Source organism: Gossypium hirsutum, chromosome A10, assembly GCF_007990345.1.
Source record: "Gossypium hirsutum isolate 1008001.06 chromosome A10, Gossypium_hirsutum_v2.1, whole genome shotgun sequence".
NCBI classification, from domain to species: domain Eukaryota; kingdom Viridiplantae; phylum Streptophyta; class Magnoliopsida; order Malvales; family Malvaceae; genus Gossypium; species Gossypium hirsutum.
The window spans coordinates 80,618,377-80,690,465 of record NC_053433.1 but is presented as its reverse complement, the minus strand read 5'-3'; the positions used below and the strand labels follow the sequence as shown (position 1 = coordinate 80,690,465).

At 34.0% G+C, this 72,089-nt stretch overlaps 2 protein-coding genes across 2 annotated transcripts; one reads left to right on the top strand and one right to left on the bottom strand.

Moving 5' to 3' along the window:
* Window positions 1–21,397: 21,397 nt before the first annotated feature.
* Window positions 21,398–23,458, bottom strand: LOC107895560 (receptor-like protein 15). Its single transcript, XM_016820824.2, has one exon. The coding sequence runs from the start codon at window positions 23,456–23,458 to the stop codon at window positions 21,542–21,544; it is 1,917 nt and encodes a 638-aa protein (XP_016676313.1). The 3' UTR covers window positions 21,398–21,541.
* A 1,370-nt stretch (window positions 23,459–24,828) lies between these two features.
* LOC107895561 (receptor-like protein 15) lies at window positions 24,829–26,340 on the top strand. Its single transcript, XM_016820825.1, has 2 exons — window positions 24,829–25,824; window positions 25,963–26,340. The coding sequence occupies exons 1-2, from the start codon at window positions 24,829–24,831 to the stop codon at window positions 26,338–26,340; spliced, it is 1,374 nt and encodes a 457-aa protein (XP_016676314.1).
* The last annotated feature ends 45,749 nt before the right edge of the window (window positions 26,341–72,089 follow it).

Sequence of the window (72,089 nt, the reverse complement as noted above, 5' to 3'; positions counted from 1 at the left end):
ACTTGTACCGCCTCAAACTAACCTCGTTCTTTAATATGTCACTCTTTTACCCATTGAACCATTTGGAATAGAAGTCGAATACTAAAGATCTTAATCGATAAGTACCTATACCATGGCCCATAGGCAAATCAAGGTAACTTATCCTAGAGTACCTATACCATAGCCCATAGCCAAACCAAGGTAACTCCTCTCTGAATACCTATATTATGGCCTATATCCAAATCAAGGTATTATTTGCACCCGAAGTGCCGATATCATGGCCCAAAGCCAATACTTTACCTAATGACATGTCACTAGCATTCTAAACTATTCCTAAGGTTCAACCGAGAAGTTTCACTTGTCGATTTCATCATTAAACACATCCATATAATCTTATTCATAATTCAAGCATTATTTGTAATCTCATAGTCACATTTTATGCAATACCAAAGCATATAACATACAATTATAATGAAATTATCACATATGAACTTACCTCGTATTCAGAATTAACTGATCGGATCGATTACTCGATAACCATGCTTTTCCCACGATCTAAATCCGAATTCTTTCTTTCTTGATCTATAGATATTCAAAATTAACCTATTTAATCACCAACTCATTCAATTTAGTTCAAAAATATTGGGTTTTTTTACTTTATCCCCTAAACTTTTACATTTTAACAATTTAGTCCCTATTTCATAATTACACAAAATTCACATAATTCAATCTAAATACATACTATCCGAATTTCATAGGGACCCCTATCAGTCTAAAACTTTCATTTATTTCACATTTAAACCCATCAATTTGTATATTTCACAATTTAATCCTTATTTGACATTTTTCTCAAAAATCACTTTACAAAACATTAAAATCTATCAACAATTATTCATTTTCCATCATTAACATTCACAAACATCAAGCTATAATCAATGGAAACTTACAAATTCATCAACCAATTAAGAAATTAGGGTATGGGCTAGCTAGAATAAAAAGCAACGATCACAAAAACATAAAAATCATCAAAAACCGAGCTCAAAACATACCTTAATCAAGTTATATCCTAGACGAACCCTAAAACACCAAAAATGGCTTCTTTTTCTTTAATAATCGATAGTGGAAGATGATAATAAGGCTTTTTTTGTTTTTTTATTAATATTAACCTTATTAACCAATTTACCATTTTAACCTTAATTAAAACCATTTAAAAACACCTAATACAAGCCCATTTATGTAAAAATCCATTATCAATGGTCTAATATCATAATAAGGACATTTCATTTAATCAGCCATAGCAATTAGACACCTTTATAAAATAGAATGCAACTTTTGCATTTTATGCGATTTAGTCATTTTCTCAAATTAAGCATCAAAACGATAAAATTATTCCATGAAACTTTCACACATATATAATCACATGCTGCAAACACCAAAAATAATCTTAAAATAATTTTCTAACCTCGAATTTGTAGTTCAAAAACCACTGTTCTGATTTTGCTAAAATCGAGTTGGTATAGGTTACATATCCGATAAAGCCCGGTAAATGATAATGTTCAAAATAAATGTTAATACCCGTAAAGTGATAAATGATAAAAATGTTATTTTTATGCTTAAGTTAAATGTGAAATATGAATTACATAAATGCATAAATATATTAGGTTGAACATATACCTGATAATTACTTGATAAATGTTAAATCCCATTTGAATAAATGAAACTCGATAAATAAAGGTGATTTTCTATACAAAATGAAATCCTGAATGTGTTGTAGAAAATGATTTAGCTAGGATGAGTAATCCATTGATCTCAATGTAAAAATGATTTAGCCCAAATGGGTAATCCTGAAATGGACTCTCGAGTATATGTGTTTCAATTAGGATATAGCCTGGACTGGTAATCCTAATTGACTGGATTTAGCCTGGATAGGTAATTCAATTGAACTCTATAGAGAATTCTTGTCATACAAGGATATAGCCTAGACTGGTAATCCGACAAAGCCCTTAGAGTATATGTGTTACAGTTAGAATTAGCCTGGACCGGTAATTTTGCTATATGATATGTGACCCGAAAGTGCACCTAAAAGGTACTACTAGTTATGAATTGACGGAATATGAAACTGTACACCTCGAGTGTACTACTTGTGTATTCATCAATGTTTTCAATAATTTAACGGGTAAAATACTTATATGAAAAGAAAAGGGATTTTTACACATATCTGCCTAAAATATGTGAAAATAATGATACATGATATATGGAAATATGAAATGATGACATGTATACATGGAATTTATTTGATAAATATATTTTTCCATGATTATAGATTTGTATACCTTGAGTGCACTACACATGTGACATTGATATTTCGAATGATTTAATGGATAAAGTTCCAACATGAAATAATCTGAACTTGAGATGAAATAATATGAAAATGTACTTGAAATAAAAAGATATGACTTATACATGTTACATGAATACATGATGTGGAAAGCATATGTACTTGAAAATCTGATTGTTGGTGAATTCATATATGTTTCTTAATGTTATTATGGAATGAGTGACTAACAAGGATAATGAGGATATGTGTAAGGCTTGTGACCAAATGGTTTGATTATTCCCTGATTGTTTAGCTTGAATATGAATGGTTGGTAAGTTAATTGCAAAGTTATACAGACTTACTAAGCATTATATGCTTACTCCATTTATTTTTCCTATTCTATAGTAAATCGGAAGCTCATGGTATTGGAAGCTCAGCGGAGATCATTCACACTATCCATCTTTCCAGTTTGGTATATAAAGTAAAACAATTATGGTTATAATGGCAAGTATAGGTTAAAATGTTAATGAATGGCATGTAAATATTTGAAAATGACTAGCTATTGGAATGGCTAGTTATGGACACACTTTGGTGTTATGTATAAAATTCTATATCATGATATATATGTTGAAATGGTTTATGGATAGTAAAATCATTAACATATGAATGAATGAATTAAATTTGCATGTTTGACACAATATGCATAAATGTGAACAACGTATTTAAATAAATATGAGTATAAATTGTCACGAATATAAATTGTCATCTAAGGTACCTACGGGCACATTGGTTGAATGTAATTATATGACATGTATAAGATTTGATTTTGGATAAATTAATTGTCTTGAAATGATTTATCACTATACATATGTATTAGTGTAAGAGGATAACAAGTTGGGTGAGAAATGTGGCTTAGAAAATAGCCTATTTCAGTCCACACGTGTAGAAACATGGGCATGTGTCTTAACCATGTGTGACATACGACCTAGCATATGGGCGTGTGCCTACATCCTAAAATTGAGAAACAGAATGCTCAAAATTGAGCTCACAGGTAGAGACATGAGCTTGTGTCTCAGCCGTGTGGGTGACACGGCCAAATACAAGGGCGTGTGGAAGGCCGTGCGATATAAGTCAGAGAGTTACACAGGGTAGAACACGGCCTGAAGCACGGGCGTGTAAGCCCTACACCTAGGAAAAATTTTGAAATTTCTTGAAAAATTTTATAAGTTCTCGATTTAGTCTCGAATTGATTCTAATGTTTATAGTGGGCCTCGAGGGCCCATTCAAGGGACAATATGATTAGTTTCAGACAGGAATGGTAATTGATGGAAAATATCTTTAATTATTTGTTAAACTTCGATAATACTCCATAACTCTGTTCTGGCGATAGATACGGGTTAAAGGTATTACATTTATTGGTATTAGAGCTATGATTTAGTCGGTTCTCAGACTCCACGTAGCATATGTGGAGTATAGAAATACATGCCATTATATAACCTGTGATAGTGTGATATCTCCCGACTCTAATGAGAATTGTTTCACAAATAGATAGAAATGCTTCTAATCGAGCTAATTCCGATAATTCTGAAAGAGATACTCAAGTATCTAAGTAAAATGTTATTTATGATGAAACAGAATTCGAAAAGGTATGGATAAATTTTTTATAGTATATGAGAATGATAAATGTTATGTTGTATGAGTATATACATGAAAGTTAAATTGTGAGGCTTTATGATCTCCACCCCCTTATTAGTACAGCTATATATAATGAAATTCATAAGATTTATATTGATTAAGTTCACAAGAGTGAAACTGAAGAGTTCAGTGGCTAAATGATAAATAAAACAGTCAGAACTGAGAATGGGTTTGTAATTAAAGATGGGTTCTGAAGAGAAATATCAGATATTTCTGAAAACTATTTAGGATACGTAGTGCCACTATTAAAGAAAGAAGTTATTATGAGAAATCGGCTTATCCAGATATGGTATCTATAGAATGGATTAACTGAAAATTTTCTTTCAAATTAGCTCTTAGAGTGAACTGAATGATGTGAGATTATTGATGACTATACTAATCAGTGGATTAGTGATGAAATTACAAAAATATTTAAATACAGCTGTTATAATTAGGTTTATTATAGCAATCTCTTCGGGGTATTTTATATGGGTATTCTATATATACTGTTATCTCAGAGGTATATGTAACTGTTTAGGTTCAGAGACTATACTTATTATATAGAAAGGTTGGCTAATCATGATATTAGACTGAAATGATTGTAAGTCTGGTTGATTCATGAGCGGTATTGCTCTATCTTTCTCTGGTCTTTTGATTCAGCATGTTTGATAGAAGACTTGATGATAAATATTCGTATGATACTATTTTCTACTTCTGTTGGTTGAAATTCTGAATGGAAAATGTCCAAGTTACACTGTCTTTATTATGATTATTTATAGTATGAATGTCCAATGTTACTCTTCTGGAGTTTCTCTAAGATGACATCAATCTCTTTAATATTCAATATGGATTATCTTCTCGAAAATTCAGTATAGTTTTGCAACTTGGATTTCATTATCTCGGTTTTCTTATCATTATTATGGATTGTCTGTAAGGAATATTCATTTACCAAAGGTAATTACATATATTACTATTATAAATCCTGATTTGATCATGGAAGTCAGGTGATATAGATTTCAGACTATAGAAATTTTATTATGACACTGATTACTATTAGGATTACTTTTGGTTTTCTTCTTCTATTTGGAAAATACTATTGATGTTGAGGTATTGTTCCATCTATGCTGTTGAAACATCGATCTTATTATGGCACTATGGTTTTTAAATTCATTTGATGATTGTGACTTTGGAATAATTCAAAGTCTTGATATTAATTATTGAAATAGCTACATCAATGTCATGGTTATTATAGAAAGATGTAAGATTGGAATGGATCGATAAACGATAGCAAAGTTTTGATCAGTTGGAAACTCTGTTAATTGAAGCATCAGTTCTGGTTTAGCCTGAATCAGGTAAGGAATTTATTATTACAGTGATACATCATTGAATGGATTAGATTGTATTTTGATGGTGGAAGGAAAAGTAATGGCCTATACTTTTAGACAGTCAAAACCATAGGAAAGAATTACTTTATATATGATCTTGAATTGGCAATAATTGTATTTGTGGCAACATTCTCTATATGGTGAAAAATACCATATATTTGATAGCATAGAAAGATCTGAATCTGATACAGCGCAAATGGCTTGAACTATTGAAATACTCTGACTTGGTAATCGAGTATCATTCGAGAAAAATAAATATAGTTGTTGATGTTCTGAATAGAAAATCTCTGTTTGCTTTATGAGAAATAAATATCCGATTACTATTATCTGATGAAAGACTAATTTTAGTTGAGAAAAGTTAAACTGATGTTTCTACACCAGATCAGTGAAGCCCAGGAAGGTGATAAAGAGTTGTAAGTTAAATGGGTACAGAGTAAAAAAAATTCTAATTCAAGATATCATATGGGATCTAATGATTGTCTGTTATTTCGAAATAGAGTTTGTGTATTGAAGAATTCAGAGCTTGTACAGAAAATTTTATACAGAACTCACAATGGTAATATGTCTGTTATCTGGAAAGTATGCTAATTTGAAGAAGATGTATTGGTAAACCAGAATGAAATGTGATATCTGTAAAATTATATTTAAATGTTTACTATGTTAGCAGATTAAAGCCGAATATCAGGTACTGATACTTTTAGAATTGTTACAGCTAGTGATGATATTGAAACGAAAATAAGATAAAGTTATTATGAATTTTATATTAGGATTACCCCTATCTCAGAAAAAGAAAGATGTTATTTGGGTAGTCATTAATTATTTGACAAGGTCTATATATTTTATCTCAGCATGAGTGGATGGCTCACTTGATAAATTGAATGAGATATATGTTTCCGAGATTATCAGGTTTTATGAAGTGTCAGTCTCCAATATGTTTGATAGGGTTCCATGGTTTAATTCTTGATTTTGGAGCAAATTATAAAAAGCTTTGGGTACATGGTTATAAATTTTTAATACTGTATTTTGCTCTCAGACTGATGGTTAGTCCGAATGTGCTATTCAAATTTTTGAAGATATGCTTTGGTATTGTATTTTAGAATTCAAAGGCAAATGGAAAAGAAGTAATTGTTGTTAGTTAAATTGCAAATCACAACAGTTTTCAGTCAAGTATTGAAACGATATTGCATGAGACTCTGTATGGTCAAATATGTAAAACTTCATTGTATTGGACTGAGATCAGTGAGAAAAGATACATGGAGTTGATATGATCTATGAAACAGAAGAAAATGTGAAAGTGATTTGAGATAGATTTAAGGCAACTTTTGATTATCAGAAATTTTATGTGATTCTTAAATGAGAAGAAATAGAGTTTCAAGCTGGCGATAAAGTATTTCTGAAAATTTTCCATGGAAGAAGTTTTCCAGTTTGGCTATAAAGGAAAAATAAGTTCTTAAACTATTGAATTACATGAAATTTATAAAATGAGTTGGAAGTGTTGTTTATCGGATGATGTTACCGCCAGATTTTGACTAAATTCAGAAAGTTCTCTTGTGACTATATTATGATGGTATCAATCAAATCCATTACAAGTTATTTCTCCGATAGATATTGAAATTCAACCAGACATGAGTTATAGTGAAGAATTGATTAGAATTCTGGCACGTGAAGTGAAAGAACTGATAAATAAAAGGTAGCTTTAATAAAAGATTTCTGACAATGATATGATATAGAGAAAGCTACCTATTTACTACTATAATTTTCGAGGACGAAAATTTTTAAGGGGAGAGAGTTGTAACAACACATTTTCGGTAAAAATCGGAACAGTGGTTTCGGGACCATAGTTCCGAGTCTGGAAAGAAAAAATCATTTTAATATATTTTTATGATCTATAGTATGATAGAAATGTCATATGAAAATTTCGTAAAGAAATTTTACCGATTACATGTCTAATTTGATAAAGGACCAAATTACACAAAGTGCAAAAGTTGAGTTATAATAGCTAAAGGGATTAAATAGCTATAGAAATTTAAATTGGAGGTCCTTATATGGTAAATATACCATTAAAATATGCTTAGTCATTAAGGATGATGATTCATCCATGGAAAAAGAAATAAAGAAAAGGACTAAATTGGAAAGTAAAATAATAAATGATGATAAATGATTAAATAAAGAAAAATATCATCATTTATCATCTTCTTCCCCAAATATTTGAATGGAAACCTTAGGAAAGAGAAAGCAAGCTTTCTTGGCCAAAATAGGTAAGTATTCAAGTCCCGTTTTTAGTATTTTTTATATTTATGAGATCTGGATAACTTAATCTATCTATTTTGGGGATTAATTTGAATAGATATCAAAGTATAGAATTTTTTTTCCATGGATGAATATCTAAAATTATGAAATTTATGGTAGAAAATGAAAGGTTGTTGATAAATAAACAACTTTTACAAAGTGAATTTTGATGAAAACTTGATTTAGGGACTAAATTGTAAAAATGTGAAATCCATGGAAAAATTATGATTTTTATGAAATAAATGGGCTGTAAATATTACATGTAAAATGCAGTTAGGCTCAGAACAAGGATTAAATTGCATGAATTTTATTTTTCGAGCCTAAGGACGAAATCATCATTTATTAAAAGTTTAGGGGCAAAATGATAATTTTGCCTAAGATGTAAATTGGACTAAATTGAGTATGAATTTCATTAAATTAATGTTAAATTTACTCGTATAGATCTGGATAAATTGAATACGGGGTTAGAACGAGGAAAGGAGAAAATGTCGGATTAATAGACTTTATGTATACGAGCAATTATCAAGGTAAGTTCGTATAACTTAGCTATGCATGTTTTTATGCTTGAATTGAATTGTGTATGTGATTGTATAAATATATATATATATATCTGAAATGGTTACATATCCGATAAAGCTCGATAAATGATAATGTTCAAAATAAATGATAATACCCGTAAAGTGATAAATGATAAAAATGTTATTTTTGTGCTTGAGTTAAATATGAAATATGAATTACATAAATGCATAAATATATGAGGTTGAACATATACCAGACAATTTCTTGATAAATGTTAAATCCCGTTTGAATAAATGAAAGTCAATGGATAAAGGTGATTTCCTGTATGAAATGAGATCTTGCATGTGTTGCAAAAAAGGATTTACCTCGGATGAGTAATCCATTAATCTCAATGTGAAAAGGATTTAGCCCAAATGGGTAATCCTGAAATGGACTCTCGAGTATATGTGTTTCAATTAGGATTTAGCCTGGACTGGTAATCCAGATTGAACTCTATTGGGAATTCTTATCATACAAGGATTTAGCCTGGACTGGTAATCCGACAAAGCCCTTAGAGTGTATGTGTTACAGCTAGAATTTAGCCTGGACTAGTAATTCTGTTGTATGGTATGTGACTCGAGAGTGTACCTAAAAGGTACTACTGGATATGAATTGACGGACTATGGAACTGTACACCTCGAGTGTACTACTTGTGTATTCATCGATGTTTTCAATAATTCAACGGGTAAAATATTGATATGAAAAGAAAAGGGATTTTTGTGACACCCCTAATGTGACCCTAGCCGGAAAGTGGTTTCGGGACCACAAAACCGAGTCATAAAAATAATTAACCGTCATACTTAATGCTTATTATATGTATATATGCATGTGTGAAAATTGCATGTTTGAATTTTGTTAATTGAAAGTGAATTTTATTAAATAGGACTTATGTGTGACACTTTTGAGATGTGATAGGTTAATCTATAAGGATCTATTAATGCATGTTAGGAAATGCTTGTACTTGCATGTCATATTACCCAAAATGTTAGGTAGTGGCCGGCCATGCTATGGGTTAAAACATATTATAAACATTTTGTGTTAAAATGTTGTGTGAGAAATAATAAAATACTAGTTAATGGGAGGAGAAACCAAAGTTGTCTCACCCTTGCTCCTCCATTGCCGTGACTTGAGGGAGGAAGAAGAAAGTTGGGTTGCTTTAATTTTTGGCTTAGAAGATGGCTAGAAGGAGGAAAAAAAACTATGATTTTAGCTAGTTAGGTAGCTGAAATTTCAAGTAACTCGGTAATCCATCGAAGAAGAAGAAGAGGGCTGCAACAAAAAGAAAAATGGAGACAGTTTGCATGTTGAAGAAAACTAAGGATTTAGCTTGTTTAAGAGTTGTATCCTAAGTTGGTAAGCTTTCTAAGCTCCCCTCTATCTTTAACTTTGTTGTAAAGAAAAATGATGATGGATTGTGGTTGGAAGGCATGAATGCGGGTTGTAGAAAAGAAAAGCTCTTTGATTAGTTGTAAAAATTACTACTGTCCAATTTTGTGCCTTCGTTATGCTGTCCAAAATTTGAACAAATTAATGGTTCTATTTTCATGCCGATTAGGGGTTGATAGATTGAGTCTAATAGCTAAAATATTATGTTATTCTTACTAAGTTTCAGTTGTTAGTAGTGACGTAACAATTTGACAATTAAATGCATAAATGACTGTTGGAAACTGCAGCTTGAAAACAAATTGTTCCAGCATGTAAATGCTGATTTGAATGTGCTGTAATATGTGGAGGAATTGGTCTGCTGCATGTTGGAAATAAAAGAAAACAATGGTTGTTAAATATTAGTTTTTGTTGCTAATCGAATGGGTTTAATTCATTGTTCAAGGGGCTATAAATTGGTGTTAATTAAGCTATTCGGATGGTCTAATAAAACAGCCTGAATGTTAAATAATGCTTGCTGTCCAGATTGAAATTATGCTAGAAGGTTGAACAATTGTTGTTCAAATGGAATTTTGGAGTGTTTAATGGACTCCATGTTGCTAAAATTTACATGAATAGAAATTTCTAAGCTTAAATTGTAAGAATTTGAGTTGCGTGGTTTAAATTGTCAAAGATGCATTTGGCAATTGATTATAATTTGCTAAAGGGTGTAAAGTATTGATAGTTCTAAATGGTACATAGTTAAATGAAGATGGAAGCTTGATAAACTTTTATTTAGAATGGAAGTAGGATAAATGTGTATTCGGCCATGTTGTGATGAGTTGAATTTGAATGGTTGATGCCTTAGTTTATAAATGGTCATTAGATGAGTTTTAAACTTGTTAAAGTTTGATAATTTGGGGGTGTTAAGTTGGGGAAAACGTGTAATAAAAATGGGTTGATAATGTTTGTTTGTTAATTGATGTTTGCGCCTTAAATAGTTGAAATAAAGCTTGCCGATTATGATTAAATGTTTAAATTGTAATGGTCATATATAGGTGTATATATATATGCCTTATGTATGTACCATGTACACATAAGGACATTCGGCAATATGATTAAATTCATGTATAAGGAAGCATGATAAATTAAGTGACTCCTTGCTTGTGAATGTGAATTAGATATAAATTAAATAAGCATGAAATCGAGTCATGGCATGTTTTATTAAATATGATACATATTGAAATCTATTGTTTTAGATATAGATTAAATGATATGTGATTGTCAAATGTGATTGTTAAGTGAATAATATTAGTTAAGTACTTAAGCAAATCTATTGTTTTACTTAAGCTTAAGAGCAAAGAGGATCAAAGTCGGATAGGGGAAAAGAGAAAGTAAACGAATAGCTGTGGATATCTAGTCGTCGACCACTTCCGAGGTAAGTTTTAAGTTATTAAACGTTGAGTAAATTCAATCATAATAGGACATAATGAGTTTATTTAATAAGATATGATGTGGCCATGATATGTATTAAACTCAAATGGTAAGTTCATAAGTGTTTAGACTTGGAAATTTAAGAGCAAATTGTAATAATTTGCTTAGGACAGCAGCAGTAACGTGATTTTAGAAAATCACTATAAATTGTTGGTGTGGAATTATAGGCTGAATAAAATATGTAATCAAAGCTTAATTAGTCTAGTTTCTTATAAAAGAGACCGTGTAAGCAAAGAAATTTCCTATAAAGAGATATTTAAAGTTGTGTGAGACAGTGTCAGAATGACTCCGAAATCCCCTATTCTGTTTTTAGAAAATCATTATAATTTGTAAAAAAATGGTTATAAGATAAAATTTATATGCTTAGACTCCTTAATGAGTCTAGTTTCTAATGAAATCAAATAAAACATATTTTGAATTCTGTACAATGAGAAATTTGATTCGTAGTGAAGACTGGTCAGATTAGTCAAACAGTGAAACAGGGGAAACTTTAAGAAAAATCTGGTATTGATTGGCCAAACCTAAAATTCTTAAAATTTTATGAATGGAATATATATGAGTCTATGTTCAGGGAAAATTAACGGCAATTGATTTTGAGTTTTGTAGCTCCAGTTATAAATAATTTAGTGACTATTGCTCAGGAAAACAGCTTGTAGTGAATATGTGATTTTGTTGTAAACATTGATGAAACTATTTGAGTTGCTTATAAGCTATTGCTGAAATTGATGTACAACATAAATATATATATGTGTGGTAAAGCCGAATGGCTAGTGTGACATATGTATATGTGGTAAAGCCGAATGGCTAGTGTGATATATGTATGAGATATGTATATGTGGTAAAGCCGAATGGCTAATATGAAATATGTATGAGATATATATGTGTGGTAAAGCCGAATGGCTAGTGTGATATATGTATGAGATATGTATATGTGGTAAAGCCGAATGGCTAGTGTGAAATATGTATGAGATATGTATATGTGGTAAAACCGAATGGCTATTATGAAATATGTATGAGATATATATGTGTGGTAAAGCCGAATGGCTAGTGTGAAATATGTATGAGATATGTATATGTGGTAAAACCGAATGGCTATTATGAAATATGTATGAGATATATATGTGTGGTAAAGCCGAATGGCTAGTGTGATATATGTATGAGATATGTATATTTGGTAAAGCCGAATGGCTAATATGAAATATGTAGGAGATGTGTGTATATTGTGGCCGAATGACCAAATGTGAAAGGTGTGTATTATTAGATATTTGATGAGGCAAATGAATTACAAATATGACAGTCGATGTGAATGTTGTAACATGTGATTAAATGTACATGAAACTTGGAAATATATTCCGGGTAAGACCCGATGACTACGTGTGGAGATTATGTCCGGGTAAGACCCGATGACTACGTGTGGAGATTTTGTCCGGGTAAGACCCGATAACTACTTGTGGGGACTATTCGAGCTAAAGGTTTCGCTGAAGATTCGAGTAAAGCATAAGATTATACGACTTCATAGTAACAATTGGTAATAAATACGTTCAATGCGTTAAGTTGGTCAGGTATGTATTTTGAGATTATATTTAAGCTTGATTTGGACTAAATCACAAGGTCGTTATGTGATGCATATGTGAGTAAAGCAATAAGACTGTTCTATGATTATTGTGCATTTGGTCAATGTGGAAAGTTAGGTGAAAATATGTAATGTACCTATGTTTATAAGAGATCACTATCAAGTGAGAATTTATCTGCCTATTATATATGATGAGATGTGCATATTCGGTAAAGGGATGGTATGCCCGAAGGAAGAGTGAAATAAAAATACGAACAACTATGTTATAATTTGATTGTTATCTGTTGACACTGCTTAAAACTTACTAAGCATTGTAATGCTTACTCCGTTTACTTTGTTTCCTCTGTTTTATAGATCTCATTTGGAAGCTACAGGGCTCGGGGATCGTCAGCAACTAGTCACACTATCACTATCCACTGTTTGGTACTGCTATGTTTTGGATTATCTTATGGCATGTATAGAATAGACTAGTAGTGGGAGGATATTTTGGTTAATGTATATAAGCTATGCGAATATGACATCTTTTGAATGCTTACTTTTATAAGTTTTTTTTTAAATTTTATCCCTGGTTGTGTCTAGCAATTATCCAATTGAATGATCTTTACTTCAAGAAAATGAAAAAAAATTTTACTATTCTGATATGAGTTTCAAGTCCGGTAATGCCCCTTTACCTATTCTGGCGACGGATACGGGATAGGGGTGTTACAATTTTTACACGTATCTAACTAAAATATGTGAAAATGGTGATACATGATATATGGAAATACGAAATGATGACATGTATGCATGGAATTTATTTGATAAATATATTTATCCATGATTATAGATTTGTACACCTTGAGTGTACTACACATGTGACATTGATATTTCGAATGATTTAATGGATAAAGTTTCGACATGAAATAATCTGAACGTGAGATGAAATAATATGAAAAAGTACTTGAAATACAAAGATATGAGTTATACATGTTACATGAATACATGATGTGGAAAGCATATGTACTTGAAAATCTGATTGTTGATGAATTCATCTATGTTTCTTAATGTTATTATGGAATGAGTGACTAACAAGAATAATAAGGATATGTGTAGGGCTTGTGACCAAATGGTTTGATTATTCCCTGATTGTTTAGCTTGAATATGAATGGTTGGTAAGTTAATTGTCAAGTTATACAGACTTACTAAGCATTATATGCTTACTCCATTTATTTTCCCTATTCTATAGTAAATCGGAAGCTCATGGGATTGGAAGCTCAACGGAGATCATTCACACTCTCCATCTTTCCAGTTTGGTATATAAAGTAAAACAATTGTGGCTATAATAGCATGTATAGGTTAAAATGGTAATGAATGGCATGTAAATATTTGAAAATGACTAGCTATTGGAATGGCTAGTTATGGACACTTTGGCGTTATGTATAAAAGTCTTTATCATGATATATATGTTGAAATGGTTTATGGATAGTAATCACATTAACATATGGATAAATGAATTAAATTTGCATGTTTGACACAATATGCATAAATGTGAACAAGGTATTTAAATAAATATGAGTATAAATTGTCACGGATATAAATTGTCATCTGAGGTACCTACAGGTACATTGGTTGAATGTAATTATATGACATGTATAAGACTTGATTTTGGCATGAATTAATTGTCTTGAAATGATTTATCAATATACATATGTGTTGGTGTAAGAGGATAACAAGTTGGGTGAGAAATGTGGCTTAAAAAATAGCCTATTTCCGTCCACACGGGTAGACACACGGGCGTGTGTCTTGACTGTGTGTGACACACGGCCTAGCACATGGGTGTATGGTCTGGCCGTGTGTCCCCTGTATCCTAAAATTGAGAAACAGAATGCTCAGAATTGAGCACACGGAAAGAGACACGAGCGTGTGTCTCAGCCGTATGGCTGACACGGCCAAATACACGGGCGTGTGGCAGGTCGTGTGATATAAGTCAGAGAGTTACACAAGGTAGAGCATGGCCTGATGCACGGGCGTGCTATAGGTTCACATGAGTGTATCCCATGGCCACACGGGCGTGTGAGCCCTGCACCTAGGAAAAATTTTGAAATTTCTCAAAAAAAATTTAAAAGTTCTCGATTTAGTCCTGAATTGATTCTAATGTTTAGATTGGGCCTCTAGGGCCCATTCAAGCGACAATATGATTAGTTTTAGAATGAATGGTAATTGATGGGAAATATCTGTAATTATTCGATAAACTCTGGTAATGCTTCATAACCCTGTTCCGGCGATGGATATGAGTTAAGAGTGTTACATTGGTGACCCAAACACCGTACGTATCGTTTTTTTACGGGAGTGGCTATCGTCCCAATCGATGGACCAAGAAGCGATAGTTACACGATGACAGGCGAGGACGATGCAACAATTGACCACGGAGGAAGATGATGACGGTGTCGATCCCAAAGATGTGATTGCCTAGGGGGCCTGCTACCTACATATTCAAGTGATGATGATGACGATGAGGAAGTCTACGGGCCCGCACCTTCGGATACACCTCCAGATGATACTCTGGATGCACCACTGGTGGTAAAGCCGGTTGTCCGTAGAAATCCTTCACTGTCTTGTGGCACACATTCTCCCCGACGACACCATTGATTATATTTTTTATTATAATCTTTTTAATGTAAATATAGGCAAGTCATAAATAATAAAAAAAATCATGGGTATTCATTCAAACAAACCACTTATCATAGTTACTATCTATGTTTCATTGATATATAATAATTGTTATTGACATATTGTTTTGAATACGAAATTCTTTAGATTTGCCTTGTTTTTTGACAACTAAACAAATTGTATGTCCTAAAAATCAATCTCCTCCCCCCTCTATTATATTCGAACCCGTGACTGCATCACGGCTGTCAATTGGAACCTTCACATTGACTTCAACCCTTGATCATATCAAACATTATTACCCTAAAAATTGGATTTCCCCACGATGGGTTTCTAAAGTCATGGTCCTATCCCGCCATAACATATGAAAAGTATGTGTGCTGAGGCGCGTTATCACATCCTCGACCGCTCAAAACTACATAAAAATCTTCGTTCAAAACCCTGAACAGTTCCATAAAACCCTAAAACCTAATAAAAAAACCCTAACCCTAGGAGAGAGAACTGGAAAGCGTGTCTAGCGGGATGCGCTTTCTAGAAACATCGGCCTATATCCCTAGTCAAAATTAAAATCGACTGAAAACCCTAATTTTAAATTAAAAATGGCTTATATCACTAATTTAGCCTTTACATTGATACATAAATATCATTAGAACTAAGTTATTTGAGTTATTCATTAAGTTAAAATATGCTCTAGCTCTATATATTTTTTTATATATTTGTAATTTAATCTATTTCCTTTTATTTTTAAGAATTTAGTCATTTTATTTTTTAAATTTCAAAATTTAGGTTCAATTGTTAATACAATTAAAATTCTTTTGTTAAATCGATAGCATGATATTTTTAAATTAAAAAAAAACTTATATGTTAGATATATAATAAGAAATGATGTTGTAATGAACTTGAATTATTAGAAGAATTTTAAAGATTTTAACAATTTAATTTATTTTCAAATCTAAAAAATAAAGTGATTAATTTCCAAGTGTAAAAAAATATATAAAGGCTTCAAAACATGTTTTGACCTATTCGGTAAAAGCTAAAATTTAGTGACTAGATTTTTTTTAAAAAAAATAACATTTGTGATGATATTAGAATAAATTCATATTTAACATGTAAATTAAGATAAAATAATTTTCAATTAATTCATTTAGGGCTGTAAATGAATTGAATTTAAACGAAGAAACTTATTTTCATGTTTGTTTATTTTTAAGTTTGTTTGTGTTCAGTTTGTGTTCGTTAAGATTTTCAAATTTTTTATTCATGTTCGTTTATTTAAATTTATGTTGTTCATGTTCGTTTGTTTAATATTCAAGAACATGTTCAAGAACATGTTTATTTAACTTAATCAAATATGTTATTAACATATAATTGAACATGTTCAGGAACAATGTTAATGAATAATAAACAAACAAACAATAAATAAATAAAATAGATATTATTTTAATATTTTTATAAGAAAATATCATTAATAAATAAACGAGCTTATAAACGAGCCAATAAAGGAGCTTATTCATGAATATAAACGAACTGAACACACCTCTGTTTGTGTTTGTTCGTTTATTAAACGAACATAAAAATTTTGTTCATACTCATTTATTTAACTTAGTAAACGACTATAAACGAACATTCATGAATAATTCATCTAACGTTCTGTTCATTTACACCCCTAAATTTACTTTAATTCGTATTAATTTAAATTAAATAGAATTTTACATACTAATATAATATTTGATATAAATATCATATATCATACATATAGTATATTACAAGATTTTGGATAAAAATTGAAATAAACAATCATATTTACATTCTACTCTTTTTTCTTTTTTTTGACATTTGCATTAAACTATTTGACACATATTTACACATTTTTTTGGCGTATTTCTTCATAAATTCTTTAAATCTGGACAGTTTCTCAATTTAATCACTCTTTCGAATACTATTGAAATTAATTTTTTATTTAAACCTATAATATATAAAAGTGGAGAGTTGCCATATTTTCAATTGGCATATTTTGTTTTTATAAAAAAAATGTTTGTCTTGATCATATAGTGTTTTTTAAATCATTCTTCATTATAAAATAAAATATAAAAAAAGAGAAAAATTATTTTTATTTTTTAGTAAATTTATAATTAACTCAAGGGTAATCTACAAAAATAGTCACTTTTGTTTGCCTCAGGTTACATTTTAGTCATTTATGTTTAAAATGTTACGTTTTAGTCACTTATGTTATTATTTTGTTACGAAGTGATCACTCTACCGTTAAGTTCCATTATCTCTCTAACGGTAATCGTAGGTGGTAGTACAACAAGATTTTAGGTGCCAACTTAGATTTCTAAATGGGATGAAAATAAATTTTTAATTAAAAAAATTTAATTAATTAAAATTTTCAAACCTTAAGCTTAACTAAAAAAGCTGTTCATCTCCTGATCTTTTTTATTTTTCTTCTGTCTCTTATTTTTTTTCAATGAGTTTTTTTTTTCATTTGACTGGAAAAACTATTATTAAGATCAAAATAGTTGAAATCAACAATAAGAAAGAATAATCTAGAATACCCACAAAGAGATTGTGAACATACAAGTTGATTCAGATTAGAAAAAAATTTGATTGAGAAACCAATCATTCAAGAACTATGAAAGAACTATAAAATATAATAATTAGGAACAACAATAGTGACAGTAACTGCCCTTTTCTGAAAATTTTAAAATTAGCTTGAATAAAACATGTTTCTGGTTGCATTTATGGGATGTCTATTGACGCAAAATAAAATACATGTTTACAAACAATTTCAAAAAGTAGAAGAAAATATCAAGAATTTTAATTTAGGGTTTTCATTAAATAATAAAAAATCTAACCTTTTGTTTTTCAGTACTGAATAAAAGAGATAGAGGAATACAAAGAAGACATACCTAAACCTTCCATTGAATCCATCTTTATGAAGCAGTTAATTTGATTTTAACTATTTTAATATTAATAATAATTTTTCCAGTCAAATGAGAAAAAAAAACCCATTGAAAAAAAGAAGAGATGATAAAAAAATTAAAAAGAGGATATGAACAGTTTTTTTAGTTAAGGTTTAGATTTAAAAATTTTAATTAATTAAATTTTTTAATTAAAAATCTATTTTTATCTCATTTAGAAATCCAAGTTGGCACTTAAAATCTAGTTGGACTGCCACGTAGGATTACCGTTAGAGAGATAACGGAACTTAACGGTAGAGTGATTATTTCGTAACAAATTAATAACATAAGTGACTAAAACGTAACATTTCAAACATAAGTGACTAAAATGTAACCTGAGACAAACAAAAGTGACTATTTTTATAGATTAGCCTTTAACTCAAACATATTGAGAGAAGCAAATCATTGCAAACTGACGCACGCTATAAATAGGTTTGTCTCTATAATTTTAGAAATAGAATTGTCTCTATGATTTCAACCAATTACATAATTCTTAGGGGTTAACATACAAGCCACTACAAAAAAAAGTTGGGTAAATTGTTATTTTTTTATTAATAAATAATTAAGACTACAAAAATTTCTTTAATTAAATACTTTTAATTAGGCCGTGGGGCAGGATGTGTGTTGTGTGACATGCTATGTGCGAAATTGTTAAGCCACATGGGCATGTGGGTCATACAAGCATGTGTGAGACCATATTGGCTCAAAATTAAGCTATAAAACATAGATTTGATGTTCTATTAGCATAATTCGATATGTGTATGCATGAACAGTATGTGGTAAGCTTAGTATGATCCGTATGTATGGTAAATCTATTTTGCTTATATTTTATCGAGCATAATCTATATCTGATATGAAAGCATGAATGATATGTATATTTTGATATTTGATAAATTTTGTATGTACATTTGGGGTGGAATTTGTGATATGGAGGAAGTGTGGACAATATAATAACCTATCGTATTTGGTGGCACATCTACATATATTTCTGTAAACAGCGATAGTCGCTTAATAAACTAGCAATTAAGCTGCAAATTTTATGAAAAGTATCATACTGACACTTAGCGGTGTGTAGGGTTGGATGGGCATATAATACCTTATATGGTTTGTTGGGATGACCGGAAATGGTATATAGCAGATGGGAGTAGGAATGTAATCTGCATCTGTTATGTTCTGTTTCTGATATATATATATATATTATTTTCTTCTGCTGATAATATGATATGTTACACACTAAGTTTCAAAACTCACTCTTTGTTTGTTTGTCACCTTAAGTAACCCTCAGACTTAGGACGGGTTGGTGTGACAGGAGCTCGATTAAGATCTTTTAGAATTTTTCTGAATAATTTAAAATTTGGATTATGACATTTTTTTATTTTTAGATTGTTTGGACATTTTAGGACTGTTTTGATTTTGGATTTTATTTTCGGTTTTCCGCTTGAAATTGTTTAAACGTTTTTTACTGACTACACTCATTTTTCTTGCAAAACATTGAATTTTCAAACAATAAATTGTGTTTTCAAATTTTAACATGCTAAAGATTTCCGCTGCAAACTTACATATTTTGGAAAATGTAAACAAACAATAGTCTCTCAAATTAATTATGATAGAGGTGTTCTTAAACAAACTGGATTTTTACCTGATAAAAGCTAACAACTATCTTCACAAAATCAATAAATTTTAGGTTTTTAATTGATTTACAGTGACATTTTTAGATTTGACCATAACGTCTAGATTGAATTTAGGTTTTACATTTATAACTATATCCTCCTGGCAAGCATCAGTCTTCAAACCAAGTTTTCTCCCAAATGCCTAAACCTCCAAGTTTTGTATTTTCTAAATTTCAATCTTAATTCCTCTAATAAACTATTTCTGGCTGATTGTTGTTTACAACCAAAGTATCAACATTATGTGGTTGAATAATTACCGAAACATTTTTTTATTTTCAAACCCACAATTAATAACTGTCTGATGATGTTTTTTTTAAGATTCCTCATAGGTAGCATTTATTTAAGTTAAAATATGTTACAATCACTTATGCTGTTATATTTAATTTCTCTATTTTATTACTAATAATTTTTCTAATTTCAAAATTTATATTTAATTATTAATACAGTTAAATTTTTTTTTCTTAAATTCATAAAATGTAACCTTTTAAAATAATAAAATACTCACCTAGTAGTTATGTAACAAGAAAAAAAATATTGTAATGAGCTTAAATTTAATGGAAGAAATTTATAATCTCAACAATTGAATTTGGTTTTTGGAATTTATAAAATAAAGTCATTAGAAGGCTAAATTTATTTATAAAATATATATTTTTTACTCAAATGGGAATGTGCATAATTTAATTATTTTTGAAAGGTGAAATTTTATTGAAAGTAAAAGTAATGAGGTGATTAAGAACTCTAGTTGCTAGGCACATCAATACGAAAACAAGCATGGGAACCAATAAAAGGGTCAATCACAGGTCGATTTCTGTAAATATCTTGAATAATTCTTATATTTTTCTCTGCACGGATGGAGCTATGGCCAGAGATTCTGGATATGCTGCCACAAGAGGCGTGGCTAGAGATCATGAAGGAAATTGGATAGTGGGGTCCTCTTGGTTTTTAGGAGTTTGTTCTCCATTTGAAGTTGAAGTCTGGGCCATCCTTGATGAAATTCTTATTTTGCTTAATAAGAGATACAGGAAAATCTCGATCTTGATTGATAATCTTAAAGTCGTTCAAGTCTTGTCTGAACCAGATTTGGAGGACTCCGAGATTACTGTTCTCAGAAGAGCTTAGAACATTATAAGAGCGGAAGGACAGTGGAAGATTAAACATATCTCAAGAAATCGAAATTTGGTGGCAGATCGCTTTGCTAAACTCAGCCTGAATTGGAAATCAAGCTTACAAGTTTTTAATGAAGCTCCCAAGGAAGTTATTGACTTTCTACAGAAAGATAAAGAAAGCGGTTGTTTTATGTAGTTGATCCTGTTCATTTTCTTTTCATCAAAAAAAAAAAGGTATATTAAATTTCTAGTATAAATTTTTTTATTAACCATTTCAGTGCAGTGGTTTAGTAATTAATTCTTTGTATAAACTCTTACTATTGCTTTATAATTCAAAGAGAAGATGGTGGATCTATTTTATAAAAAAGTAAAAATGTAGACATAGAATCTAAATTATACTGCATCTCATAACAGAAATCAGATACAATTATTTTACCAAGCATAAGTATACAGAAACAAAATATAGTCTACACTTCCATCTTATACAGTGTTTGAAGCAAATGTCTAGAACCACGCAGGGAAGATATAGAGCTACATGTTTCTTCTGAAGCAGGGCAAACGACCAAGACTGTCCATGATGAAGAAATAACATGCGGTGCTGCGGTCTTCAACAAACTTAAACCATGCTCGTCTCCAGTATGGGTTTATGTAGAGTACAGCGACAGTTGCCAAGAATATAATTCCATAGGAAACTGCAAAGCTGATATGGAAATAACCCATGTCTACAGGACCATGTTCTTCTTCGCTAGATGAAGCACTTGGAGTACCTTCACCACAACTCTTGTTCAATGGAGGTCCGCAAAGAAGAGGGTTTCCCTTGTAACTGTTCTCCTCGAATGTCCCAAATTGATTTTTCCTATCGGGGAGAGGCCCTGACAAATTGTTGTGTGCGACGGAAAATACCGCCAAAGCAGTCATCTCAGTCAGTTCAGTGGGGATCCTACCACTTAAGTTGTTGAAAGAAAGGTCCAAACTCTCAATCTGCTTGAGTTTTGAGAAAGTTGAAGGGATGGCTCCAATTAAGTTGTTGTGCGACAAGTTTAGTCCTCGGATTTCACTCAAGTTCCCCAATCCAGGTGGGATTGTCCCTGTGAGTTGGTTGCAAGAGAGATCAATTGCAGACAACAAGTCAAGAATTTTACCCTGATAAGTGTATAATCGGTACTTTGTTGGAAACTCTATATATTCTGCTCCATACTTGAGAAAATAAAATTGTGAACTTGGAAGTTCACCATTGTAATAGACTTTATTGCTGATCAGATTATATATTGTTAGTCTACTACCTGCGAATACATTGCGAAAAGCAGAATACATAATCATATTATAGAACGGATGGCTAATATCCCTTTCAGTCCATGGAAAAAGAGTTAAATTACTCAAACATGACGGTATACGACCAGAAAGTTCATTCCGAGAGACGTCCAAGATGCTTAGAGCATACAGTCTGCAAAAGTGGACAGGTAATTCTCCATCGAACTGATTTGCTTTTAGAAGAAGAATGCTCAAATTCGGTAACATGCCAACCCAATCAGGAATTTCTCCAGTTAAGCTATTTTCACTCAGGTCTAATGTTACCAAAGAACTTCCATTAAAGACAGGTGACAGTGGTCCACTTAGCTTATTTTTTCTCAAATGCACATACGTTATCTTCTGTAGATTGGAGCAAGATGGAATTGTACCAGATAGATGATTTTCAGAAAGGTCCAAGAATAGAAGATCAACCAAATTGCAGAATTCCATAGGAATGGACCCCTCGAAATGGTTTCTGGACAGATCCAATCTCCCTAAATTTGTATTTTTCCATAACCATTTTGGAAGCTTTCCTGACAAATGGTTAAAACCTACATCCAACACTTGGAGATTTGTAGAGCTAATGGTTGAAAAATCAGGAATCTCTCCCTCAAACTTGTTTCCTCTCAATAATACCACTGCCAATGAATTAAAGAAATAATAAATTGGAGCAAATATTTTGCCACTCAATGTGTTAAGTGAAAGATCAAGAAACACCAATGACCTACTCATTGCCAACTCTTTCGGTATTCCTCCAGAAAGATTATTAACAGCCATGTCTAAATATATCAACTGCTGCATCCCTCCCAAACAAACAGGAATAGTACTTTTGAGGGCATTTCCTCTTAGCCATAAGGTCTCTAAATTTGGGAAAATAGAGCAAAAGTTCCTGGGAATTTCGTGTTGCAGCTGATTATAGGATAGAACAAATGTCTTCAAGTTAGGATTAGGGTGGGATGGTAAGAAAAGTGGACCAACAATTGAACTATTAAACAAGAGCAGATCTTCTAATCTGGTATTGTTCTCTACCAACCAATGTGGGAACCCTATTCCACCATAACTACAATAAGAAAGATCTATGTATCTCAAGTCATATTGGTAATAAAGGAAGTTAGGAAGTTGTAGTTTCCCATCTTCCTCTATTTCGCTGCTTGACATATCTCAAGTCATATTGTAGTTGCACAATCTACAGCAGAGGCTGAATATATCTCAGCTGCAGCAGCTGTGAACCAAGCCATTTGGCTTAGGAAGATTTTGGATGATTTGAATGAAAGTCAAGTTCAGCCTACTGAGATTAGAGTGGATAATCAATCAGCTGTGGCCATAGCCAAGAATCCAGTCTTCCATGGTAAGACTAAACACTTCAAAATCAAATTTCATTTTGTTAGAGAAGCTGAGCAATCTAGGGAGGTTAGCTTAATTCATTGCAGCTCAGAAATTCAGCTAGCTGACATTTTAACTAAACCATTGGGAGCCAACCGATTTAATGCTTTGAAGGAAAGGATTGGTGTTTGTTGCATACAGACCAAGGAGGAGTGTTGAAGCCGTGGCCTGCATCGCAACAAAGAACCAACAGCAACAAATTGGTCAAAAGACCAACAGCAGCAAATTGTACAATTTTAGCTGCTATACTGTTTTGTAGCAAAGAAATGGAGTTGGTTCAGTTATAAAATTACTTTTTTGAATATTTGTTCCTATGGAACTTAGCCTAAATCTTTGTAATGAGTTAGCTAAGTTAGTAGGAAAGATTGACTGATGTAATAGCTGGTATGCCAGCTTTCTTTTGTATACAAGTTGCTATATTTGTTTTGGTAAGTAAGAGCAGTTAAATTAGTAGGGAACTGTCAAATACTTTTGTAACCATCATATATTCAAAGTTTGAATGAAATTATGATGACTTCTCAGTTACAAATTTTCTTGCTGAGTTCTTTTCTTTTGTTTTTTCTTTCATTCGTTCATGCTTTCTTTGCTACTGCCATTTATCCAACAATATCTCAAATAATCGTTTCACTGGAAATATTGCCTCCTCTCCCCTCACAAATCTCACAATGCTTCAATTCATCTCCCTCTCAAAAAATCAATTTCAACTTCCAGTGTCCTTCAATTCCTTTGCAAATCATTCTCACCTTAAAGTCCTTCTAGCCGATGAAAACAAGTTGGTTGCAGAACCAATTGGTTTCCAAATATGGTGGCCAAAATTTCAACTTATGATCTTTAGCTTGTTCAATTGTACGATAGAAGAACATGGGACACTACGACTTCCTAATTTCCTCTATTTCCAACGTGATTTGAGATTCGTTGATCTTTCTCTTTGCAATTTTGGCGAGATAAGGTTCCCACATTGGTTGCTACAAAATAATACAAGATTAGAAAAACTAATCCTGAAAGATAGTTCAGTTGCGGGTTCTCTGACCTTATCACCAAATCCTAATTTCAAGCTGTCAGTACTCGATATATCCAATAATAAGATACTGCATGAAATTCCAAGGAATTTTTGCTCACTTTTTCCACATTTAGAGTACTTATTCATGTCTCAAAATGCCTTGACATCTAATATTCCTCTTTGTTTGGGTGGTTTGAGGAGATTAGGAATGCTAGACTTATCCCATAATAATTTGTTTGGAGAAATTCCTGAAGAGTTGGGCATGAGTCTCTATTTATTTAATCTTAGACTTTCAAACAACAGCTTGAGTGGCAAAATATTTCCCAAATTTTATCATTTATTTAATTCGTTGAGTGCACTGTATTTGGACGGAAACAAGCTTGAGGGAAACATTCTTGATTTTTCACCCATTAGCTTTAAAATTCTCGAGGAGTTAGATGTGAGTGATAATCATTTCTATGGCAAGCTTCCAAGATGGTTATGGAATTACACAGAATTGGAAATATTGGATTTCTCCAAAAACCATTTCGAGGGCCCCATTCCCACGGGATTATGCAACTTGGTCAATCTTGAATTCCTGGATCTTTCTCTAAATCATCTGTCTGGCACTATTCCATCTTGCTTTAATCTACAAAAGGTGATGCATGTACATTTGGCCAAAAACAGACTTAGTGGAACACTTTCAAATGCCCTTTTTATAAACTCTTCATCGGTAACATTGGATTTAAGTGAAAATAACTTAACAGGAAGAATTCCAGATTGGATTAGCAGGCTACCTGCTTTGAGCGTTTTTCTTCTAAAGGCAAACCAATTAGATGGTGAATTTCCTGTACATTTATGCAGACTGCAATCATTAAGCATCTTGGACCTTTCACAGAATAAACTTTCCGGTCATATACCTTCCTGTTTAAGTAATTTAACTCTCAAGCCAAGGAGTGAAAAGTCTTACGACGTATCTATTGATTTTGGGCTTCCTTTATTGGATGAGTTAATGGTAGACATGGGACTAACAACATATGATCTCATAGGCGATTTAGAGACTGAAAAAAATTATCCTTTCATCTTCCAAGAAGAAGAGGTAGAGTTTTCAACAAAGGGTGCAAGATACACGTACAAGGGTATTATTCTTGAATTGTTATCGGCAATTGATCTCTCTTGCAACCAACTCACAGGGATAATCCCACCTGGATTGGGGAATTTGAGTGAAATCTGAGGTTTAAACTTGTCACATAACAACTTAACTGGACCTATCCCCTCAACTTTTTCAAAACTAAAGCAGATTGAGAGTTTGGACCTTTCCTACAACAATTTAAATGGAAGAATCCCCCCTCAGCTGACTGAGGTGACCACTTTGGAGGTATTCAGTGTCGCACACAACAACTTGTCAGGGCCTCTCCCTGATAGGAAAAATCAATTTGGGACCTTCGAAGAGAGCAGTTTCAAGGGAAACCCTCTTCTTTGTGGACCTCCTTTGAACAAGAGTTGTCATGAAGGTGATTCACCAGGAACTCCAAGTGCTTCATCTAGTGAAAAAGAACACGGTTTTCTAGACATGGGTGATTTCTATATCAGCTTTGCAGTTTCCTTTGCAATTATATTCTTAGCAGCTATCATTGTACTCTACATAAACCCATATTGGAGACGAGCATGCTTTTAATGCATCGAAGACCATAGCATTGCCTGCTATTTCTTCATTGTGGATAGTCTTCGTTGGTTGCTCTACTTCAAAGGAAACATCTAGCCCCATGCTTCTTCAATGGTTGTAGTTCTCGAGTTTAAGGTTAGGAGATCTTTGTCCTTTATGTTCAAGATGGAAGTGTGTAACGTTAATCTAAGCAATAACTTTCACTTTGAAACTTATATTTTGTATAGTGATTGTTATCTGATTGTTTATGGGTTGGGCCGGGTTAAGTTCTGATTGGGCTCAATCAAAATTTTAAGCTTATTTGTTAGGTTTGGGTTTGGTCTGACCCGAAAAATAGGCTTAAAATTTTATTTAAGTTTGATCCGGATAAAAATGTTAAAATTTGGGTCCGGCTCATATTACTTTTTTATATTATTTTTTATATAAATTAAAAAAACAATACATCAAAAATACTAAAAATATTCAAATAAATATTTCCTAACAAATTGAAAATGAATTTTAAAAAATATATATGTATACTTAAATAAGTACAACTTAATAAGCAAATGGCTCAAATAGTAACAAAATTAACAATAAAATAAGAGTTATACAATAACAACAATATAATAACAATATAATAGTGAAATGGTAGTAAAATAATAAAAAAACAAGAAAATAGCAAAAAAAGTTAAAAAAACCAAAAAATAGCATTTTTTTATATATATTCGGGTCGAGTCCAGGCAAAAAAAATCTTACTCGAGGCCCAAGCCGAAAAAACCTTACCTAAGGCCCGATCCGTTTTCTAAACAAGCCTTATTTTTTTGCCAAAACCATTTTTCAGAACTATAGTTTTACGCAAACATCCACTTTTTGAGTGGACATTCATGCCGGGCCGAATAGTCCAACCCATGAGTAGATCTATAAAATACACTAGGCGTAGAATTTAACAAAAATAAATTTCAAATAAAGAGATAAAAATTGCATATAGCAGGGAGTTTTGAAATATAAAAAATAAAAAATAAAACTATTAAAAGAAATATCGTTAAATTTAACTAATCAATATAATAAAAATCTAGTCAAATGCAAAAAAATTAATTTTGATTCATTGATATAAAGATAAATTTTAATACTCTTTCATAAATTAGTTATTGTTAACAGCAAAGCACTTTGCAACTGATCTCTTCTCACCATGTCGATAACCAAGAGAAGTTTGTTATAGGCCCGTTAACATTTTTGGGCCCTACACGAAATAATAAACTGGATTTCCTTTTAAAAAATTATAAAATGTAATATAATAAAATAAAAACATATACTAGTAATAAAATAAAAAATTGGGGTCATTTTATTTTATTTTATTTTTTGCTTGCAATAAAACGTCGATCAAAAAACTTAAAAGGATGAAGATTTTTTTTCCATGTTAAAAATTGAGAAAAAAATTTAGACCATTTCTAGCCTTAAGCCCTTGACAGCTGATACCCCAAACTATCATTAAGGTCGGGCCTGACTTTACCATTGATAATGTGCCCAATTGACATATTTATTGTGCTTAATTTTGATATATTTTTAAATGAGATGTCACTAATTTTGAGCTTATTATTTGATTTTTTATTAAGTACAAAGAAAACCTGAAAATTTTAAAAAGAGTTGAGGGTACTAAAAGTTTTAGGTCAAAGAACAAAATTAATGGACAAAAATTTATTTTGAAAACTTTTATTTTAAAATTTATTTATAAAAGTAATACTTTTAACTTTTGATGAAGATAATATTATAATTTTCTAATATTTTATATTTTGATTATTTTTAATAACTCTTTAATACTATATTAAATTAGAGAATTTAAATAAGATTAGACTATTATATTATTTATATATATGCGTAGGAAGAGGATGCTCAACCCCGTGTTCTTTGAATTAAAATGAATTGCAAATTTCAAGTCTGTTTGTGTCTTTTGAATAACTTTTTAACCTTTCTTTCATTTTTTATTTATTTTTCATTTATCTTTGTTAAAACTTTCATTCTAATATTTGTTATTTCTCAAGAGACAGACAATATTGTATTATAAAGTTATATTAACATCAAAAAAATAAAAAAGAATTCATTGATTCGGTGTAGTGCGAAGAATAATTGGAAGAACTGATACGATTGGTAATTGTCATAACTAGTCTACTGATGAACACATAGACATGTCCAATTGCGTGAGTGGTTGAATCCATCAAGGAAAATAACAATCAAATTTATTGAGGCTATCGGTTCAAGTCGGACCCTTCTAGTTCGCAAGGCTACTGAAGAGTTAAATTGTGAATGTGTATTTTGTTGTTGCTCGTTCGGTAAGGGTTAGTTATTGGGCATTCCCACAATCGTTTTACACAAAAAAAAGTTGGTGGTCTGAGGCATCCTCGACTACTATAATCGACTTATTAGTTAAACGAGAATTTATTTTCAAAAATTAATTTGAAGTCGGGACAAAAATCCAGCTTGAAGTATTCAATCTTAATTCATTTATGTTTATTTTATTGTTGTTTTGATTTTAATTAGTTCAACACAAAGGAGATAAGTGGTTGGAAGAGTTAGAATCAGAGTTGTACATGAGGTGTAAGCAATATTGCGCGCTTAATTTTATTGTAAAGATGATGAACAACAAAGTGCTGAGCAACTTGTCCAACCAAGCTTTTACGATGCTGATGGAATTATTTCATGATGCATTGCCGAAAGGAAATAGGCTGCCCCTTTTTACCTATAAACAAACTTAAGTTTTCAAATTTACTTCTCTTTCGTAATTTATTTTCTCAAAAAATTTCTACACTTAAGTGTAATCACACTTTATACAAAAGCACTTTTGATTTTAAATTCTAAATCCAACCTTCTTTTACATTTTATATCAAATCTTGACTTAATTTGACTGGTTCAACTATCGAACCAATAATAATTAAATAAATAATTAAAATTTTATAAAAATATAAAAGAATTTAAAAAATAATATAATTTACTAAACCAGCTCAATTGTCAATTTTTGTCTCCATTTTTGATCTTTTACCAATTTCAAGCAGTTCTCGATCCAATCAATTTTAATCCCTTTGTTCAGATTATTATGTTAATCAATTCTCAGTTCATCCGATCCAATCCTATTCTAGTAATATTGGTCATATCATCACATCTTGATTGAATCTAAATTTATGAATTAAAATGGATCTAATTGTCAACTTCAAAGCAAAATAGACCAAAAATAGGTACCAAAGTGGACCTAGTTGCTAAGTTTAAGTACTACAAATTATAGTATCCCTTCTAAAACCAAAAGATTTCACATTTATCATTATCCATTACTCTTTTAAAATTTAAAATCATCACTGTTTCCATCGCTAGTCCAAAACCGTACATGAAATTTTCACCTCAAACAGCTCCTTGTGGGTCACAAATAAATTTTAGGACCGAATCAGTATTATTTATCTTCGTATGGTTGTAGAATAGATAGAGAAAAAATAGATTGGAAGGTCCAAAATTATACCAATGGAATTCTGTCTGCTATATTCTGAAGAAAAAAAAAGTGCTTCTAAATTGATCTCGCCTGTTCATAATTTCAATTTTTATTTGTTGAGTAATAACTTAAGCCTTCAATAAAATACTTCTTGTACAATATCAATAGATATTTCAACCCATTGTTTTCTATTATGAAAAAAATGAAACATTCCATTATCTCATAAATTATGACACGGATTAGATCTCTCTATATCTATGAAAGAAAGAATAAAAAAAATTACTTTTTATTCTTTTTCTTTATTGTTTCTTTTTAGTTCCTATTCTGCTTTCGGATTTGATAAAACCACGAATGGGGCTTAAACTAAAAAATAGTAAAGGATTATTTCATTCTTGATAATCATTACTTTAATCGGCAAATAGGAGAATAATCTGGACTAGAATCATGAGGAGTACTACCTAGTCATTTCTACGAATTTAAAGCCCCACTTAGTGTTCTTTTTATGTTATCCAGAAGTCTCTTTTTATCTCTATAGTATAATTTTGAGATATGAAGTCATTACCATTTATTAATTTAAAATTCTTAGGCCTACTATCCAATTTTATCATTAGAATCATTGATGTAAAAAAAAAAGGAAAAATAAAAATTTTTAGTATCAATGCCTTCAGTTTTTTAAAATTTAGTCCAAAAACATACATTGTAAAAATATAAAACATTTTATTTTTAGCCATCAAATCTGAATTAATATGGATTAATGAAAAGTTCATGTTTGGGAGAGATGTTATGTTATTAGTAAATAATATATTTTTTATTTTTTGAAATATTTTATATTTCCATAATTTTTTATTGTTATAAATTGAATTTTTTTAATTTCAAAGACCATTTTTTAATTTTTGGATTTTTTTATAAAAAATGATATTTTTTAAAAATTTAATTGAAATACAAAAAAAAATTATAATTTATAATTTTTATGTAATTAAAATTAGGAAAGAAAGCTTACCCTTTGAATAAAATACTTCCTACACCAAGAGCACTGTGACCAACTTAATTGTTTCCCTGGTCATCTTTTGTTAGAAGTTATACAACAGTCGGTAAAAGTATTATGGAAGTTTTTGTTTTAAGTGTGACACCCTGAATAATTTATTTCTGATTCTGTATCTATTTGACACAAGTATGTATCTGTTTTAGTGGTTAAGTGTTTTAAGAGTGTGTGAGAGGTATTGGGTTCAAGTCTCACTTTTATCAATTTTGGTATTTTTGGATCCAAGCCTTATTCTTGTTCAGTGAGCTTTTTATTAAAATGTCTGTTAACTCATATTAGAATGAGCTTGCTCATTCGAGTGATAAGGGAGTTGGTGTTTTAGAGGTCCTGTGTTTGAATCTCTGCGTAAACAAGAGAGTTTATTTTTGCTACAGTAGACTGGGAGTGGTTGGATTGAGATAGAATTCTGTAGAGGTTGAGATTGAAGGGTTAGTGGGAGAGGTTTGAGGGTTAATCTGATAATTATTCTTGATTTTTATTTTTATTTTTTTCAAAAAAAAAATTCCTCTCTTTCCATAAAAAATATTGACGTTAGTTCTCTCATTCTTCTGAATTTTTTTTCCAATTTTGCAAAACTGCTATTGAATCCTTGCGTTTTGGGGAAATTCGTCATTCTTCATTCAATTGGTAAGTGAAGTTGGGTATTCTGTAACTTCTGTTCCTTAACGGGGTTTTGGGTATGTCTATTGTTTGGCGGAATCGTGTTTAGTTAGGGGTTGACTTATGCCAATTGATGTGTAGGAGAAGGCGGTGGTGGAGGAGAGTCACTCTGACGGCTGGAATCGTGACGTTGTTTGCTTTTTTCGACGGTAAGTTTTTGTGTTATTTTGGGAATTGAGAGTCGATTCGTTAAATAATTGCTAAGAGCTCAATGGATTACTATTTCTTAGGTCTAACCAGGTGTGCACCCGGAACACTAAAAATCGAGCTTCGGCGAAAGTCGAAAAACTTTACTGTCGATGTCACACGAGTGTGTGGTTGCCCGTGTAGATGGTCGTGTGTGAGACACGACCGTGTGGTTGACGAAGGCATGGTCGTGCGCTGCACACAGCCGTGTGGTGGCATGAGTGTGGCTATGTTAGGCGTATGGGCCCAAACGGGCATGTCATACAGGCGTGTAGATTTTGGGCCAGGCCGTGTGGGCCACATGGGTAAAGGCCAATATGGGCGTATGAGCCATATGGGCATGTGGTCCCACACGGGCCTATGGACCCATAATTCTAAAATTTTCCCTAGGGTTGTACGGGTCGCTCTGATCGACTGTGGCCTACCGTAGGGTCAGTAAAGGCTACCTATACCTTAAATTGTATGTTAGAACATTCTGATAGACTAAACTGTGTAGGATACTAAATGTATGCCTGGATATATTGATGTATGTGTATCTATTATCCGTATAAAGCATGTTGAACATGTTATATCTACATTTGATTTCTGTATTTGTTATTGGGGTGGGGATTTATATGTATGGAGGAAGTATCTGAAAGGCGTTAATCGCCTATATACTAGCAGCTTGGCTGCATATATATTCTGATATGTGTCTTAAAGGCACAATATGGTATGTAGGAATGGGTGGGTGTTTTAAACCTCACATGGTCTGATGGGATGGTCGAAGATGGTGTGTAGAGGATGGGGATAGGACTTATGCATATTTGTATCTGTAATCTGAATCTGGAATTGTATTTGCTTCTGACTGAGTATCTAAATCTGTATGCTTGTATGCTTAATTCTGTGGGTTGCACACTGAGTTTATGTAAACTCACATCTGTTGTCTGTTCTGTTTAGGTAATCCACAGACCTAGGTGGATTGATGTGTAAACTCACATCTGTTGTCTGTTCTGTTTAGGTAATCCATAGACCTAGGCGGATTGGTGTAGTAGAGTCTTGCAGTGACCACTAGTCCACGAACTGAGTTAATTAAGGGTTATTTTTTTTTAAAGGTTATTTTTGGGAGTTTTGTTTTAACTGGACTTTCCGGACTGTTTTCTAAATTTTTGGGTTTTGGACTTTGTTTAAAATTTTATCTGGACGACACGCTAAAAACATGGTTTCCAACTACAAAGGTTTTCTAAAAATATGAACTGCATTTTTAAAAACTTAACGGTTTTGTTACATTTCCGCTATAGATTACATTTTTAAGAAATAATTGGAATTAAGTAACACTTTCGAAAATTGGCATAAATGAGTATGAATTTTGAATCGTGAATAATTTGGACAAGACGACTATGTATTCAAAACTCTATCTTGTGACACATTCGAATTCAGCCACAACTTCTAGGCTGGGTTTGGGGTGTTACATTAAGAGTCGGATTGCATTTTAGCTCTTCTATTAAAAGTTTTGTAAATTAGCTTTTGTATACAAAATCAAAGAGTAAACTGGCCCTCCCACTAAAAGTTTCGTCCATTTCTACTGTTAAATGATGACTTAACTAACAAAACAAGTACGTAGCGACATATGATGTGCCATGTGTATCTCTTGCTAATGTGAAAAACCATGTCTAGGATAAAAACAAATATTTAGAAAATAAAAACTTAACAAAATAAATTATTTTTTTAATAATTATTTGAAAAACTATGTTTAGGATGAATCTAGACAAATGGTTGTTCAAATGTATTTAGACAACAGTTTGCTCATATTCATCCTAAATATAATTTTTTAAATAATTATTAAAAATCATTTGTCTAGGTTCATCCTAGACATGCTTTTTCAAATAATTATTAAAATAACTATTTAGTTTTAAAAAATTATTAAAAATAATAAAATATTTCAATAATTTTTTAATAATTATTTAAGAAAAATGTTTAGGATTCGACTTGGACAACAGTCACCTAGATAAATGGTTATTTTAGCATATTTGTGTAATTTTTTGAAAAACTACATCTAAGATTAAACTTCGATTAATTTTGTTTAATTTTATGATGTAATTATTTATCCGTATCATATTTGTGTTTGGTTGTCATATTATAGCAAATTTCTGCTGTAAACTCCAGGACCATTTTTAGACGTGTTATTGATGTTGTTAGGTTTCTGCGTGTTGAAATAATCTAATTAGGTCTTTCAATTCTTTTTCGAGTAATATATTATGAGTCCAAATAAGAGTTTTATAGCTCAAAATATGATTAAAACATTAAAGTAAGGTAGTCTAAATTACAGGATTTATCAAAAATAATCTTCAAGTTTCTTTTACTATATATATATATATATATCAACTTGATAAGTTGAGCATTAAATTGACTGCTTGGTTTAGATTGTACCATTTGGATGAAATTTCAGTAAATTTGAAACAATTGAAGACAAGTAAGGTTGCTACTTAGGTTTCTCATTTCAGATTAATTATTATTGTTGTTGTTTAATGGATAAAAGGAAATAGTGGTAAATGAGGTTGCGTTATCAATGATACTGATCAAAACAGATTAATAACCCAAGGCAGCCGCCAAGGCATTTATATGCATTTCTGTTTTTGTTTTAATATTGTATTTTATAATTTTTTAAATGTTTATTTATTTATATTTGTTACGAATATTTTATTAAGTAGATGTCTATCAAAATCAAGATAAGTTTTAATGTACTTTAAATTCTTATAATCATTAGAAGTAGATCTCTACTTCATTTATACTTCTTATACCTATAAATAGAGATTTTGGAGAAATTTTGTAAATGTTCCGATTGATCAATAACATACGCTCTCTATTTTGCTCTTCCATTTTCTTTGTTTTTTACTCTCTATCTATTTATTTTATAACACGTTATCAGCACGATTCTCTTTTAAATACAGTCAATCCAAATCGGCTGTTCAAGTTGTTGTTGATTACCTTCTAGAGCTATTACAATTTCAATCTTCAATTGAGGCCTGCGTACTATGAGAAGTCATTAGAGCCTTTAACCACTCAGATCTTCAGGTATATTTTACTATAATTTATTTATTATATCATGTTTATTATAATTGGAGATTAATCATGACAACATGAATAAATAGATTTTGATTTGAAATCCACGTATATATGCGATGGTGATTATGAAATAAAAAAAATCTATTAGGACATTTATAAGTTCGTCTTAATAAATCTATTGCATTCCCCAAATTGACCGCAAGCATAAAAGAAAATAAAAACCAATATTGTTCCAATATTTGGTAGTACAAAATTAGTCAAAAGCTTCAAAAGAGCTAATATATTAATATCTTGTAATGGTTAATCCATTGGTTTTAAAAGATATTTATCATAATGGATATCATATTGAGATTGTGAATGAAGAAAATATTATATTTCATATGAATCGCTATTGCTATAAATATCTATTTTGAAAGGATGAAAAAAATGGATGATTGAGTTATTGATTACTCTTATTATTAAATTGAATTGACTATGACTATCTATGTGATCTTCTTTTGTCATCATCCCCATTAAGGGATTGAAAGCAAAATATTTTACTATGAAAGATTTACTTATGATCAATAGAATATTGTAATTCTATCTAAAACTCGTTATGGTTGGATGCACCTGAAGTTGCAAGTTCTCAAAATTGTGAGTATAACTTTACAATATTCAAAATAAGTTCTCAATTAAAATTACATGAAAAAATATATTTGATGAGAACTTTGCAAGAGAGAACTTATTCAACTTTTCACAGACATAATTTTTTATGTAGATGTAGTAAATTGGACTATAATAATAGTTATGGGGGATGGTCGTAATAAATTTTCTCACCACCAGAAGTGGAAAAATGAAGAAAGAAAAGACCAAGAATTTTTAAGAACACTTGAATAAGAGAGACAACTTATGTATGAAAAGTCATTGGTTATGTATTTGTTGTACACTTGGAAAATAAGATTCACTTTCAAATTTTGTTATTAATAAATTTTGATTGGATTCAAAGTCTACTATTGGAGTTTAATTTGTTTACTTCTTGATAAAATTGTCAATACTCAACGCAGAAAAAAGATTTTGGCATATTCCCTGAAGTGAATATTGTATATAATTTTTTGGAATTTATATTTATTTTGTTGACTTAGTGACATTATAAACTTCACATTGATTTAGACATTTTCAGTAGTAAATGTCACAATAGTACTCATTCTGGATACAAAATAAAAGGAATGACAGTAAAATTATCAATTTGTCACAATTTATATTGACATTATTAGTACAATTGAAATGCATGTTAAAGTAAACCAAAAGTTCACTAATACAAATGTATTTACTACTTGGTGTGACAAGTTAGACCATCCTGAATCATATATATTGTGAAAATTAATTGAGAATTCATATGGACATTCATTAAAGAACCAAAAGATTCTTTAATTTAAGGAATTCTCATTTGTTGCTTCTTCTCAATGAAAATTGATTCTTAGAAGCTTACTAGCTAAAGTTGAGATTTAATGTCTTGCATTTTTTAAATGAATATCGGCCCATTCATCCACCATGTGGATGATTTTGATATTACATGATTTTGGTAGATACATCTACAAAATAATCACATATGTGTTATCAACTTTCAACCAGTCGTTTGCAAGATTACTTGTTTAAATAATTAATTTCAGATAATGCAATTCAGACAATTCATCTTGCTAATATTGATGAGTTTATATCTTAGTCTTTTATTGATTAAGTTTGAAAAACTTTTGTAAAAGTTTGTTATTTATGCGCATAATGGTTTAGAGAAATTATTGATTGAACGCCTTTTGATTAATGTCTAAATCATTACTTATGAGAACTAAACTTCCTATTTCAATATGAGATTATATTGATTTATGTGTTGTACGCATTAAGCAAATAAGTTATAAATACTCCTTATTACAATTGGTTTTTGATCAAGAATTAAATATTTCTCATCTTTGAATTTTTGTATGTTCATATATGTTTCAATTGCTCCACCACAACACACAAAGATGAGTAAATCTTCAAAGAAAGTTGGGAATATATATTAATTGCAAGTTTCTTTGTATTATTAGATATTTTGAATGTATTGGAGATTCAATTATGACATGTGTAATAGCCCAAATTCGCCCGGGCCCAATAAAAAAAATAAACCAAAATACACAAAAAAAACCAAAATAATTAAATGTTCAGTCCATTTACAAAGCCCACTGTTAATCCGACAGCCTAAACTGCCCAGCAACCCATTACACCCTCAACCCAAAGATACACAGGGCCCAAAAGGCCCAAATTAGTTAGCAGGTTAGGAAACCCTAGGGTTTATAGAAGCTTCGCGCTGCAAACACTCCAATAGTCACGCCCCTTCGTCTCGCGCCATTCCAGTGACCCTTCATCGACGCCTCCATCGGCGCCGTGACTCTAGCTCTATATCGCGCAGTAATCGACGCACGAATCAACACCAGCGCACTCACCGCCGTGATATCCTCACTGGTACTTGCAAAAAGGAAAGAACCACAGTAGAAAAGAGAAGCAAACATGGAAAGAAATCAAAGATTTCTTTCCCAAAATGTAACAATTTACAGAAGGCTATAAAAGCCTCTTTTCTAATCTGTAAGAGGGGGAGATACACGATTTATCAGATATAAAAACACAGAGAAACAGATTATAGATTTTTTAGCTTTGCCAGAAAACAAAGGTGATTCTTTTTCCTTTATTTTCTTTATTTTGCTCTTGGATACCTGTATTTTATACATACAAAGTACTATAAAAAAAATAAAAGAGGATTACCTCTCAATTCACTGTGAAAAGTGAAGCTTTTCGAATCAGGACCGCCGTACGTGGCGGAGTCGGCAGCAGCGCGTGGGCGCGTGGGAGCCTGATGACGGAGGCTCGACGGAGCTCCGAGGGCCTGCTCTCTATCCTCTTTCAGAGGTTTTTTAGTTTTTTTTTAAAAACGGGTTAAAAATGAATTTCTGGGGCCAAAATTTGGCTTATATAGCCTCATGGGAACAACGTCGTTTTGCTTAAAATGATAGGCTTCAAGACGGCGTCGTTTCAAAGGCAAGGATCCGCGCGTTGACCCGTGACCCGGGAAGGATCCGCGTGTTTTTGTTTAAAGGGCTAATTGCCCAATTGATCCTTCCGCATTTTTAATATTTATAATTTCATTTTATTTTTATTATAATTTGGCCCTAACATTTTCTTTTTGTTTCAATTTAGTCCTAATGGCCATGATAAAACTTATTTTGGGAACGACGTCGTTTTTGGGATTAGGGCTAATTGCCCAGTGAGTCCCTCAGATTTTAGCGTTCGTTTCAATTAGGTCCTAATTTTTTATTATTTTAAAATTAACCCTAGAGTTTTATTTTTATTTAATTTTACTCCTTTTTAAATTTTTTTATATATAATTTATTTATTTTAAATATTTTATATATTATTTATTTTTACTATAGACGTTATTTATATATGTAAAAAATATTATATATATTATTTTTATTTATGATTATTTATTATATTATCTATATTTTATTATATATTTTATTTATATATTTTATTATATATTATATCATTTTATTATATATATTATTCATTATATTATTTTTATTTTATTATATATTATATTATTTTATTATTTTATTATTTATTATTATGTATAATTTTAAAAATTTGTAAATTATTATTAAATAATACATATATCATTATTAAATATTTAGTATATTAAGTAATATTCTAAAATTTGCTATAAAGTTTTGTTCCTATTTAATATAATATTATTTTTATAAATATATATTAAATTATTATATCATATAGTATATTTTTATTAATTAATTAACCATTTTTTAAAAAATTCTCTTTTATTATTTATATATTGTTTTAAACAGTTTTAATACCTCATTTATTTTTAATGGTATTTAGTTTTCATCTTTATTTTTTGACTTATTTTACATACGTTCATAATTTATTTTCGTGTTTTTTTTATTTATTTAGTATTGTTTTGGTATGTTAATTTTATCTCATAAATTATTTGTATTTTTATGTTATTTATTGTTTTTATATATATGTATGGAAATTGATCATTTATGTTGCTATTTTAGGTTATACTTGTATGAAATATTATTGTGTGTACCATGTAATTTTATATTTTATGTTTATTATTTTCTATGTTTATTTGCATGATATGTAAATGTATATATTATGTAGTGTATTTTGTTATTTATTATTTGCTATGTTATATTCGCATGAAGTATTAATGTATGAATTATATAGTTTAGTATTGATATCTTGTAATATGTTAATATTATATCCTGATTGCATCATTGTTTTAAAAATATATACCCAAAGAATGTTTTAAAAACGAGGCAATATTTTTGTGTTTAGGGATTCGAGAAATAGCGCCCTAACATGCTGGGTTGCGATTCCCTATTTGCCTAAATACCTAAAATATCCTTCTAAATGAATTTTGTAAATTACGAGATGATTTAGTTACGAGAGTTTAAGAATATCGTGTCCAATCGTGCTGGATGTGATGTTCATATTCTTTCGGGGCAAAGGAATCTCAATTTCCAACTCAAATTATTCTGGTTTTTAAAAAAGTGATTTTTTTTAAATTCTTTCAAACTTTTAACATTAAGACATAAAACTATTCAATTTGGTAGCAATTTTGGACGTTGCGAGGGTGCTAATCCTTCCTCGTACGTAACCGACTCCCGAATCCGTTTTCTCACATTTTCGTAGACCAAAATGTCTTATAAGGTGATCCAATCACACCTTAAAAGGTTGGTGGCAACTCCCGTTTTCATTTTTCAAAAAGTCAAATGCCGTTTTTAAACACCTTAAAAAATGGTTTCGACAGCTTGGCGACTCCACTGGGGATAAATAAGAGAGTCAAGCCAAGAAATTGATTATTATCTGTCTTAATGTCGGAAGTTTGGAAAAATTTTAAAAATATCGATCTTTTTACATGTGTTTGCTGCATATGTTTGTTATTTTTTTTTCACACACATTGCATTTGCATGACCGCTGTGGTCGCACCCTTAAGTGGGAGTGAGAAGCTACGCTTTCGTGAGGTTTTCATCTCCGCATGGGCTAGTGGATTGCTTCCAGGATACATCCGTACCTATGTCTTCGTGAGATTTTCATCTCCGCATGGCCATAGGGAAATGTGTCCCCCTAAACCGAACTTGGTCCATATGAGCCTATAATGGGTAAGGATCGAGGAATCTGCTGGTTTAGGTACCCTCGCTTTAGAACTGAAACACATATAGTGAACTTTAAGTGCTTACCCTAGGTAGTACAGTGATAGCCTTTAGTAAGCTACCCTTGTAAGTGCTTGTTTATTATGCCTTTTATATATGACACTGACCTATTTTATTTTGTTATCATTGTATATCATTCAACATTTAAAGGTTTCGATTGATGGTTCGATTTCTAGGTTAGAAAGTTTTGTAATAAGGAACGAATATCTTGATAAAGTGGAGGACAACGCTTCTGTCTGTGCTTGGTCAAAGAAAACCCAGTTAGAGAAAGGAGATAGTGTCACCGAGGGGTATACGCTAGAGTTGTGGGACTTCACTCGTATCAGTTCGACACAGAATGAGTTTCAGGAGTTGAAGGACATTTGGGCCTAATGGGATGACGGGACTAAGCAGCTGTTCTACCAAAATTATGGAAATCTTCCTTATTTGCTAGACATTAAGGTGGATAAGCATCTGTTTCGAGCTATGGTACAATTTTGGAACCCTGTTTATAGTTGTTTTACATTTGGAGAGGTAGACTTAGTACCCACTATGGAGGAGTATACGACCTTGCTTCGCTGTCTAAGAATACAATGTAACAGGGTTTACGTTAGGGTTGCTAACCTCCTAACTTTCATGAAGAAATAAATGTCTATCACAGGGACGAGTGAACAGTGGGCCGCAGCTCGAATCCAACAAAAGGGCGATGGTAAATGCATCCCGTGGGCAAGTTTGAGGGATTTGGTAGTGGTGCACCCAGATGTAAAGAGGAGGGTTGATATTTTGGCCTTAAGTATTTATGGTTTAGTGATTTTCCCCAAAGCTATGGGACACATAGATGAGGCAGTTGCGGATTTATTCGATTGACTTGGTAAACAGGTCACACCTGTGCCTGCAATCCTAGCTGAGACGTTTAGATCATTGAGTGCATGTCGGAGAGCAGGTGAAGGTAGATTCATTGGATGCGCTCAGTTGTTATTAGTATGGTTCCACAGTTACTTTTGGAAGGTTAAGGTCCCTTGCTGAGTGTTCTTTGAGGATTATTCTCCCTTAAAGGAAGCAATAGCTATGCCGAGGAGGGACGACATTACAGAGGAAAGGTGGATGGAAATACTTCAGAATCTCCAAAAGGAAGATGTTATGTGGAAAGCCCCTTGGATGGCTCCTAATGAAGTCCTTTATCGTTGCGGAAGCTTTGATTAGGTACCTCTTCCTAGAATTTGGGGAGTTGTTGGTTATGTACCATTACTCATCCTAAGGCAATACAAAGCAGGGCAGTTTATACCGGCAACACAAGGGTTAGCTCAGAGTGATTTCTCATATAAGGGGGATGATTATAAAAAGAAGATGCGAGAGATTTCTAAGGCTTGGAAGAAGGTTTGCTGTGTAAAGATTTTGGTTGAAGGTCCAACGACAACCCTTGAATATAGAGAGTGGTTTAGCAAGAGGATCAATTATAACATCCCTAGGCCGAGTTTGGGGGCTGCTCGACCGATAGAGGAGAGTTTACGAGTGATTCCATCAGAGTTAGAGGTCATAAAGCAAGAGTTCGAAAGGAAGAATTTAGAGCTCAGGAAAAAGATAGAGAGGCTTGAGGAGGAGAAGATATACCTAAGTTTAGACGTCGACATTCAAAAAATTGAGGTCGAAAAAGTAAGGAAAGAAAAGAGGAAGATTGAGGAAGACCGAGATGACTTGAAGACGCAATATAAGAGGATACAGCTATCAATGAAGAGAGCTGGATTGGGGAAGTCTTCAGAGTAGTGACAACAAGAGGTTCAAGAAGAAAGAGCCAAAGCCGAGTATTGAGAGAAGAAGTTCCAAGAGATGCAGGCGCAGAATCAGGCCCTAGAGAAGGAGAATCAAGGATTAAAAGCTAAGGTGACTGAGCTTGGACGATCTCTTCATCATCACAGATGTCGTAACTCTACGGTCGAGTTGAAGGTAAGTCTGAACAAGATCGAGGAAATGAAACACAATATTAGAGGGTTGGAAGCAACATTACAGAACTGTGGACTTCAGATTGAGCAGAGGCAAGAGAAGGACATTGGAAGGGAAAGCTTCACTATTTTCAAGATCAAGTCAGAGATAGGGACTACCTCATGGGAGAAGCCATAGTCCAGATTCGAGAGGTTGCTGATCATTTGTAAGACCTGGCAGCGCAAGCTAATGTATTGAGTGCAAAGTATGAGTCAGTGTCAGATAGAGATCGAGAGTTAGCTTTGCTATTGGATAGGGTTAAAACTCTAGGCCTGAAGGCGAAAGCGTATTTGTAATCCGTTTTGTGTAAAGATTTTTGTTTCTTAAATAACGTTTTCTAAAAGAAACTGAATCAGAATACATATCCTTTTGCATTCATGCATTTGCATCTCATCGCATCATATGCATTCAAATTTATAGAATGACCCTAATTAGTTAAAATTACTAAAGAGAAAGAGAAAACCTGGAAGCAACACATCCTTACAGTACACGCACTAAGACAAAGAATATGGATCAAAGACTTGAGCAGATCCAGAGAGAAATGCAAGAACAATTGCAGGAACAATTGGAAAAAATCCAACAGGAGATGAAGGATCAAATGTTGGAGGCCTAAAGGAATATGATGGCTGAAATGGCTCAGCTGCTGAAGGGGCAACGAATAAAGGAAAGGCCCCTATGACTATCACTGAAGAGCATAATGAGGATCATCCTTTGGGTTTTACCCCACCCCATGTGCAAACTCAACCTGAGGCATATCCCCGAAGACCGTCAGTCACAATAAGGCCTCAACATGGGCAAGTCGATGCTGGAACACCCATGAACTTCCAAACTGGCTCGGGATCTAACCCGGGAGATAAACCTACCAATCCAATCATCCCTGATTTAGATGTAGCTGAGAGGGAAGAGATGAGACTCGAATCATCAAGGCAATTGGAGGAACGTTGCAGATAGTTAGAAGAGAAATTTAAGGCATTGGAAAACACTGATAATCATCAGGGAATTGATGCCAATGACTTGAGTTTGGTCCCAGATCTGGTGCTTCCTCATAAGTTCAAGATGCCGGAATTTGAGAAGTACAGTGGGACTACATGCCCTGAGGCCCATATCACCATGTTCTGTAGGCAGATGACCGGCTATGTAAACAATGATCAACTATTGATCCATTGTTTCCAGGATAGTTTGGTTGGGGCAGCGGCTAGGTGGTACAATCAATTGAGCCGCGCTAGGATCAGTTCTTAGAGAGACTTAGCGCAAGCCTTCATGCAGCAGTATAATCATGTGACTGACATGACTCCTAATAGAATCACTTTGCAGAACATAGAAAAGAAGCCTAATGAGAGCTTTAGGCAATATACACAGAGGTGGAGGGAGGTTGCCATACAAGTTCAACCACCGCTCTTGGAGAAAGAAACTACCATACTGTTCATTAACACCTTGAAGGGCCCATTCATTACTCGTATGATTGGAAGTACCACCAAGAGTTTTGCTGATATAGTTATGGCAGGGGAAATGATTGAGAATGCCATAAGGGGTGGTAAGATAGAGGGGGAAACTACTAAAAGATCTGCTTCAGGAAGGAAAGATAATGAGGTGAACAATACGAGTAGTTATAACTCAAAAGCGATTACAGTTAGTCAGCCCAGAGCAACTACAGTTGGGCAATAGGGTTCCTAAAAGCAGGGATCTGGTACGAGACAAAACTCTGAAAATGTCCCATTCACGCCTATCCCAATGACGTACCAGAAGCTTTATCAAATTTTATTTGATGCGCACGCAATAGCTCCTTTTCATTTGAAACCACTGCGACCTCCATATCCTAAATGGTACGATGCAAATGCCAAATGTGAATACCATGCAGGGATATCGGGGCATTTGATCAAAAATTACACTAGCTTTAAAAAAGTAGTGGAAAGACTTATCAAGATGGGGGTCGTATAATTTAACGACACCCCTAGTACAAAGAACCCGTTGCTGAACCATGGTGATCAAGGGGTAAACGCAATTGGGGAAACCGATATGAGAAGGATTAAAGAGGACATCGCCGAGGTAAGAATGCTGATGAAAGTAATCTGGGAAGAAATGATGAAAAGGGAGATGATAATCTTTGAAGAAGGAAATAAAGGAATGATGGACTACTGCGAGTTCCATGCATAAGAGGGACACGATATCCAGGAATGTGACAAGTTTAAGGCTTTGGTACAAAGCCTTATGGATAATAAGGAGCTGGAATTTTATGAAGCTTGCTCAAATGAGGGACACGTATGTGCATTGGAAGATGAACCAAAGAATCAAAGAATCAACCGACCAAGGATCATTATTTCTCTACCAAGGAATAATGAAGTTGAGACACAAACAACGCCGAAAGTCATTATTCACAAACCCTCTTCCTTTCCTTATAAGGATAACAAGAAGGTACCTTGGAATTATGGCTACAATGTGACAATACCGGAGAGAGAAGATATAGCTAGTACTTCTAAGGAGGCTCAAGTTAAAGGTTCCTACACACGTAGTGGGAAGCATTATGATGCAGGAGGCATCAGAGTTGAGCCCACGAAAGTGAAAGCCTTTGATACTGAGAAGGAGAATGGGGCTGAGGTACTTGTTAATGAGCCAGTGAAAGGGAGAAGAAGCTAGAGAGTTTCTAAAATTCCTGAAACACAGTGAGTACAGCGTGGTTGAACAATTGCGCAAACAACCAGCTCGCATATCAGTGTTGGCTTTGCTTCTGAGTTCAGAGGCACATCATGAGGCATTAATAAAGGTGTTCAACGAGACTTACGTTACTAATGATATATCCTTCAACAAGTTGGATCGATTGGTTAGTAACATAAGCGCGGACAACTTCATTTTCCACCTGGTGGCATGGGACCAGCTAAAGCTTTGCACATCACCACTCACTGCAAAGGATATACATTGCCGAGTGTGCTTATTGATAATGGGTCTGCCCTAAATGTCCTACCATTGTCCACATTGAACAGATTGCCTATAGATAGTTCTCACATGAAAATATGCCATAATGTAGTGAGAGCATTCGATGGCATGGAGAGAAATGTCATGGGAAGAATTGATATCTCTTTAATGATCGGGTCAAACACATATGAGGTAGACTTTCTAGTGATGGACATCAAGCCCTCTTATATTTGCTTATTGGGAAGGCCTTGGATACATTCGGCAGGAGCGGTGCCCTCATCTTTGCACTAGAAATTGAAACTAGTAACAGACGGATGGTTGGTCACCATAAATGCGGAGGAAGACATCATAGTAGCAGTTACCAGTGACGCACCCTATGTAGAAGCGAACGAGGAGGCCGTTGAGTGTTCTTTTCGCTCCTTAGAATTCGTTAATGTAACATTTATTTTAGAGGGGAATGAAGTACTGGTGCCTAAGATATCCAGAACCACAAGAATGGGTTTGCAGATGACAGTGGGGAAAGGAGCCTTGCCAGGAAAAAGATTGGGAAGATATCTCCAAGGAGGGATTCAAGTTCCAGAACTAAAGGAGAAGAGAGACTATTTTGGCTTGGGTTTCAGGCCAGATCACAAGCAGAGGAGAAAGGAAATAGAGAAGTGTCAAGAAAGAAGAAGGGCGCGTTTAAGTGGAAGAGAAGTAGAGTGGGAATTGATGACGTTCCCTCATATATCCCAGACCTTTATATCATGAGGGATAATTCACCCTAAGAGAGGGTTGCTCGAAAAAGGAAGTTATCACATCAATATTGTATATAATGAAGAGTCTGAACGAAGAAACCTTGAGAGGGCATTTGCCCTTACGAACCGGGAAGCTCTTTAAACAATTGGACTGCAGAAGAACTTCATGTAGTTTTTAAAGATTTTTCAGAGTAATTTTCAAAACACTCTTGTTTCTCTAAGAGCCTAGGAGTAATAAGATTTCATTTGTAAAATAGGCTCATGTTTGGATATTTGCGTTTTAATAAAACACAACTTTTGTTATCAATTCGAGTGAATATTCTTTTGACCTTTTTAAATTCTTTTAATTTTTTTTCATTTCATTCATAACACATAAATAAATATTCTTAAATTCATTCATTCTTTGTACATTCTTTCGTACCCCGTAGGTCCCTAGATATCAATGACATGAGCACTGATATTAATAATCCTGAATTCTCTTTTGAGCAAGATATGTGTTTAGAAGAACCTCAGGATTTTGAAGATGATAGGGATTGTGATGTGTCTCCAGATCTGTTGAGAATGGTGAAACAAGAGGAGAAACAAATCCTACCCCATGAGAAAGAGGCAATAGAGAATGTAGCCTTGGAGAAAGGAAAAGAGGTGAAAATTGGGACACACATTGCTAAGGTAACGAGACAAGGTCTTGTTGAGCTGCTACGTGAATTCAAAGATATCTTTGCATGGTCATATCAGGATATGCTGGGGTTGAATACTGATATCATGGTACATCGTCTCCCCGTAAGATAGGATTGCAAGCTAGTCCAACAAAAATTGCGAAAGATGAGGCCTGATATTGTGCTGAAAATAAAAGATGAAGTCAAAAAGCAATTTGATGCTGGATTACTACAAGAGGTTAAGTACTCAGAATGGGTGGCTAACATTGTGCCTATCCCTAAGAAGGATAGGAAGGTACGAATGTGTGTTGATTACAGAGATTTGAACAAAGCTAGCCTAAAGGACAATTTTTCTTTACCGCACATCGACACTTTAGTGGACAATACTGCAAGATATTCGTTATTTTCCTTTATGAATGGCTTCTCAGGGTAAAATCAGATAAAGATGCATCCTGAAGACATGGATAAAACCACCTTCATAATATTGTAGGGCACCTTTTGTTACAAGGTAATGCGTTTGGGCTGAAGAATACAGGGGCAACATACCAAAGGGCTATGGTGTCCTTATTACACGATATGATGCACAAGGAGATTGAGGTGTATGTTGATGACATGATTGCCAAATCTCGAACAGAGAAGGAGCATATTGAAGTCTTGAGGAAGTTGTTCCGGAGATTGAGGAAGTTTCAGTTGAAGCTTAATCCGAAAAAGTGCACCTTCGGAGCTAGGTTGGGGAAATTATTGGGCTTTTTGGTCAGCGAAAAGGGAATAGAAGTTGACTCAGACAAGGTTAGAGCCATACGAGAACTGCCTCCACCACGTACTCAAAAAGAAGTTCGGGGTTTTCTTGGAAGGTTGAATTATATCACTCGGTTTATTTCACAATTAACCGAGAAATGTGATCCTATATTTCGCCTCATTAGAAAACACAACCAAGGTACTTGGGATGAGGAATGCCAGAATGCCTTTGATAAAGTCAAGCAATACTTCTTAACGCTCCAGTGTTATCTCCGCCCAGTCCAGATAGACCATTAATTATATACTTATCAGTGTTTAGTAATTCTATGGGATGTGTGCTTGGTCAACATGACGAGATAGGAAGAAAAGAGAAGGCGATATTACCTCAGTAAGAAATTCACTGAGTGTGAGATGAGATATTCGCCAATTGAGAAGTTGTGTTGTGCTTTGATCTGGACGACTCGAAGGTTGAAGCAATATATCCTATATCATATGACTTGGCTAATTTCAAAACTTGATCCATTAAAGTACATGATGGAGTCAACAGCCCTAAAAGAAAGAATGGCAAGGTGGCAAGTACTGCTTTCGGAGTTTGATATAGTCTATGTAAGTCAAAAGACTATAAAAGGAAGTGTGATAGCAGAATTTTTGGCTAATAGAGCTCTAGAAGATTATGAGCCATTGAGCTTTAATTTCCCTAACGAGGAGTTGATGTATGTGGCAACTACTGAAGAATATCCACGGAAGCTGAATTTTGACGGCGCATCCAATGCGGTAGGAAATAGAATTGGAGCAGTCTTGGTATCCCCCAAATGGTGATCATTATCCATTTACATGTAAATTGGATTTTGACTGCACGAACAATCTAGCCGAGTATGAAGCATACATCATGAGAATTCGAACGACCAAAGAGCAAAAAATTAGAACCCTGGAAGTATATGGAGACTCTGCGTTGGTAATTTACCAGCTTAGGGGTGAATGGGAGACAAGGGACCCCAAATTGATTAATTATCGAAAGGTAGTTTTGGAGTTACTTGAGGAGTTTGATAACATCACCTTCAATTATCTCCCACGGGACGAAAATCAGATGGCAGATGCTTTAGCAACACTGGCTTCCATGATTAAAGCAAATAAAAAAGAGGATGTGAGACCAATTCAGATGAGTATTTCTGAGGTTCCAGCTCATTTTTGTAACATAGAAGAAGAGGAAAAGGATGACCATTATTGGTATCAAGATATATTACGGTAAGTGAGAAATCGTGAATATCCTGAGCAGGCAACTGAAAATGACAAAAGAACTTTGAGGAGGTTAGCCTGCGAATATGTACTAGATGGGGACATCCTTTATAAAAGAAGGAAAGATCAGGTGCTTTTGAGATGTGTCGACGCTGTGGAAGCCAGACAAATCTTGAAAGAAATACATGAATGTGTTTGTGGGACACATGCTAATGGTTTACAATAGCAAGGCAAATCATGAGGTTTGGATACTATTGGTCTACTATGGAAGGAGATTGTATCAGCTATGCCAAGAAGTGTCATAAATGCCAGATATATGGGGACAAGATTCATGTACCACCTTCACCTTTGAATGTTATGACTTCTCCATGGCCCTTTTCCATGTGGGGCATGGATGTCATTGGGCCAATATCACCAAAAGCTTCGAATGGGCATCGTTTCATTTTCGTGGTCATTGACTACTTCACGAAATGGGTAGAGGCAGCTTCATATGCTAGTGTTACCAAGTCGACAGTAAGTTAATTCTTGAAAAAGGATATTATTTGTCGATATAGAATGCCTGAGAGGATCATATTGGACAATGCATTGAACTTGAATAACAGCACGATTGCGGAAGTCTGCAGCCAATTCAAGATCAAACATCATAATTTATCTCCATATCACCCAAAAATGAATGGGGCAGTGGAAGCTGCCAACAAAAATATCAAGAAGATAGTGAGGAAAATGACTGAGACCTACAGAGATTGGCATGAGAAATTACCATTTGCACTCTTTACCTATCAAACGTCCGTCAGAACCTCTACTGGGGCAACTCCTTTCTTGTTGTTTTATGGGATAGAGGCAGTGTTACCCATTGAAGTGGAAATACCTTCTCTTCAAATTTTGTCAGAGATAAAGCTGGATGAAGCAGAATGGATTCAATCGCGGTATGATCAATTGAACTTGATTGAAGAAAAGAGGCTAAGGGCTATTCATCATGGTCAGATGTATCAGAAGCGAATGATACGAGCTTATGATAAGAAAGTTCATCCAAGAGAATTTCACAAAGGGGACCTTGTACTGAAAAAGATTCATCCCATACAGAAGGACTTTAGAGGAAAATAGATGCCGAATTGGGAAAGGCCGTATGTTGTGAAGAAGGCTTTCTCTGGTGGTGCACTGATTTTGACAGAAATGGATGGGAAAAGTATACCCAATCCAATGAATTCAAACTCAGTCAAGAAGTACTTTGTCTAAAGAGAAGGGAAGCCAAGGTGAAAACCCGCAAAGGGCGCTTTGAGACTCCTAAAAAAAAATGGAGAGGCCAAGGTAAAAACCCACAAAGGACGCCTTGAGACCAAAGGGGTTTTGAGTTGAAAACCCAAAAGGGCAGCTAAAATTTTGAAAAGCATGCAGTGACCTTGCTATACCGGATTCGACAAAAAGTGGAGTGTGTTACATACCGAGGCATCAACAAAGTACTTTGGATCTTCTAAACACATGTTAAACTCAAAGCAGTCTTTATGGAATTTGTATACAGAAGCCCAAGCTGTGATATGTAGGGCATTGGATTTTTGTCCTATTTACTATCTTTGGATTTTTTTTCTTCTCAAAGATATGTTTTCAGATCAATTTCCTTTTGTATTCTTAATGATTTATATAACTATTCTCAAGATCAAATTATTTGTCTTCCATTATTCATAAAGTGTGTTGCATTGAAATAATGATTGATGAGCTAAATATTTTTACAAACGAAGTTTTGCATATTACTCTGGAAATCTTTAGATGATATGAGAAACTAAAACAGAATAATTGTTTGAAGAATTCTCATGAGTGAAGGTCAGAGGTACTCGAGAAAATTTCTTCTTCAGTCCAAAGGATGATTGGACAATTCAAACGATTCAATCCTAAGAGAAGATCATCTCCAGCAGGTTGTAACATTTGAAGAATGGTACAATAGGACCAATTTGATTCAAAGCATACGAGCAGAGTATGATTGATACTTCGAGTAAAATAAATATGAAACTTTGATGGATGAATGAGTAAAGACGTCCGAAATAGGAGTCATTTTCATAGCATTTTGCATCATAATATGTCTAATTAGGAGCATTTGACTCATTTCGATCATGACATCCTAATCATTAGGCATGAGCACATACGCATTCTACAGGTTATGTCCTTTAGGGGACAATGTAGATCACCGATAGCAGATTTGGCATCTCTGTATTGACGGGGAACAAATCGAAGAAGCAGATTTGGCATTTCTATATTAGACGAGGAATAGATCGAAGATAGCAAATCTAACATTCGTGTGTTTACATCGAAACAGATCGAAGATGACAAATTTGGCGTCTCTGTATTAGACGGGGAGCAGATTGAAGATAGCAGATCTGACATTCGTGTGTTTACATCGAAGCAGATCGAAGATGACAGATTTGGCGTCCCTATATTAGACGGGGAGCAGATTGAAGATAGAAGATCTGACATTCGTGTGTTTACATCGAAGCAGATTGAAGATGACAGATTTGGCGTCTCTGTATTAGACGGGGTAGTAGATCGAAGATAGCAGATCTGACATTCGTGTGTTTACATCGAAGCAGATCGAAGATGACAGATTTGGCGTCTCTGTATTAGACGGGGAGCAGATCAAAGATAGCAGATCTGACATTCGTGTGTTTATATCGAAGCAGATCGAAGATGACAGATTTGGTGTCTCTGTATTAGACGGGGTGCAGATCAAAGATAGCAGATGTGACATTTGTGTGTTTACATCAAAGTAGATCGAAAATGACAGATTTGGCGTCTCTGTATTAAACGGGGAGCAGATCGAAGATAGCAGATCTTATATTTGTTTGTTTACATCAAAGCAGATCAAAAATGATAGATTTAGCATTTCTGTATTAGACGGGGAGCAAGTCGCAGATAGCAGATCTGACATTCATGTGTTTATATTGAAGTAGATCAAAGATAGCAGATTTGGCGTCTCTGTATTTGACGGGGAGCAGATCAAGTATATTAACATGGCGTCTCTGAGTTTGCAAGGAGCAAATTGAAGACCACAAAGCCAGGATCCAATAAGACTGGGCAAATTTGGTCCTTTTATAAGTCTTTGCTCTATTCCTGTTACACGGCAATGAGCAAAGATGGGCAGCTGTAATAGCCCAAATTTGCCCGGGCCCAATAAAAACAATAAACCAAAATACACAAAAAAAACAAAATAATTAAATGTTCAGTCCATTTACAAAGCCCACTATTAATCCGACAGCCTAAACTACCCAGCAGCCCATTACACCCTCAACCCAAAGATACACGGGGCCCAAAAGGCCCAAATCAGTTAGCAGATTAGGAAACCCTAGGGTTTACAGAAGCATCGCGCCGCAAGCACTCCAATGGTCATGCCCCTTCGTCTCGCGCCGTTCCAGTGACCCTTCATCGACGCCTCCATCGGCACCGTGACTCCAGCTCCGTATCGCGCCGTAATCAGCGCACAAATCAACACCAACGCACTCACCGCCGTGATATACTCGCTGGTACCTGCAAAAAGGAAAGAACCACAGCAAAAAAGAGAAGCAAACATGGAAAGAAATCAAAGATTTCTTTCCCAAAATGTAACAATTTATAGGAGGCTATAAAAGCATCTTTTCTAATCTGTAAGAGGGGGAGATACACGATTTATCAGATATAAAAACACAGAGAAACAGATTATAGATTTTTTAGCTTTGCCAGAAAAGAGAAGTGATTCTTCTTGCTTTATTTTCTTTATTTTCCTCTTGGATACCTGCATTTCATACATACAAAGTACTATAAAAAAATAAAAGAGGATTACCTCTCGATTCGCTTTGAAAAGTGAAGCTTTTCGAATCCCGACCGCCGTACGTGGCGGAGTCAGCAGCGACGCGTGGGCGCGTGGGAGCCTGATGATGGAAGCTCGACGGAGCTCCGAGGGCCTGCTCTCTGTCCTCTTTTAGAGGTTTTTTAGTTTTTTTTAAAACGGGTTAAAAATGAATTTCTGGGGCCAAAATTTGGCTTATATAGCTTCATGGGAATGGCGTCGTTTTGCTTAAAACAATAGGCTTCAAGACGGCGTCGTTTCAGAGGCAGGGATCAGCGCGTTGACCCGTGACCCGGGAAGGATCTGCGTGTTTTTGTTTAAAGGGCTAATTGCCCAATTGATCCTTCCGTATTTTTAATATTTATAATTTCATTTTATTTTTATTATAATTTGGCCTTAACCTTTTATTTTTGTTTCAATTTAGTCCTAATGGCCACTATAAAACTTATTTTGGGAAAGACATTGTTTTTGGGATTAGGGCTAATTGCCTAGTGAGTCCCTCGGATTTTAGCGCGCGTTTCAATTAGGTCCAAATTTTTTATTATTTTAAAATTAACCCTAGAGTTTTATTTTTATTTAATTTTAATCCTTTTTAAATTTTTTTATATATAATTTATTTATTTTAAATATTTTATATATTATTTATTTTTACTATAAACATTATTTATATATGTAAAAAATATTATATATATTATTTTTATTTATGTATTATTTATTATATTATCTATATTTTATTATATATTTTATTTATATATTTTATTAGATATTATATCATTTTATTATATATATTATTCATTATATTATTTTTATTTTATTATTTTATTATTTATTATTATGTATAATTTTAAAAATTTGTAAATTATTATTAAATAATACATATATCATTATTAAATATTTAGTATATTAAGTAATATTCTAAAATTTGCTATAAAGTTTTGTTCCTATTTAATATAATATTATTTTTATAAATATATATTAAATTATTATATCATATAGTATATTTTTATTAATTAATTAACCATTTTTTAAAAAATTCTCCTTTATTATTTATATATTGTTTTAAACAGTTTTAATACCTCATTTATTTTTAATGGTATTTAGTTTTCATCTTTATTTTTTGACTTATTTTACATACGTTCATAATTTGTTTTTGTGTTTTATTTATTTATTTAGTATTGTTTTAGTATGTTAATTTTATCTCATAAATTATTTGTATTTTTATGTTATTTATTGTTTTTATATATATGTATGGAAATTGATCATTTATGTTGCTATTTTAGGTTATACTTGTATGAAATATTATTGTGTGTACCATGTAATTTTATATTTTATGTTTATTATTTTCTATGTTTATTTGCATGACATGTAAATGTATATATTATGTAGTGTATTTTGTTATGTATTATTTGCTATGTTATATTCGCATGAAGTATTAATGTATGAATTATATAGTTTAGTATTGATATCTTGTAATATGTTACTATTATATCCTGATTGCATCATTGTTTTAAAAATATATACCCAAAGAATGTTTTAAAAACGAGGCAATATTTTTGTGTTTAGGGATTCGAGAAATAGTACCCTAACGTGCTGGGTTGCGATTCCCTATTTGCCTAAATACCTAAAATATCCTTCTAAATGAATTTTGTAAATTACGAGATGATTTAGTTACGAGAGTTTAAGAATATCGTGTCCAATCGTGCTAGATGTGATGTTCATATTCTTTCGGGGCAAAGGAATCTCAATTTCCAACTCAAATTATTCTGGTTTTTAAAAAAGCGATTTTTTTAAAAATTCTTTCAAACTTTTAACATTAAGACATAAAACTATTCAATTTGGTAGCAATTTTGGGCGTTGCGAGGGTGCTAATCCTTCCTCGTACGTAACCGACTCCCGAATCTGTTTTCTCACATTTTCGTAGACCAAAATGTTTTATAAGGTGATCGAATCACACCTTAAAAGGTTGGTGGAGACTCCCATTTTCGTTTTTCAAAAAGTCAAACGCCGTTTTAAAACACCTTAAAAATGGTTTCGACAACATGACTTGTGATTACAATTTTGATTTTATAGCTTTCCTGACATTAGGGGGAGATAAATATTAACTTGTAATGAGTTAGGGGGAGAGTAATTTGAATGAGAAGTTCAACAAGGATAACTCATTACAAGTTAACTGTTAGATGTATTTACAAACTTAATGAGAATAACCAAGTTAATATTTTAATTTGAATCAAAGTCCAAGTAGGACAATCATTTAGAATAAATAATAGATTGATCGGTTCCAAAGATGAAAATTCTTCTAGATGGTCATATACTGGAGGCGAGTTCTCTAAAAATGTAAAACCCCAAACCCAACCTAGACGTTATGGCCAAATCTGGGGGTGTTACAAGAAAGGGTTTTGAAATTAGTGTTACTTCAATAAAACTTTGTATAGTTCTTCGATAAATCATCCAAGTTTTATAACCCATATTCGTTTACATAACTATTACTGAAAGCGTTATTTAATTAATTCATTTGCCAAAACATAATTTACAGTGAAAGTCTTAGAAACTGTTATATTTTGGAAATCCAGTTCGTATTTTCAGAAAAACCTTTGTTTTCGTAAAACCATGTTTCTAGTCAACTGCAGCAATAAAAAAGTTAAAACTAAATCCAAATCCAATAAAAAGAAAACAATGCAGAGAGTCCAATAATTACGAAACTCTTAGAAATAATCCTTAATTAAATAAAAACCATTATTTAAAGTCAGTTCACAAACTTGTAGTCATCGTACGACTCCGTCGCACCGATCCGTCTAAGTCTGTGGAATACCTGTACAGAACAAACAAACAAGCGTGAGTTTTCGTAAACTCAGTGTGTAACCCAACAGAAGTAGACATGTAATATACACAGAAATCTCAAATACAGATAGATACAAATGTGGACTTAGGTCCATGACAGATGCAGTTAACAAAATCAGATAAATAGAGTAGATATCCAGAGTTCTACCCCCATCCTCTACATACCATTTCCAACTATCCCATCACACCATGTGGGGTTAAAAACACCTACCTATCCCTACACACCATATAGTGTCGATGCGATACATGACAGATAATATGTAGACAAGCTGCCAAAATATAAGCAAAGAGTCGCCATACAGATCACTTCCTCCGCATATCAATTCCCACCCCAATCAATGATACAAAATACAGATACAGTAATATCATGCATAACATGCTCATATACAAATAACATATACATTTAAATAAAACAGTCAGACATACATATTGGAGTCCTACTCAGAGAAGACTATAAGAATATCAAATCACATAATTTAGGGTTTGGTTAGCCCTTACCAACCCTACGATAGGCCGAAATTCGATCGAAAAGACTCGAGCAACCCTAGAAAAAATTTCAAAATTATGGGCCCACATGCTCGTGTGGTTTGCCTATGTGGGCCTACACGCCCAAATTGGCTTTGTTCGTATGGCCTACACAGCTTGGCCCAAAACCCATACGCCGGTGTGACATTCCTGTGTGGGTCTACACACCCAATCTGGCCTAGCCAATATGGCCCACACGGTCACACTCACACCATCACACGGTCGTGTCCTGCACTGGCCACGCCTTTGTCAAACACACGGTCGTGTCTCACACACTGCAACCACACAGCCAGGCATACGCCCGTGTGGCATCAGCAGAATGCTTTTTCAACTTTCGCTGAAGCTTGATTTTTAGCATTAGGAGTACACTCCTGGTTTGTTTGATACGAAAACAATCCCAAGCCTTCAGAAACCTAAAAACAAAATACCCAACACCGATATAGAAGATTGATTAATGAATTCGTCAATAAGAACCAACACGAAACTGACTTACTACCGATAACAAACCACCCTTAACGCGCATTAAACGTTGGAGTGCAATTCTCAGCCTCACAACCTTTACTTAATCACAGAATCCACCAATTAATCACTACAGTCTAACATCGCTAAACCCAAACAAAAAGTTAAACGGATGCAAAATTTTACTTACCAGTCGAATAAAGAACCAGGAAATTCAGTAGTGATGATTGAACGAGAAATTTCAATAGAAATTAGAGGAAAACAACAAAAATTAAAGGTGGAAGACAAAGAAGAGAAAAACGTTAGAGAAAGAGAAAATTTTTGAAAAATAAAATAATCAATTTGATCACAATATCAACTCCCCACTAACAACTCAACCTCAACTACCTTAGAATTTTAAGACCACTCAAACTTTCTCATCCAAATGAAAAAAAATTAACAACCTCGCTCCCGTAGGGATTCGAACACAAGACCTCCAACACAACAACCCCTTTACCACTCGAACTAGTAGGCTCATTCTGATATGAGTTAACTAAAGATAAAATATAACCCAACCCACCAAGGATAAGGCTAGGATAAAATATAACCAAAATTTCCCTAAAGTGTGACTTGAACCCAAGACCTCAAACACACCCTCAAATCATTTAACCATTAAAGTAGATACTTATTTATGTCAAAATTTATAGAAACTTACAACTCTACCCTTTAAAAGAAATTTCAAACTCGAAATTTACCTAATCTAAACAGATGAGGATACTGTTGACGCATCAAGTCCTCAGGTTCCCACGTGGCTTCCTCAGTGCCATGATTCTGCCACAGAACCTTCACTAACGGTATGGACTTCCTCCTCAGAACCTTAGTATCTCAATCAAAATTCTGAACTGGCTCCTCCTAAAAAGTCAAATCTGCTCTAACCTCGATCTCCTCAACAAAGACAACGTGAGATGGATCAAACCGATACCACCTCAACATTGAGACTTGAAACACATCATGGATACAGTCCAACTCTAGAGGTAGCTCTAACTGATAAGTGACCGGTCCCACGCGCTTCAAAATTCGATACAGCCCAATGAACCTAGGGCTCAACTTGCCCTTACGATTGAACCTCAGAAGTTTCTTCCACGGAGATACCTTAAGAAATACGAAGTCACCCACAGAGTACTCGATATTTCTCCTTTTTAGATCTGCATAAGACTTCTGTCTATCAGAAGTCGCCTTCAAAAGATCCCGAATTAGTCTAACCTTACATTCAGTCTCGGAATCCAACTCAGGACCCAAAATTTGTCGCTCACCCAACTCAGTCCAACATAGCAGAGTACGACACTTATGACTATGCAAAGCCTTGTAAGGTGCCATTTGGATGCTAGACTAGAAACTGTTATTATAGGTGAACTCAGCTAACGACAGAAAATCCACCCAACTACCTCAAAAATCAATCAAACAACTCTGAAGCATATCATTTAATATCTGAATCACCCTCTCAGATTGACTATCGGTCTGAGAATGGAACGCAGTACTGAAGTCCAATCTCAAACCAAGAGCCTCCTGTAGTTTCTTCCACAACTAAGAAGTGAAGCAAAGATCCCTATCAGAAATTATTGAAACTGAAGCCCCATGCAGTCTTACAATCTTATAAATGTAGAGCTTCACTAACTTTTTCAGAGAGTAGTTCGTCCAAACCAGAATAAAGTGAGCGGACTTGGTCAATCGATCCACGATGACCTAAACAGAATCCTTCTTAGTAGATGTCAAGGGCAACCCAATAATGAAATCCATCGTCACTCATTCCCATTTCTATAAGGGAATCTTAACAGGTTGTTGCAAACCTGAAGGTAATTGGTGTTTAGCCTTAACCTGCTGGCACGTCAGACAACGATCAACAAAATTTGTTACCTCTCATTTCAAACCTAGCCACCAGTACAGTTCACGAAGATCTCGATACATCTTATTACCACCAGGATGCATAGCATAAAGGCTACTATGCGCCTCCCTCAAAATCAACTGTCTCAGATCAGAATCATTTGGTACACAAACTCGACCTCAAAAACACAAAACTCCATCCTTATTCAATCCAAAATCAGAAGTACTACCACTCTCCACCTGACGAAACTGTAGAACCAAAGACTCATCCCCTAACTACTTACTTTCAATTTGATCAAACCAGGTTGGCTTAACTTGCAACTCAGATAACAAACCCCCATTATCAAACAGACTAAGACGAGCGAACATTGCTCTCAAATCAGTCATCACTCTACGACTAAGAGCATCAGCCACCGCATTGGCCTTACCAGGATGATACTCTATCGTATAGTCATAATCTTTAAGCAACTCAATCCATCGGTGCTGCCTAAGATTCAACTCCTTTTGAGTAAGGAGGTACTTGAAGCTCCTTTGGTCGGTGTAGATAATACACCTCTCACCATACAGATAGTGCCTCTAAATTTTTAAAGTAAAAACCACGGAGCTAACTCAAGATCATGCGTCGAATAATTCCTCTCGTGTGACTTAAGCTGATGGGATGCATAAGCCACAACCTTACCATCTTGCATCAGTACACATCCCAAACCGACATGGGACACATCACTATACACTACAAACTCCTTACCAGATTTAGGCTGTATCAAAATAAGAGCTTGAGTCAGAACAGGCTTGAGCTTCTCGAAGCTCAATTGTTACGCATCAGTACAGACAAAAGAAACACCCTTGCACAAAAGCTTAGTCAAAGGAGCTGCAATCAGAGAGAACCCCTTAACAAGTCGCTGATAATATCCCGTAAGACCCAGAAAACTGCGGATCTCCGATACGTTCTTAGGCTGTTTCCAATTAAGCACAGCCTCAATCTTTCTAGGGTCAACATAGATCCTTTCGACAAAAACCACGTGCCCTAGAAAAGTTACCTCACCCAACCAAAACTCACATTTGCTCAACTTAGCATAGAGCTATTTCTCTCAGAGTATCTGAAGCACTACTCTAAGATGCTCATCATGCTCATTTTAGTCTTAGAATACACTAAAATATTGACGATGAAGACCATGACGAACTGATCCAGATACGGCTGAAAACCTCAGTTCATCAGATCCATGAATGCAACCGGAGCATTCGCTAGACCAAAGGGCACAACTAGAAACTCGTAGTACCTATAAAGAATTCTAAATGTCATCTTATGAATATCAACTTTCTTAACCCTAAGCTGATAATACCCAAATCGGAGATATATTTTTGAAAAAAATAAAGCCCCTCGGAACTAATCAAACAAATCGTCAATCCTCGAAAGTGGATACTTATTCTTCATAGTCAGTTTATTCAACTGCCGGTAGTCAATGCCCATCCTCATGGTACCATCCTTTTTCTTTACAAACAGAATCGGTGCCCCCATGGAGACACACTAGGACGGATGAAACCATGATCCAGAAGCTCTTAAAGTTGAGCCTAAGCTCTGTAAGCTCCTTTGGTGCCATACGATATGGAGCGATAGACATCGGAAGTGTACTTGGTAGAAACTCAATGCCGAACTCAACTTCTCAATTCGAAGGTAAACCCGGTAACTCCTCAAGAAAAAACATCTGAAAATTCCCTTACTATTTTGATATCCCCGACAAAAGAGTCCTTAAAAACTGAAACACTTACTTAAGCCAAATACGCCTCACACCTTTTTCAAACCAATTTCTCAGCCACTAGAATGGAGATCACATTAGACAAGTAATCTCGATGCTCGCCAATCACAACTATTTCCTTATCATCCACAGTCCTTAAAACAACTCTCTTAGTCGTACAGTCCAGACTAACTCGATGCTCAACCAACCAATCCATACCCAGAATTAAGTCAAACTCCCTAAACGGTAGCTCCATCAATTTTTCTGGAAACATAGTCCCTTGTATTTCCAACGGCACATTCTTATAAAGTCTACTTACTCGAACAGACTGCCCCAACGGACTTAGTACAGTAATCTCACCAAAAGTACACTTAATAGAAATCTCTAAGTTTTCGGAAACAGTACTAGCTACATAGGAATGTGTAGAACCTTTGTCTATCAGAGCAGTATATGGAATATTAAAAATAAAGAACGTACCCATGATCACATCAGGGGCATATCTTTCCTCTCGGAGTTGAGCAGCATAAACCAGTGTAGGTTGCCTCGTCTCAGTCTGATTAACACCTCTGCCCGGTATTTTCTATCCTCGACCCATACCATTACCACCCCTAGCTAGTCTACGACCCTTAGGTGGTTGCTGTACTGCCCTTTGAGGCTGAACAAAACTTGATCCCGAAGCTTGCATCTAATCAGCACGATAGGGACACTCTCGAATCCAGTGCTCCAAAGAGCCATACTATAGACAAGCCCCTAATCTCTAATAGGCCTATCAGGTTTGGCTCGTTTCTTAGGCCTCTGAACAGAATTAGAGGGCTATGAATCCCTCTTATTGTTGTTTCTCTCTCAGTCTCTATTTTGATGCTCCAGACCTTAACCTCTTTGATGATCTTCTCCTTACCCACCAGAACAACAAACTTACGCTCCCTCTGTGGAGTAATTAGAACCCTCAAACTATCCCTCAAATCATTATCAAAACTAACACATTTCTCATACTCAAATGCCACCATGCCTCGAGCGGAGTAGCTCAGCCTTAGAAACTCAGCCTCATACTCAGCCACAGATTTATCACCTTGCATAAGATTCATGAACCCATGCCTACAGGTATCAACATAGCTCGCGCCTACATACTTCCCTTGGAACGCAGTCTTAAAATAATCCCAGTTCAGACGATCCAGTTGAGTATTCTCTTCAACCGACAACCACTACTAATATGTCTCATCGTGAAGCAAAGAGACTACACCCTTTAATTTCTGCTCAGGAGTACAGTCGATGCCATTCATAATCCTTTTTGTGGCCTCTAACCAATACTCGGCCATAGTAGGGGCGACTCTAGTAACACACCTAAACAGCTCAGCTCTATTGGACCGGAGTTGTTCAGTTACTGACCCATGGCCCCCAAATCCAAAATGGGGTCCAACGACCCTCTTCAACACTCTTAATAAGGCTTGAGACAGTGAGTCATCCCTAGTCGAGCGACTTTGAGACCCAGTCTTAATAGCTGGTGATATTAGTGTCTCTATCGTATCTAAATTCAGCATACTGCCCAGAAAGGAAGACTCAGCTTGAGCCCCTCTATGGCGCCCGCCGCACGGTGCTCGCCGCACCTACGAATACCCCGACCACGAGTTCTTATCGTATATTTCAAATTTATCTACATTATAAAATTTTATGCATTAGTTCTAGTATTTATTAGCAGATCTTTTATGCTTAAATTATTAGAAGTTTAGGAGTATTTCAGAGGTTTTAGTCTCTAACTAACTCAGTATAGTTTCAGAAAGTGCTAACTACAATGTTTTCAGAAAGTTCTATCTAAGTTCAGAAATACTTACAAGATCAGCGCCGGAGACTCGATATACCATATACTTACTCAAAATTATCAAAATTATTTCAAAACCAGTCTTTTTTGAAACACAATTCTGAAACCCAAAATTCAAAGTCCTAGTTCTACAACCTAACTCTGATACCACTAAATGTAACACCCCAAATTCGGCCTAAACGTTAGGATCGAATCCAGGATTGTTACAAATAAGGGTTTTGAAATCAGTGTTACATCAATAAAACTTTGTATAGTTGTTCGATAAATCAGCCAAGTTCTATAACCCATATTCATTTACATAACTATTACTGAAAACGTTTTTTAATTAATTCATTTTCCAAAACATAATTTGCAGCAGAACTCTTAGAAACCGTTATATTTTGGAAATCTAGTTCATATTTTCAGAAAAACCTTTATTTTCGTAAAACTGTGTTTCTTGTCAACTGTTACAATAAAAAAGTAAAAACAAAATCCAAATCCAAAAAAAAAATCAAAAAGTCTGGGGAGTCCAATAATTACAAAACTCTTAGAAATAATCCTTAATTAAATAAAAACCATTATTTAAAGTCAATTCAAAAACTGTAGTCACCGTGAGACTCCATTGCCCAATCCGTCTAAGTCTGTGGACTACATGTACAGAACAAACAAACAGACGTGAGTTTTTGTAAACTCAGTGTGTAACCCAACAGAAGTAGACATGCAATATACATAAAAATCTCAAATACAGACAGATATAGATTCAGACTTAGGTCCATGATAGGTGAAGTTAACAGAATCAGATAAACAGAGCAGATATCCAGAGTTCTACCTCCATCCTTTACACACCATCTCCAACCATCCCATCACACAATGTGAGGTTAAAAACACCCACCCCTCCCCCACACCATATAATATTGATATGACACATGACAGATAATATGCAAACAAGCTGCCAAAGTATAGGGGAAGGGTCGCCCTGCAGATCACTTCCTCTGCATATACAATTCCCACCCCAATCAATGATACAAAATATAAATACAGTAATATCATGCATAACATGTTCATATATAGATTACATATATATTTAAACAGAACAATCAGACATACATATAAGTGTCCTACTCAGAGCAGACTATAAGAATATCAGATAACATAATTTAGGGTTTGGTTAACCTTTACCGACCCTACAGTAGGTTCACAGTCGATCGGAACGACTTGTGCGACCTTAGGGAAAATTTCAGAATTATGGGCCCACATGCCCAAATTGGGCTTGCCTGTGTGGCCCACATGGCCTAGCCCAAAACCCACATGCCCGTGTGGGCCCACACACCGAATCTGGCCCAGCCTATGTGGCCACACGGCTACATTTACACCATCACACGGCCGTGTGCTGCGTATGGCCACGCCTTCGTCAAACACACGGTCGTGTCTCACACACGGCTAACCACATGACTAGGCATATGCCCTTGTGGCGTCGATAGAATGTTTTTTTGGCTTTCATCGAAGTTTGATTTTTCTCATTAGGACTATACACCTAGTTCGTTTGATACAAAAACAATACCGAGCCTTCAGAAACCTAAAAACAAATACCTAACACTGATTTAGAAGATTGACTAACGAATTCGTCAATAAGAACCAACACAAAACCAACTTACCACCGACGACAAACCATCTCTAACGCGTACTATCCGTTGGAGTGCAATTCTCTGCCTCACAACCTTTACCTAATAATAGAATCCACCAATCAATCGCTACAGTCTAACATCACTAAACCTAAACCAAAAGTTAAATGGATGCAAAGTTTTACTTACCAGCCTAATAAAGAACCAGAAAATCGTAGTAGCGATGATTGAAGGAGAAATTTCAACAGAAATCAGAGGAAAGCAACAAAAATTGAAAGTGGAAGACAAATAAGAGAAAAAAGTCAGAGACAAAGAAAAATTTTGAAAAAAATAAAATAAAATAAAATAATCAATTTGACTATAATCCCAAGTCCCTACTAAACCTCAACTACCTCAAAATTTCAAGACCACTCAAACCCTCTCAGCCAACCGAAACAAAAATTAACACCCTCGCTCACGCAAGGATTCAAACACAGGACTTTTAGCTCAACAACCTCTTACCACTCAAACCAGCATGCTCATTCTGATATGAGTTAACTAAAGATAAAATATAACCCAGCTATATAACCTAGCCGACCAAGGATAAGGATAGGATAAAAAATAACCAAAATTTTCCAGAAATGGGACTTGAAACCAAGACCTCAAACACACCCTCAAATAGCTTAACCACTAAAGCAGATACTTATTTATGTCAAAATTTACAGAAACATGAATAAATTAATCAGCGCGTTACAAGAAGAGGCTCAATATATAACTAATAACTAAAACTCCAAAAAATATTCAGGTACCCAAAACTGAATATTAAAATAATGAGAATAATAGATCTCAATAAGTTATGTCAATTAGATAAAATATCATACCGATAATAAAATTGGTCAACAATGGCTTTGCATGCAATATTGTTGTTGAAATAATGAAATAAAAGGAGGATCTTGAATAAATCTATTGAGAGATATAGATATGGAATAAATTGGTTAAAATAGAAAGACGCAACTCAAGTACAATTAAATTTGTGGAGTTTTTGGACCAGTAGTTCAAAAATCTAAACATATAAAGCTAGTGAGGGTACAAATGAAGTGGTTCTGCAAAAACGGAATAAAATATGAAGATTTTGCTAAGTCCTGGCATTAATTATGAGAAGATATAATTTTCTTGTGTGGTCGATGTAATAACCTTTAAATATATTATTAAATTGACAATTTATAAAAGATTTAACTTGCGTTAATTTATAAATCACTATATAGTAAAGTTTATATTAAAATCCTTAAAGGATTTAGAATGCTAGAAGCATATTAAAAATCTTGGGAAATTGTTCATTTATATGAATTGGAATAATTTGAACATTTGTAGTAAAAAGTAGTTGAATGAGGATCATAAAATGATCCAAAATATCTATTTGTGTTTTTGTAGAAAAATCATGATTAAAGTTTGATATGATTATTATTGAAACTACTAAAGAGATCAAAATATATTTCCCCCAAGCTTTCCCTCACTCATGACTTTCAAAAGAATGGTGATATAAATGCTTAGCAAATACATTCAAATAGTCATTTGAAAAACTAGTATTCAAGATTGAATGCGTAGAATATGAGAAAGTATGAGATGTTTTCATGAAGAGGAGTAAATACGAGATGTCGAAACCATTTTTTTATTTTTTTAAAAAAACAGGGATCGACTTTAAAAAGAAATATAGAGTCGCCACCAATTCTTTTTGTTTAAGTGTGATCAGGTCACCTCGTGATTTGATTGTTTTAATAAGATGTTTTGATTTATTAAAATAATGATTTTGGTCTACGAAATTCAAGAAAATGAGTTCGGGAGTCGGTTACGTATGAGGAAGGATTAGCACCCTCGTAATGCCCAAAATTAGTACCTAATTGATTAATTAATGTCTTAATGTCTTAATGTCGAAAGTTCAAAACCCGAAAAGGAATTAAAAATACGATCCTCATTTTTTATTAATGTTAATCTTACAAAAATGTTTGGATAAATCAAAAGCGGATACTAAAGACCTTCTTGTTCCAAAGTAATAAAATGCCACATCCAATACGTTAGGACAGAACATTTTAAAACCTTGAAAATAAGCTTGTCTTTTTCAAAACTGATAATACTCTAGAACGACATATTTTATGTGCTAATCGCATGATTATTTTGAGTATGATCCTACTAATTTGGATTGTTTTGTGGTCTTTTATCTTTTAAGGAATAAATTGGAGACAATAGGAAATTTAAAGGCAAAAAGTGCGAATTTGAAGATATAATGGGCCAACATGCAAAGAAAGAGAGAAGTGGTGCCAAAAATGCAAACATGGAAGACCTAAGGACAAAAATGCAAAAGAAGAGATTTTATAGCACAAGACTCTATTTTAATTTCAATTATATTAGGATAATTTTTAAGAAGTTTTATTAGATTTAATTTTAGGATTTATTTTCATTTATCTTTAATTATCTTTATTTATTTGTATTTATCTTTTAGAATTTAATTAGGAATAGACTAGGTTTTCTAGTACTATAAATAGGGGATGGAGTGGTACATATTTGACATCTCTTTTTCCTGTAAACACTCCCTCTCCCAAAACTCTGTCTTTTATTCTCTCCATATTTTCTTTAATAAAAATCTCATTCCTATTATATTTATTTCTTTCCCAAAAATCATGAGCCACTAAACCAATCTAGCCAAAGGTTGTCAAAATTCCCCAAAAAGGTTCATGAGGATTAGAACTCACGCTTAGCCTTATCAACAGGGTATTCATCGATTCTCCGCATTACGGGGCTGACGCTTCCGTCTATGTCCCTTAATAGGTGATCTTTTCAACTTGTGCAAGGAACGGCCGCTTTGTACGTTTTGGGAAGGTTGCACAGTCGGTTCGTTGGCTTTCTGCTTCAAAGGTTGGCGAATCCAAAAGACAAAATGGTGTGGTATTCGCCATTGGGAAGTGATGATCTAGCAGAAGATAGTCCCACAAAAGCGATTATTGGCTAGAGTCAGGTTCCGCCAAATTTTAAGTCTAAATCCTTAGAGCTGGTGGTCGTAGGCGTCCTCTTCCACTATAACCGGAGGCTGGAATCTTGCCATATAAGAAACTTTCTCTTTTCCCCAAACTTTGTTTATTTTTATATTCCTCATTTTAATTTCTGTAATTTATTTAATTTCGCAATTTCAATTCACTTTAAATTCCGTTTTATTTTTCCAGATCAAAATTCTTAATTCTATTTTTTTTATTTTTCAGGAACACAGGTTTTCTTAGCCAAGAAGTTGTCCAAGATTTCAAGAAACGAGCATTCGTACAATTCGGTCCCTGAGGATTTGACCCTACTTCGCATTTACTGTTATTTTTACTATTTTACAGGGAATAGGATATTTTTGGTGCTCTCAATGATGCATCAAATTTTGGCACTGCTGTCGGGGATTGGTAACGTACTAATCTTGTTTTTTATTTCTTATGACCAGATCTGCTCCAGGTACTCTTGCGTTTGATTCAGAGATTGAGAAGATTGCGAGAGATAATCGCAAGGAAACAAAGTTAAGGAAAAAGCAGTCAGCGGTGGTTGGGACTCTAAGTAATCCACCGCCAGAAATTAGAATCGACCATGAAGTAGAGTCTAGGGTTAACAAAAACCCTACTCAAACTTTTGAAGGCAAAAAAGTAGAAGTCGATTCCCCAGAAGAAGTGCTTAACGTTAAGGTTGACGAAAACCCTAATTTAGCACCTCAACCTATGGCTCAGACAATTTGGCAACTGGCCGAAGCACCGACAGAACAACCGCCACTACGCATCGCGTATCCTACTATGGATACTGATTTTGGATTAAAGTCAGGTTTGATCCAGCTACTGCCAACTTTTCGGGGGTTACAGAATGAAAATCCCTACAAGCATTTGAAAGAACTCTATATGGTTTGCCTTAGTCTGAAACCTTAGAGGGTAACTGAGGATTAAATTAAATTGCATGCTTTCCCTTTTTCCTTAGCAGATTCTGCTAGAGAATGGTTATTTTATTTACCTCCTGGATCTATAACGACTTGGGCTGATCTATCTCGTTTGTTTCTCAACAGGTTTTTTCCAGCATCGAGTACAGTCGAGTTAAGAAGAGAAATCGTGGGAATAAGGCAAAAAGACACAGAGTCTCTGTATGACTATTGACAGCAATTTAAAAAGTTGTGTGCAAATTGCCCACAACACGGTATAATAGAACAATCTTTGTTCCAGCACTTTTATGAAGGCCTGAAACCCATGGAGATGAATATGGTAGACGTCGCTAGTGGAGGAGCGTTGGTCAACATGACTCCACAAGAAGTAGGAGACTTAATCTCTATGATGGCTACAAATTCTCAGTAATTTCGAGCCAATCCTGAACCCCCTAGAAGGGTTCACCAGCTAAGTAATTCAACCTTAGAGGATAAAGTTGAAAGACATACTAATATGATGAATTCTCTTATTGCAGAAAAAGCAAAAACAACCCGGTTATGCGAAATATGTGCTACTCCTGAACATACAATTGATGCATGTCCTAGTTTGAATGATGATACTATGACTCATTTAGATGCTGCGGGAAATTTTCCTAGGCCACCACAAAGGCAATACGACCCTTACGTTAATACCTACAACCCAGGATGGAGGGATCATCCTAACTTAAGTTATGGGGCCAACCCACGATATAACTAGTCAAACCAAAATCGGTTTCCACAACAGCCTTGAGTTTCAGGTAATTCTCTAGAAACCATGGTCAATAAATTAGCAACTAATGCCTTTGATTTTCAACAACAAACTCTTAATTTCCAAAAAGAGACGAAGGATTTCCAATAGAAAACCGAGGCATCCATAAGGGATTTGACCATATCAATTGAGAGATTGAACTCTCAAGGGAAGCTGCCATCACAAACAGAACCAAACCCGAGGCAAAACGCAAATGAAATGACGCTGCGAAGTGGAAAGGTACTGGAACCAATTCCTGGCAAGAATCTTGGCCAAGAAATCGCCTAGGAAAAACCCAAAAATGATGAACAGGTCCGAGTGAAACCTCCATTACCGAAAGTCCAACCTCCATTCCCAGGACGATTAAATCAGTGTCAGAAAAGTAAGGAAGACAAAGAGATCCTCGAAACATTCAGGAATGTTGAGATCAATTTACCATTATTGGATGCCATCAGACAGATTCCGCGGTATGCCAAGTTCCTCAAAGAGCTTTGCACCAATAAATGAAAACTAACAGGTAATGAAAAGGTAAGTGTTGGTGAGAATGTATCCGCAGTGCTACAGCGAAAAATGCTGGTAAAATGCAAAGATAGGGGTATGTTGGCTATACCATGCAAAATAGGCCATTTGGGGATTAAGAAGGTCATGTGTGATTTAGGGGCTTCCATAAATATTATGCCTTATTCTATTTATGAATCACTTAACGCGGGTTTTTTGACGAAAACATGTGTTATAATTTAGTTGGCAGACAGGTCTGTTGTCCACCCCGAAGGAGTCTTCGAGGATGTACTGGTGAAAGTTAACGAACTTATTTTCCCTGCAGATTTTTATGTGATAAAGATGGAGGAGGATAACACTGCTGGATCTTTGGACCTCTTGCTGGGCTGACCTTTCCTTAATACTACTATCACCAAGATTGACATTCGAAGTGGAACTCTTACAATGGAATTTGATGGGGAGATCGTGAAGTTTAATGTTTACGACGCCATTAGTCATCTAAGCAAAATTTTAAGCGTAAATCGTGTTGACATAATCGACTCATTAGTAAACGAGACTTTTGAGTCAATTTATGAAGATAAATCTGAATTTATATCTGATGACTATGAATCTGTTAATGAATTATTATCTCTATCAAACACTAACTTTTACCTTCTATTGTGCAGGCTCCAGAATTGGAATTGAAACCACTTTCTAAACATCTTAAGTATGCGTTTTTGGGGAAAGGTAATACACTACCAATCATAGTTTCAAACAAACTCTCTAAACTCAAAGAAGAAAGTTTAATCCAGGTACTACAAAATCGTAAAGAGGCGACTGGCTGGACCATTGCCGATTTAAAAGGAATAAGCCCTTTGACATGCACACACAGGATCTACTTGGAGGAAAACGCAAAATCGAGGCGATAGGCCCAAAGGCAATTAAACCCAAATATGATGGAGGTGGTGAAAAAAAGAGATAATCAAGCTGCCGGATGCTGACATAATCTACCCGATTTCTGATAGTAGATAGGTAAGTCCGGCTTAAGTCGTGCCCAAGAAAATGGGCATGACAGTAAAGAAAAATGCTGAAGGTGACTTGGTACCAACTCAAGTGCAAAACGGGTGGCGTGATTGCATTGATTACAAGAAGTTGAACTCTTACACTAGAAAAGATCATTTCCCTCTTCCTTTTATAGATCAAATGCTTGAAAGTTTATCAAGTAAAACTCACTTTTGTTGTCTTGATGGATACTCAGGTTTCTTCCAAATTCCAGTCGCACCAGAGGACCAGGAAAAGACCACTTTTACATGCCTATTCGGCACTTTTATTTACAGAAGGATGCCATTTGAACTTTGTAATGCACCAACCACATTCTAGAGATGCATGATGAGTATATTTTCTAAATATGTGGAAAAAATTATTGAAGTTTTTATGGATGAATTTACTGTGTATGAAAATTGTTTTGATGAATGCCTTAAAAACCTCACGATAATTTTGAATAGATGCATAGAATTTAATCTTGTCTTGAACTATGAAAAGTGTCATTTTATGGTAGACAAAGGTCTGATTCTAGGTTATATAGTCTCTGCCAAGGGAATTAAGGTCGATAAGACCCAAATTGACATTATTAATTCTTTGCCATATTCCTCCACTGTAAAGGAAATTCATTCTTTCCTTAGCCATGCAGGGTTCTATAGGCATTTTATAAAGAACTTCTTGAAAATAGCTAAACCACTGTGCAAGTTATTATAGAAGAATAAGAAATTTGAGTTTGGCCCAAAATGTGAGGCTTTCGACACGATCAAGCAGAAATTGGTTTCCACCCCTATAGTGCAAGCGCCAGATTAGAAATACCGTTTTGAAATTATGTGAGACACAAGCAAACGCAGTGTGGGAGCCATGTTAGGGCAAAAGATAGACAAAGAGACTCATGTCATTTGCTATGCCTCAAAAACCCTAGATGCTGCACAAAGCAACTACACCACTACGAAAAAAGAACTCTTAACAGTACTATTCGCTTTAGATAAATTTTGATCTTATTTATTAGGATCTAAAGTGATTAATTTTTTTGACCATGCAGCTCTTAGGTACTTGATCGCAAAGAAGGAGGCGAAACCAAGCTCATTAGATGGATTCTGTTGCTCCAAGAATTTGACATCGAAATTCGTGACAAAAAGGGATGTGAATACCTAGTGCCTGACCACTTGAGTAGGATAAAAACTCTATTTGATGATATTCCTATAAATGATGAGTTCTCTGATGAAAGCTTATTTTCGACCGAGGCTCACTATCCATGGTATGCAGATATAGTTAATCTCTTAACCACAAGACCGTTATCCACTGAGTTAGCACGTTCCGTGAAGGACAAGCTTAGAAGGGAAGTTCGATATTACATTTGGGACGACCCATGCTTGTAGAAACACTGTTCAGATCAGATAATGAGACGATGTGTTCCAGAAACCGAGGTAACCTCTATCCTTACTTTTTGTCATACAGAAGCTTGTGGAGGTCACTTTGGCCCTAAACGGATAGCTCACAAGGTATTGGAGTCTGGGCTATATTGGCCCACAATTTTTCGAGACATATAACTTTTGTAAGTCTTGCGATAAATGCCAACATACAGGTAACATCACTAAACGAAATCAAATGCCCCTATCCTTGATTCATGTATGTGAGATTTTTTATGTATGGGGTATCGATTTCATGGGCCCTTTATTTCTTCATTTGGAAACGTATATATACTTCTTGCAATAGACTATGTTGCTAAGTGGATAGAAGCAAAGACTACTCGCAATGATAATGCTAAAACTGTTGTAGAGTTTCTAAAACGAACTATTTTTTTCTAAAACGAGCTTTGATCAGTGATCGTGGTACCCACTTTTGCAACAAGGTCATGGAGGCACTACTATCAAAATACGGAGTTCATCATCGTATAGCAATAGCCTATCATCCCCAAACGAACGGCCTAGCAGAGATTTTGAATAGGGAGATCAAGTCCATTTTGGAGAAAACAGTTCGGCCTAACCGAAAGGATTGGAGTCTTCTACTCAATGACGCGCTTTGGGCCTATTGGGCAGCGTATAAGGGACCGATTGACATGACCCTGTATCGACTTGTTTTTGGCAAAGTGTGTCATCTCCCAGTTGAATTGGAGCGTAAAGCATATTGGGTTATTCGACAATGTAACATGGAGTTAGAGCCCGCAGGCAAGGCAAGGAAATTAGACATTCAAGAATTAGAGGAAATTCGTAATGATGCCTATGAGAATACTCGCATTTATAAAGACAAAACAAAACTATTTCATGATAGGAAAATAGCTCAGAAGCATTTCTCGGTAGGGCAAAAAAGTTTTAATTTTAAAAGGTTATTCGATCTTTTGAATCAAACGAGAAAAATCGAAACCCAGTATGTTAGGGCACGATCTCTCAAATTTCCAAAACACAGAATATTGCCTTTATTAAAGTCATTTTTCCATGAATTTTGGTGAAAGTTGGTGAAATGATATATGTGTAGTTTTATTCGAATATGACTAAAGCGTAAAAATCTTATATTGGACGAACGATAATGCAACATAAATTCAACAAATTAATAAAACATGAAAATAAATGATAATGAAACATAACAACAACACGCATAATTTAACAATATTAATAAAAAAATAAAAAAAATGGTGAAAATAATAATAAAAATAATAATACAAATACCAACAACGAAAATAATAATAATAATAATAATAACGTAAATAAATACGAAAAGGAAATATATAATGTAACAATATAAAATTAATTTGTTTAATAACATGGTGATAATAATAGTAATAATACAACAATAATAATAAAGTGGAAAATAAATAATAATACATTAAGAAGAATAGTAATAATATATTAATAATAACAATAATAAAAAATAATAATAAAAATAATGATATATTAATAAGGGTAATAGTAATAATAATAATAATAATAATACCACGCTGATAAAGACAATAATATAAAGAATGATAATAAGAATAATGATATGTTAATAATAATAGGAATAATAATAACTGATAATAATAAAATAATATTAAATTAATAATAGTTAAAAA

Excerpts from the sequence above, each read along its gene's own strand:
- LOC107895561 (XM_016820825.1), top strand. The coding sequence starts at position 24,829 with ATGTCTCAAAATGCCTTGACATCTAATATTCCTCTTTGTTTGGGTGGT. Across the intron at positions 25,825-25,962 it reads TTATTCTTGAATTGTTATCG|ATTGAGAGTTTGGACCTTTC; the intron begins GCAATTGATCTC and ends AAACTAAAGCAG.
- LOC107895560 (XM_016820824.2), bottom strand. The coding sequence starts at position 23,458 with ATGTCAAGCAGCGAAATAGAGGAAGATGGGAAACTACAACTTCCTAAC.